The 69,871-nt window shown below is 42.5% G+C and overlaps 5 protein-coding genes and 1 pseudogene across 14 annotated transcripts; 1 reads left to right on the plus strand and 5 right to left on the minus strand.

Annotated features, from left to right (window-relative positions):
* The first annotated feature begins 3,498 nt into the window (after positions 1–3,498).
* On the plus strand, positions 3,499–22,843 carry LOC128457470 (periostin). Of its 4 annotated transcripts, XM_053442160.1 has the most exons (27): positions 3,499–3,755; positions 4,380–4,478; positions 9,373–9,437; positions 9,528–9,685; positions 9,984–10,148; positions 10,237–10,383; positions 10,524–10,665; positions 11,782–11,994; positions 12,091–12,225; positions 12,797–12,945; positions 13,324–13,460; positions 14,685–14,815; positions 14,963–15,093; positions 15,992–16,094; positions 16,185–16,252; positions 16,348–16,393; positions 16,481–16,516; positions 17,366–17,665; positions 17,766–17,801; positions 19,417–19,461; positions 19,573–19,659; positions 19,746–19,781; positions 19,907–19,942; positions 21,759–21,803; positions 21,915–22,001; positions 22,088–22,123; positions 22,314–22,843. In XM_053442160.1, exons 1-27 carry the CDS (start codon positions 3,637–3,639, stop codon positions 22,364–22,366), a joined length of 2,805 nt encoding a protein of 934 aa, XP_053298135.1. In that variant the 5' UTR covers positions 3,499–3,636; the 3' UTR covers positions 22,367–22,843. The 4 variants fall into 4 exon arrangements, with proteins under 4 accessions (XP_053298135.1, XP_053298137.1, XP_053298138.1 ...); XM_053442162.1 differs by lacking the exon at positions 21,759–21,803; XM_053442163.1 differs by lacking the exons at positions 17,766–17,801; positions 19,417–19,461; positions 19,573–19,659; positions 19,746–19,781.
* Positions 22,844–28,886: 6,043 nt separating this feature from the next.
* LOC128457471 (UDP-glucuronosyltransferase 2C1-like) lies at positions 28,887–33,297 on the minus strand (annotated as a pseudogene).
* Positions 33,298–35,588: 2,291 nt separating this feature from the next.
* On the minus strand, positions 35,589–40,789 carry LOC128457530 (UDP-glucuronosyltransferase 2C1). Its single transcript, XM_053442263.1, has 4 exons — positions 40,510–40,789; positions 40,097–40,395; positions 39,270–39,983; positions 35,589–38,589 (listed from the first exon to the last, which is right to left on the minus strand). The coding sequence occupies exons 1-4, from the start codon at positions 40,556–40,558 to the stop codon at positions 38,005–38,007; spliced, it is 1,647 nt and encodes a 548-aa protein (XP_053298238.1). The 5' UTR covers positions 40,559–40,789; the 3' UTR covers positions 35,589–38,004.
* Positions 40,790–43,570: 2,781 nt separating this feature from the next.
* Positions 43,571–46,584, minus strand: LOC128456962 (UDP-glucuronosyltransferase 2C1). The gene is made up of 4 exons (XM_053441411.1): positions 46,321–46,584; positions 45,908–46,206; positions 45,079–45,792; positions 43,571–44,460 (listed from the first exon to the last, which is right to left on the minus strand). Exons 1-4 carry the CDS (start codon positions 46,448–46,450, stop codon positions 43,876–43,878), a joined length of 1,728 nt encoding a protein of 575 aa, XP_053297386.1. The 5' UTR covers positions 46,451–46,584; the 3' UTR covers positions 43,571–43,875.
* A 1,126-nt stretch (positions 46,585–47,710) lies between these two features.
* Positions 47,711–57,480, minus strand: LOC128457198 (UDP-glucuronosyltransferase 2C1). 3 transcript variants are annotated; one of them, XM_053441776.1, is made up of 5 exons: positions 51,149–51,491; positions 50,720–50,804; positions 50,307–50,605; positions 49,481–50,194; positions 47,714–48,788 (listed from the first exon to the last, which is right to left on the minus strand). In XM_053441776.1, exons 2-5 carry the CDS (start codon positions 50,766–50,768, stop codon positions 48,204–48,206), a joined length of 1,647 nt encoding a protein of 548 aa, XP_053297751.1. In that variant the 5' UTR covers positions 50,769–50,804; positions 51,149–51,491; the 3' UTR covers positions 47,714–48,203. The 3 variants fall into 3 exon arrangements, with proteins under 3 accessions (XP_053297752.1, XP_053297751.1, XP_053297750.1); XM_053441777.1 differs by lacking the exons at positions 50,720–50,804; positions 51,149–51,491 and adding an exon at positions 57,389–57,480 and having other exon boundaries at positions 47,711–48,788; XM_053441775.1 differs by lacking the exon at positions 51,149–51,491 and having other exon boundaries at positions 50,720–51,087.
* Positions 52,888–60,777, minus strand: LOC128457200 (UDP-glucuronosyltransferase 1A5). 5 transcript variants are annotated; one of them, XM_053441780.1, is made up of 5 exons: positions 57,650–57,702; positions 57,389–57,421; positions 55,075–55,373; positions 54,246–54,959; positions 52,889–53,775 (listed from the first exon to the last, which is right to left on the minus strand). In XM_053441780.1, exons 3-5 carry the CDS (start codon positions 55,366–55,368, stop codon positions 53,191–53,193), a joined length of 1,593 nt encoding a protein of 530 aa, XP_053297755.1. In that variant the 5' UTR covers positions 55,369–55,373; positions 57,389–57,421; positions 57,650–57,702; the 3' UTR covers positions 52,889–53,190. The 5 variants fall into 5 exon arrangements, with proteins under 5 accessions (XP_053297756.1, XP_053297758.1, XP_053297755.1 ...); XM_053441781.1 differs by lacking the exons at positions 57,389–57,421; positions 57,650–57,702 and adding an exon at positions 60,681–60,777 and having other exon boundaries at positions 52,888–53,775; XM_053441783.1 differs by lacking the exons at positions 57,389–57,421; positions 57,650–57,702 and adding an exon at positions 57,857–57,996 and having other exon boundaries at positions 52,888–53,775.
* Between the last annotated feature and the right edge of the window lie 9,094 nt (positions 60,778–69,871).

A 69,871-nucleotide genomic window follows, 5' to 3' on the forward strand; every position in this document is an offset into this window, starting at 1 on the left:
TCGGGACCGAGACAGACGGCATCTCCAAGGCTTCTTTTGTTGTCTTTTAATTACTCATTCTTTAAGGTACGGTGGCCCTGAAGTGCAAATCACAAAACAAATCCTGTTTGTGTTTTCTTCCCATTATAAAGACTGTCCGTGTGTCCGTCCAATCAGCGACAAGCCTGGTCCACAGTAGATATCTAACTTTTCCGTTTGACAATGTGTTTCCTGATTGGTTGGCGTGTTCTCTTATTTGCCGCACAATTTTTGCAACAAAGGACATTTTCACCACTTCAGCACATGGTCCTGTCCTGACCCAGATAAATCTTGGAGGATTAATCAGCTGAATGTGTTCGACAGTATTTTATATTTATCTGGGAAGACTGGAAGTTTGGCAGCAGGAGATTGAACCACCATACCCCATCATTAACTATACACACTGGACTTCTTTAGTTTTCTGTTGATTCTGAATCTTTTACGTTACACTCCATCACTTTCCTGCTTTTTCTTCTCGGTGGTTTATGATTTTCTTTCAGCCGTCAAGTGGCCATGCAAGTGAAAAAGAGATGAAATATTCAGCGGATGATGAAACTGCTCAGCGTGTGATCAAAAGGTTGAAATGCTCCTGAGGTTCCAACAGGACTGAACTGTCACTGATGCACATGATTACATAAAAATTGCCGTATTTAATTAAAGGAGTAGCTTGAATTTATATTATTTTCTTTACATTTAAAGGAGTTCTTGCCCCTAATGCTCAGGAATCAAACAAAAAAAACGACATTGGAGTTTGTATTTGAGTCGTATACATTTAAAGAGAGTTCTTTTATGTTGCATCAAAGGTTTCAGAAATTAAGAACTTGTGCCGAAGACTCCAGCAGCAACTGTAACAGGCTGCAGCAAACACAATAACAACACAAACAGACCCACACACGCACAGTTTGATGCAGTCACACACCGGTGTTCCACACATGACTCTGTACACGATTAGAGACAAACCAGGTTCACAATTCCAAACAGATTTTTTATATTTCTGGACATATCATGAAGACTCGCTGCAGGAACACACACACCAGGACACACGGACACACACACACACAAATGAAATGAATGCACACCTGTTATACAGATGTTGACCGGTAAATAATCTATAATTCTTGCCAGATGTGATGACATGAAACATCCAAGGTCCACATCCAGGATTAGCTGATTCTCATGGTCTAAGGTCAAAGGTCACTGTGATCTCACTTGAGGATGTGTGTTGGCCTAATTTAGGGTTCAAGTGCAAATTATGAACAAATATGTAAGACAGTGTAAATTGATAAAGTGATGACACATTGTATTGGAAAAGTCACGTTGTTAGACCTGCACCCAATTCAATGAAGTGAGAGGAAAGTGTGACCAGATTCCAGATGTGGTTGTAAACCTTGACAGTGTCGTAACTGAACCGAGTTGAAGACGTGTGTGAAGTGTTTTATCTTTGGTATTTTCTATGCACCATAATCAAACCATTTTCGTTTTTCTCTCAGAATCAGCCATATTGAAAAAGCATGTGAACATATACAAGGAATCTGATTCTAGTCAAATATATAAAAATACAAACCTAATATCTACAGATTATTTATCATATATACTATATGAGAGTGAACACAAATGGATATAAAGAGCAACTTGACTGGTCAGTGGATGAACACAAGCACGAGGTGGTTTCCTTTTTTTTTCCGACGCTAAGAGGCAGAAACACACGACTGTACTGACGCGTCTTTTCCACCTGGGGGCGCTGGCAGTACAGGATGAAGTTCCTCAGTTCCTCTTCCTCTCTTCCAATCTCTACATGAACTGAGATTTAAGAGGGTCACCTGCAGAGGGAGGTGGTGACACCAGGTTCGGCTTCGAGCATGAAAATCTGTCAGAAGAGGAAAACAAAAGAAGGGCACTTTATTCACAGTTAAATGTAATTAAAGTCATAACACAGGAAATAAAAAATAAATCAAGTTTTAAATTGCACACTTGGTTTGAATGTGTGTGTTTACGTGTGAATGAGTGATCTCAGTGTGTAAACTTTATATTTTCTTTCCTCACACTGAGATAACGTCATGGACAGGAAGCTGTTTCAAGAGGGAGGGGCCCCTGTCGGAGGAGGTCGGCTTCCTGCGAGCTGCTGCTGCTCACCCGGGGTCACGGAGGTCATTCAAATTCATAAAGAGCTAGTTAATCTGTGCTGCGCTGCCGGGGCATTAAATGGGATGTGATTAGTTTCGGTTAATTATTATAAGAATATTACAATGATCATTCTGCTGGGCACGAATGATCAAGCCATGGAGGTCAGGTTTCCAGGCCAGTGTGTCTGTGAACACGATTACGCCAAAACTGCTGCACGGATTACGATGACATTTTGTGGAAGGATGCATCGTGGGTTAGGAAAGAAGCCATTCAACTTTGGTAAACCTGGTATGAGTTGAGCAGATTTCACAGGGAATAGTTCATGGATCTTGACGAAAAAGATCAGGCATATTTAGAGGAAAATAGAAATATTTAAGAGGAAAAACTGAAGGGAATATCCCTGATCTCTCTTTGTGGAGAAAATCAAAAATTCAAGGACCTGATAAGAGATTCCAGACTTGCACGTCTCCGCGCTACCTTTTCAAGTCACAACCGTAAATGATGATGTCTGGGTTCGAGCCTGTTTGATGCCTGGTTCACGATGATTTCTTCCTTCGAAGCCGAATCAGATATGGCTTCAACCTGCCAAAGACGGAGGCGACTGTGGAGAGAAGTTAGGCCCCGGAGAAGAAGAAGAGTTGACTTGATGAACGATGGAGCATGACAGCATCGAGGGAAGATGAAGTGGGGGGCAGGGCAGCTGCAGCACAGAAGGGAGCTCAGGGGAGGAAAGGATAAATCCACATCTCAAAATCGATGAGGAGGAGAGGGGTGTCCCTCCGGACTGATGATAGGAAAACACAGTCAGGCTTCTGTCAAGAAAAAGTGTAAAATGTCATCGTCTTCATAGATTCATCACCACAGGGTTGTTGGATTTACAGCCCCTCATTCCCAGCACCTTAAAAACAGCTAAATCAAGGTTATTTACATGTGACAGATATTACAGCCCACAGCTCCTCTCTTACAACGCCCCATCAATCTTTAAGGCGCAGGTGTAAAGAACCTCTGCGTTACACAGTAGCCTCATATAATTTTACAGGATAATCCGCAAGCTGTCGCAGCCCCGTGCACACAGCCGGTGCAGAGTTTGAGTTACAGGGCGTCCTCGGTGCTCCGGGATGTGATGGAGGTGGAGAGAGTCGTGTGAAACAACGTGAGGGGGGGGGGGGGGGACAATAGGCTCCAGAGCTCCAGGGAGGATCCTGACTCAGTGTGTGTGTGGGTGAGAGCAGGATCTCATGGTATGGAAAGGGAGGAAACTCAGGGAGGTGTTTTTTTTTTTTAAAGGAGTGGGTGGGTATGGGTGTGTGCTAGAGAGAGAAAGAGAGAGAGAGACCTGTTGGTATAAAAGCTCTGTCTCTCTCTCTCCCTCTCCTGTATGTCCAGTGTATTTGTTGTGTTGGGGGGGACCCCGGTTTTGTGTGTGTAAGTGTGTGTGTTTAAGTGTGTTTTTTAGCCATTTGCAAGTACACAGAGGACTGATAACATCCCAGGATGCATCAGCTGCTCGCCGTGACCTCAGCGCTGGTGGCGCTCTGCTGCCTGGGGAGCGTGGACTCTTCAGCCTACGACAAGATCGTCACCCACAGTCGCATACGGGCCCGGACTGAAGGGTAAGGAGACGGGACCGGGGGGGGGGGGGGGCATGAAACTTTCATTACAAAAGTTCTGCAGATTTAACTTTTTAATTCAGCAGATTTTTGTTGATATTAAGAACCCTGATCCATTTTCTTCACATTTATCTGCAGATAAATGAACATTAATTGTGTGATTACTTCAGAAGCAGGTCGGCCACAGTGAAGCGAATATCGATTCAAGCCATAATGGAAAATTCAATATTTTTTCTCACATTCATTTTCTTTTCTCCTATAAATATATGTCCCTGATTTAGCGTTTGAAAACGATTCTGCAGTGAACTTTTTACATTTAGGTTTTAGAAAGTTTTTCAATTAATTTATAGTAAGAAAAAGGATAAAGTGAGGATTCAAAACTAAATTAAAGTTTGATACGTTAAAAAAAACTGCACATGCATGTATAAATGGTTTGTTCTTTTCTCAACCTGTCTGCACCCCTCCCTGTTTCATACCCTCACTCAACAACCCTCACCTCCTCCTCTCATCTCATCCTCCTTTCTTCTTACCCGTCTCTCTCCCCTCCCATGCTCCCATATCCCGTCTCACCTTCCTCCTCCTTCTCCTCCTCCTCATCCACCTCATCATCTTCCTCCCCCCATCCAGGCCCAACGTGTGTGCTCTGCAGCAGGTCCTGGGCACCCAGAAGAAATACTTCAGCACGTGCAGGAACTGGTACAAACGCTCCATCTGCGGCAAGAAGGCGTAAGTCTTTACAGAGGGACTCAGGGGAGGAAGTTAAATGTCTTTGCACGGAGCCCAGCTGGTTCTCAACTCAAAGTTCAAAACAACAAATCCTGCACATTATAGTAACAGCTCTTTGAATTCTACCTCTGACAGGGGTGGGGTTGATATTGATCGATTTCACAGATTGCTTTCACCTCTTACCTGCTCACCTGTGTTTTTTTTTACTGCGGTTCAAATGGCCAAGGTCACGTCCAAATGAGTCCAACTGTGTGGACGCTCAGTCTCAGTCCGTCTCCTGTAGCCTGAGCGTGTAGCTGCATGTCTCATGTTCCTCTCTGAACCTGAACACAAACGTACATTTCAAACTAAAACGTTTAATACACGTCTTATTGGCAAATTTCTGATATTTTTTAAACGTGGAACGAGAGGACCCAGGCTATACAACATATCTTTTTTTGTTTTTCATGATGCTCTAACTCAACATATATATTACTCATCATCCTCACCCCCACAGCCCTCACACTCAATCCCCCTCCTTGTGTACGGGCCTGTTTTGTTGCCTGCGGGCGAGTTCACTCTATTGTCGACCTGTTGATGTTGTAAACTCTGCTCAGCAGTGATTGATGCTCCACCTCCCCTCAGATACATCTCAGCTGCTCAGGAAGAATTCTGTCTATATGCTCTTTGTGTGTGTGTGTGTGTGTGTGTGTGTGTGTGTGTGTGTGTGTGTGTGTGTGTGTGTGTGTGTGTGTGTGTTTGTGTGTGTGATGGACACTTTTCCTTAATTTTACCTTTGCACATTAGTTTTCTGTTAAAATGCTGTAATTCTACTTGGCATGTTTCCAGTTTTATGTGCATTATTTTTGTACATATTTCCATTTATTGTGATAATTACGGATATTTTACAGTAGTTTTAACTTTTTACTTGCTCTCTATGAACTGAGGAAACACAGCAAAGTGTAGTTTCCCTGCGTGGATCATGTTTTTCTGATTGTGAAACTACTTCAGAGACGTTTTGATTGCATTGAGTTTTGTGTCCCTCGGTGGGAGTAACACGCGTTCTATAATTCAGTGATAAAAATATTAAAATTATTATTTTTATCTGTTTTCGTTTCAAAATGCCCAAATACAGGAAATTACAACAATTTGACGCACCTAGAAAAAAGATTGATGAACTGCATGGAGGCACGTAGCTGATGGATTTAAGTCAGAGTAGTATTTCCTTGTGATGTGAGATGAGAAGACGTCAGGGTGAAATATGTGGAAAACCGCTGCTGATGTGTTGATGGAGTGTAAGGCTCGGCTGGAGCTCCCCTCTTCCTCACTTACTCTCATCTATCACACACACGCACACACACACACACACCTTCTCTTAGTCATACAATCATCTGTAATGGAACCAGGATTAGCATGAAAGTGAGGTGATGAGAGGGAGAGAGGAGAAGAGTGATTCAGTACTTGTGGATTCTAAAGAGAAAATAGGAAACTACAGGCAGCCGCAGGGCACAGAAGGAAAGTGATGAGGGTTTTATACCAAACATGTTTGGAACTGTAAAGATTTAATAAACAATAATTAAAATCTAAATTTTAAAGAAAGATTTCCAAGAAAGAAAGTGTGAATTAATCGTACATGCACAAATACAAATTATCAAGTGAGAGTTTTCCCTCTGTAAATCTCATTTACTAAGGTATATAATCAAGGTTAAAAGGAGTTCCATTACCCACAAGTTTCAATAGAAAGAAATAAAAACTAACTTTATATTAAATATAAATTATATAACTAAACTTAAAACACTGAAATAAAATGACACAGGCTTATATTTCCCTGTTCTGCACTTTATCGTGCATGCATCAAAACAAATCAGTCAAGTGCAATATATGAATTTGATCATTTGATGGATTAAAAAAGGGACAAACCCACAACTAAACGGCCGAACTAACACAGCAAAAAGAAAATGGGACCGAACTGAGCCACACTGTCCAGAGCCAGAGAAGTTGCCTCCCTCTGTGGTCACAGTGAGGACATCGTCTGGCAGCGGTGCAGGACGTCCACCCAGCTGTGGTTGTGTCTGAGCTGGATCTGGTGTCGATGAGTGATGAGCAGAGGGCGTCGAGGGCCTGAAGAGCCTGAATGCAGCATCTGCAGCAACAGACCTGGACAAGACCACTGAGAAACTGTTTTCAAGGAACAAATGAAATAGATGTGAATTCAAACTTTAATTCTTCCAATTATCCACCCTGGAGGTAAGTGATACCCGGGGGTTGAGCTGCTGAAGTGGAGATTCAGGTGGAAGCAATTATCTGGGTGTGCTGATGTGATGCTGGTGACGGACACGAGGCGCCGGGGGAGCAGAGGACGAACGCTTAGACACAGGTTGATTTGTGGTCACAGTAATAACGTCACTGATGGATGAGGCGTGTTAAAGTCACAGTGTGGTGTCTTATTCACAGTGAGTGGTTGTCATGTGTAGAGTAGAGTCATGTTGGCAAAGTCTGCAGGACGCAAGAAAACCAGATCATTCCTGACTGCATAATGGGAAAAAGCAGTGATGTTTTAGGCTGATGCCAGACATGCCTTCTTCTTGTGTGTGAGGGTACAGTATGTGTGTGTGTGTATTTGTGTTGCCCCATGTTTGCACATCTGCTCATCTGGAAGCCCCCTAGAGCTGCTTCGTGCAGCGAGACTGCCAGAGGCCTGGTTCCAGTGCGTTGGCCAGTTCTGTTACTGGTCTATTCTGCCTCCATTATCCTGTCAGTGTGCAGCTGGGGAGCGATGACTTCATACCTTCCTATGTGTGTGTGTGTGTGTGTATGTGTGTGTGTGTGTGTGTGTGTGTGTGTGTGTGTGTGTGTGTGTGTGAGTGTGTGTGTGTGTGTACGTGTGCATGTTTTGCATGATATCAATCAGTGTCAGAGCTCACAGGGATTTCTCTTTAGAGCAACAGTAGCAGATTCACAGATTCTGTGTCACTGCAAACCTTCACACACACACACACACACACACACACACACACACAGACACAGAAGAGGTTCACTTTAAACGTGTGAATCATTCCAGGGAGTTAACTGGAGAAAGTGAGTTGTGTTTTTTGGATGTTTGTGCACTGCATGTGTGGTTACGAAGGGAGGGAGTTGCTCTTTTTGTTTTGAATATGAATCCTGCAGAGGAAGCACAGGGTTCATATAGGAACACAGTATTTCCATGGGGGGGGGGGGGGGGGGGGGGGGGGTGGACAGAAAGCAACACACTCCACCAGTGTCCCCGTCTCTTTAGCAAACCCACTGGAAGCTGGAACCTTTGAGCGGCTTCGAGTTAAACCCCAATTAAATTTTATCCGGCGTTCGGGGACTCCGTGACTCGTTCTCTTGGCGAATCCTCGATGATGACTCACTGCTCGTTCTGTTTGAACCTTAGAACGAAGAGCGTTAACTTGGGACGAGTCCCAAACAAACGTCTGCTCTGTGTTATTCCTCAATGAGAATCTGCTCGGAAAAACACAATTTGCACGATTTAACCTAAATTTGATGGAATATTGACTTATGGCTCAAAGTGTCAGGTCTTCTCACAGTCTGGTCCGCTCGGCTGAGGGAGGAGGGTCGGAGTAGCAGCTCGTGTCTGCAGGTCCTCTCAGCTTCCTGCCAGGATGTTTCCACTACTTTCACATATTATCCTAAGCTTTTCCTTCCGCCCCCTAAATCCTTGAAATTGACACAAGAAGACAATTGTGTATCAAGGAATTAGATTAAATCAGACGGATACGAATGTCTGTTTGTTCTTCCTGATGAATACAAAGTGCCCGGTGGAGTCTAGTATTGTCTGTGGTGTGATTTAAAGGATGGAAAGGAGGTGATTTCCCTTTATTCTGACAAAAGGAGCCAAACACAAAATCCTGTCCAGTCAATTTTGTACATATGTGACAGCGTATTACACTAAACTATAAACAGCGATCAATCTTATGGACTTGATGACGATAAAAGCTAACGTACAAAAACTTGAACAAATAGAAATGTGTTGTATACCTCTACCACACAGTACAACAAGTTTTTCTATCTTCACTGAACACCCACTAATGACAAAGAATAATTACGCTTATAACAGAATTAGTAACGTTGCCCTGGAGCATTAACATTAAGAGAAAATGAGATTATATTTACAGTATATAAAAGCTCTGATTCCTCTGATTCCCTTAGAGCTCAGGCTGTTGAGTTGTTTTAATGTGACGGCCCACAGACGTTCTTCTCAACATGTTTTATCCGATTATCATTTTTTAAATCAGGGAAAAGCTGCAGAGGTTTGATCCCTCATCTCTCTGCTCTTTGATATTGGTGACGCACAGCTTGTCAGTGCTATTCATATTCTTCCTCTCATGTTTTTTTATCCTGTTCCTCTCACATGACTCTGCTCCTTCAGCTCTCCTCTAAGATTCTTGTATTTTATTTTGTTGGGCGGGTTGGTTGTTGTTGCACGAGATATTGGAAATGATGTCGGCTCGCTCACTCGCTCCTTCTCTCTTAGTTCTTTCTCTTTGATTGGTCGGCGGGGACTTGTCGGCCCTCTGCCAGTCGCCCTGTGAACCTCTTTCATGTCAGTGGTGTTTTTCTTACGTTTTTTTCATTCTCCTCGACAAGTTCGACTTCTTCTTCTCTTCTAACTTTCAAATGTTCTTTGCCCAATTATGGGTTTATATTTTGGTGAGTGAAATCCCTCCTCTTTCTGCAGCCTCACTCTCAGTCTGTCTCACATGTCTTCACCTCTCAGAGTCCAACATCTCGTCTGTCAGCTCTGCTTAATAATGCCTGAGGAATTCCTTTCTCCTCCGTATTGCATTACATATATTATATTGCATGGTTAAAGTTAATTAATGTCTTTTTAATCACTTACAAGTCTATATGTATGTGTTTCTTTGTGCAGGACGGCCCTATATGAGTGCTGTCCTGGGTACATGAGGCTGGAGGGGATGAAAGGATGCCCTGCAGGTAGGTGGCGCCAACCACAGACGAGAAGCACATAGGTCCAGTAGAGTCGCCTGTTTCTGTGCATGACACATTCCCTCTGCTTCCTTCCAGTGGCTCCCATCGACCACGTGTACGGTACGCTGGGGCTCGTCGGGGCTACAACCACACAGCAGTACGCCGACACTGCCGAGCTGAGAGCGGAGATTGAAGGCCAAGGCTCCTTCACCCTGTTTGCTCCGAGCAATGAAGCCTGGGACCAGCTCGACCCTGTGAGTGGAACTGAGGTCTAAAGAGAAAACAAATAAATTCATAAGAAGTGAAGAAATGAGGGGGCGCCCTTAGCTCGGTTGGTAGGGCGTCCCCCCCATGGGCCTCGGCCAGCAGCGGACCCGGGTTCGATTCCAGCCCGCGGTCGTTCTCTGCATGTCACTCCCCTCTCTGCCCCATTTCAACTCTGTCTCCAAAACTATCAATAAAGCATAAAAATGCCAAAAAATAATCTTAAAAAAAAAAAAAAAGAAGTGAAGAAATGAAAGTTAGAGACTTTTGATTGTGTGATTTCCCCAGTCTGTGCGGTCTGCCCTGGTGAGCAACGTGAACGTCGAGCTGTACAACGCTCTTCACTTCCACATGGTGAACCGACGTCTTCTGACAAAAGGGATGAAGGACGGCATGACTGTGAATTCCATGTACAACGACCTGGGGCTCCACATCAACCACTATTCGAATGGGGTCAGTTTATCCACAGTGTAAACAACAATACATGACTTCTAACCCCGTTTCCTGACTTGCCTTAACATAAGATTCCCCCCTTGTTAAGGTTGTGACAGTGAACTGTGCCAGAATCATCCACGGTAACCAGGTGGCCACAAACGGCGTGGTGCACGTGATCGACCGGGTCATCAGCGCCGTGGGCAGAACCATCAAGGATGTCCTGGACGTGGACGATGACCTCTCCTCCTTCAACGTATGTAAAACACACAGCGCGCTAAATACAAAGGGTTTCAAAGTCAACATTTTGAAGTGAAGAGTAAAGAGTCAAGAATGGACCCAATGACAAAAAGGATCCTCCGGTTATGAGACCCTTCGATTTGTCTTGTTTCCCAGGCTGCAGCTTTGGCCTCTGGTATGATGGACAAGCTGGACCAGCCGGGACAGTTCACCCTGTTCGCACCCACCAACGAAGCCTTTGACAAACTGAACCCAGGCTACCTGGAGCGTATCATGGACAACAAGGATGTTATTGCAGGTGATATACATATAATGACATAACCTGATAGCATATCTCCCTTTGGTTGACTTGCATCTGCATAGTCTCAAGGAATGTTTTAGCCTAGAAGGGATCTAGCAGTAGTCCAAACTGAAATATCTCAACAACTGATGGATGTTGGCTATGAATTTTTATTTAGACATTCATGGTCCCCAGAGTATGAACCCTACTAGCTTTGGTGTTTCTTCTAACACCGCTTGCTGATTTGAGTTGTTTAAAAATACCAGTGAAATGGCTCAGCTCAGTTAGAGTTTTCTATATTTTTAGAGAGAAGCCTCTTTTGATTTCATTTCCTTTCTGAGGCTGATGAGGATAACGATATTTTAATCTTTAGATAAATTATCCTAGAGTTTACAGATACCACAACTTTACTCTGAGTGCCAATGTGAGGTTGATGCTTTTTCAGTCGAATGGATTCACATAAAATCTGCTTCAAACATACATATCTCCTTGATTCTTTATCTAAAAAGCTAAGCTAATTTATCTAAACTTACACACCTGTCACATTCCCAGGCAAACATAAGTAGACACCCACTCACACACAAGTTCACCCACGCACTCTGCAACGCAATCAGGAAACTCCGAGTCTCCACGGTGGCAGCTTATCTGCTTATTTGTTGAATCACTGGTCGGGAATGTTTATAAACATGAAGCCGGTTAGTGGCGTCCTCTGGGAGCACGATATAACCTCACATTCATTCTCAGCCACATCGAAAACAGTTTTCTGATCAACCATCTTAGAACTTCCACCGGAGTTAAGATAACATGGATCCTTGTGGCTTGTTTCTACCGTTCATTTGAATTTCTGTGGGTCTGGAACAGATTCCCATGTTGTAACTGCGTTTTGCAGGCCAGTTTCTTCTTGCTCAGTTTGACAGTTGGACTCAGTCGAGTGGTAACTTCATATCAGGATGTTGATAGAATTACCCAAGTATTTCCAAAAGAGCTGAAGAAATATGTGAGTGTAGCCTGATTACAAAAATAACCACACAACCCACAGAGGCTGTAAAAGTGCGAAATCTGATCAGGTACATGTTGGAAATTCTCAACCTCTCTTTCTCACAAACGTTCCTCTCACCGTCTGTTTCCCATCAGCCCTTGTGAACTACCACCTGCTGAAGACTGTCCAGTGCTCCGAGGCGATCACGGCCGGATCGGTGTATGAGACGGAAGAAGGCAGCAACATAGAGATCGGCTGCGACGGCGACAGTCTGACGGTGAACGGCATCAAGATGGTGCTGAAGAAGGACATCGTCACCACCAACGGCGTCATCCACCTCATCGACCAGGTGCTCATCCCCGACTCAGGTAAAAATATAAATCTCAACTCTAACACATGTTCAAATCCTTTAGCGATGTCGTTCTGTGATCAGCAACATGTCGTGTTCATGTGATTCACACCAGCCAAGGACGTGTTTGAGCTGATGGGAGAGACACAGAGCGTGTTCACCGACATGGTGTCCGAACTGGGATTAGCCTCCGCCATGCGTCCGCAGACTGAATACACGCTTCTGGCCCCAGTCAACGGAGCCTTCACCAGTGAGTTGATCTCCAGTCTTGTTTGCACAGTAGTTTTGAGTAACCACAACATTCTGATGCTTCGCAAAATGTGATGGAAAATTAAAAAATGTTCCTTGAAAGACATGTACACTTTATTTAAAGTAAAATTTAAAGAACACATTAGAGACACTAGAATTGCATTAAATGGCGTTAATACCTCTCCTTAAATTAAATCATATCTCAGCTACACATCCGTGTTAGTTACATGTTTCTAACCCTGGATGTTACCAGACAGTCCAATGAAACAACATGTAAACCCACTAGCTCCAGGTTTTAATGTGGAAACACCCAGAATTCCACACACTCATCAATACCAACCCCTGAAATCTGACCAAAAAGTGAAAAGGGAAAGTGAAAAATCCTGGACCCATCTAATCCTCATCAAAATTTGGTTGGTTCTTCCCTAACCCATACCGCATCCCTCCACTAGGTTCCGTTCTAATCCGTCCAGTACTTCCTGTTTAATCCTGCTAAAAACAAACACCAGTACAACCACAGCCTCCAAGGGAATAAGACATAATGTATAATGCAACTTGTCTGTGTTTGTCAGATGAGGTGATGTCGACAGATCAAAATCTGCTGAGGTACATCTTGGAAAACCACATCCTGAAGCTGAAAGTCACACTGAGCGAGCTCTACAACGGGCAGCTGCTAGAAACTCTGGCTGGCCAGCTCCTCCGGGTCTTCATCTACCGCACCGTGAGTCCAACACAGGCGATCACAGAACAGGAAGAACAGGAGAAAAGATAAAGAAGAGAGGATGGAAAGATAGCAGAGAGAGTTGGCTTCCATTCCCGGGAACCTTATCAAGTGCTAACCTGATTTTTTTTGTCTTTGAGATATAAACAAACACAATAAAGCAGCGGGTCTTTTCCAGTGCTCTTGGCAAATTAAATCCTTTCTGCTCTGGTGGCTCAGATATTAGAATCAGCTGTTCATTTCGTCACAGGATTGAATTGTCCTGTTTGATTTATGCAAACACGATAATGTGGCAGCCGGCTTCCCTTAAATCCAAATGCTTAACAGATTTGCACAAAGGCTTTTCATGGATACCTGAAGCTCTGCTCTCTTTGTTAGGCTGTGTGTATAGAAAATGCCTGCATGGTGCGTGGCAGTAAGGAGGGAAGCAACGGGGCCGTCCATCTTATGAACTCTCTCATCAAACCGGCCAAGAAGACGATGTACGAGCTCCTGCTTGCTGACGGACGCTTCAAGTAAGAACTGCTTCTCATTTTTTGCTCATCAGCTGGTCTGACCAGAGGTTGACTGCAGGTATAAGCAGGGAGGAGCTGGTTTCTCACACAAAACAGCGACAACCTCCCAACTATAGCAACCTTCATGCTCAAAATGCGCAAATATGTGGACTATTTGAATTGTTCAAACTGTCAGGATCCATCCTTTAATGGAGCGATGCCTTCGAGTTACCTCAGGCAGTCGACTTGAGTCAACCTGGAGGCTCTGGCCAGGGGATTAAAGATTTTTGCGTGCGGTCGAAGCCAAGACATAATACTCATAAACATGAGTTATATGAACAAACAGTTTTTTTACAAATAGTCTCCACGGCGGAAATTATACTTTTTAATGAAGGTGATCTCCTCCAATCATGCAAATTTGAATTAATGAATTATTAATGAATTAAATACACTCTAGGTATTGCCGCCATAGTCCACTATGTCTTGGGCACTATAATGTTGCTCTAGTTCTTAGCTCTGGAAAACATTTGAATGTTTTGTGCCATGTTGAAAACATTTAAAACACATACAACATACGGAGAGATTTACTCACTAATCACTAATACGATTAATCTGCATTTCATGAACTCGTTTGGCAAAGGACTGAATGTAATGGACATTGATGTAAGAATCCCACACTCCAGCTTCGGGTGATTAGGATGATGAATACTTTGTTTATACATTCTAACTTAGTGGAGCCTATTAAGTGGTTTTCCATACTGTGGGCTACTCCACACACATTTGACAGAACACAATAATCTACCAAGTATTAGTGCTTTTCCACACATTTCACATTTCCTGGCTCGGTGACAAACACTCGCGCCCTCTGATTATTAACTGAGGAGGCAGATGTGTGAACGAGCGGCGCCCACAGAAGATCATGTGTCTCACACATATCCCAACCTCAACGACCACAATCCCCCCCTCTCTGAAATGAGCAACACATTTTACCAGTTTTCAATCCAATTATGAGATGAAGTTTAGCCTCGTCGCAAACCATTAGAGCTGGAGCTGCTATTACTGGTGGAATACGTCACTGACCATGAGTATAAAAAGCAGGACTTTCATTGCTGCCTTTGTAGATTATAAAACATCATCAGAATTATTGATTTACAGGCAAAAATTGTCAACTTGCACGTCGCTAGATTTAACCAATTTAATGACTTTCTGCTTTCCTTATTTCTTACTTTATTTGAATGAATGTAGGATTTTCCTGTCACTGATGGAAACTGCCGATCTGACCGATCTGCTGAAGCAGGAAGGCTCCTCCACCATCTTTGCACCGACTGACGAAGCGTTCGACGGCCTGAGTAGAGAAGACTTCGCTCTGCTCAGAAGTAAGTGACATAAACACACGTTCACCGAAAAGAAGGAATACTGTCGAGCTGGCTCGTTTGGATTTAGAAATCTACAATGCAGGAATGAGGGGATAGAAATTTGCTAATAGAACGTAGATCATGTTTAACTTGTGTTCTCGTTGACAGGTGATCTGAATGTCCTGAGAACCATCCTGCTGTACCACTTCAGCAATGGCATCTTCATTAATGGAGGACTTGAGGGAGGAGTTACCAATCTGCTCAAAACGCTGCAGGGCAACAACCTGCAAGTTAAGTCTGTACGTACAACCGCTCTGTGTTCATGTGGGGAGTCGTGTCCTGAGAGCAAATATGAGGCTTATGGTCTCAATCGTTCTATATTTTAAATAATGTCCTTGAATTATTTAGTCGAAAAACACCATATCTTCATAATGTTAGAGAAATAGATTCTTTCTTTGTCGTTGTCCCATCCTTCCACCATGATATTTTCATTTTAATCCAGCTTTTCCCCACATTCTCATTTAAACTATTGCAATTGAAGAGTCGTAGTTCAAAGCTGGATATATTTGGAGAATGGCCAGAAGTAATAAAATCTGTCTTCCTGTCATTTCCAGCAGCACCCACTCCCATTTCCTGGTCTGATCCCTTCCACCTCCCATTTCCACTCTTTTTCTTTATCTTCCTTTCTGTCTTAATTTCAATTTTGTCATAATTTCCCTGCAATTACCTCAATTCAGCCCCTTTCCTATAACAATATCCAGTTATCAGCCATAATGTCACCTGAGGCTGACAGGACCCACTGAGCAGACACAGGAAAGCTTGTGTGGGATAAGGTGCTGTTAGGAGAGCTGCTTATTCAGTCCTCAATCTGTTCAAATGGAGAGAAAGTGAGTTGATAGGTTTTTAAAATGTGGATTGAGACAGAAGGTGATGTGGCTCAATGGTCTATGTGGGTGAGAGGAAGCCTATCCCTTACTTCCAGTTCCACCTCCACTCACAACTGTGGAGTCAATTAAATAGCAGGGAATCTGAAATTGAAGCATCGACACCTGGAAAACCTCTCATGTCAAACCATTAAAAAAAAAAGGGAATGCCTCAGTGAAGTGGTTTTTAAAGCAGAACCTGATGGAACGCACAAATTAATTCTACAACCTATTAGTTACACATGTGCATTCATTGTTTCTCTGTTTTTCTCAGGTTAACAACTCTATTCATGTCAACTCTGTGCAAGTTCCTTCCAGCGACCTTATGGCCACAAATGGCGTGATCCATATCGTGAAGAACGTTCTCTATCCCGGAGGTGGGAACAACGTGCACTAGCAGAAAGTCATGAAATGTTCCCTGAGTGTGTGGCTGCATGATGTTTACTAATGCTGCGTGTGACTTTCAGATCTTCCTGTGGGCCGTCAGGAACTCATGGTCATCCTGCAGAAACTGATCCGATACATCACGATAAAGGTAATGAAAGAGAAAACTCACACATGTGAATATGTTCAGCTCACGTCTGTGTAGGTTGTGTTTTAAAACCTCCTATAACCTGCTTTTCTCTTCAGTATGTCTCTGGATTTACTTACACTGAGATCCCACTCACTTCCTACAGTAAGTGTCTCTGTCGCTGAACGAATGAACAGTATGTCTCCCTTATTGTGTCTGCAGCAACTCATAACCTATTGTGTTACTTCACAGAGAGGACCATCACTACAACTCACTATATTGAAACAGGTGAGACCACTGTTATTAACCACATGACTGAAAGTTAGGAATTAGTTTCATCAGGGATTTGATTTGTTCTCGGTGTGTTTATAGGAAAATCATAAGTGACTTTGAAACGAACAGATGTCCTTTGTTTAAAAAAGGAGCAAGTGAAATCTAATCTGCAGCTACCTGCCTGTTCCATCACTGTCTTTGTTCCGTTCTGGCCTCTTCCCTGGACCCTCTACTTTGTTCCTCTCACTGTTACTTAAATCCACTGGGGCCTCTTGGGATATTTAATCAACTCCTTCAGAGATGAGGTAATTAAGCTGTCAGAGCAGAACATGGTCAGAGATCGTAGCAGACTCTTGGTTCTTCCAGCTACTCACATGGACGGAAGCAGGCTTTGATTTATTATAACAAAGAAGAGATGCGACCTGATTCCTCAAAGGTCCTTACGCACATGAAGTGGATCAGAGAGCTGGAGGTTCGGCTCGCTGAGAGGTTACATTTTTAGGGGCTACACATGTTTGCTTTATTAAATTTATGGAAAGAATTAAGTCAATGTGTATTATGTTTTCTATTACTACTTTTTGGGATTTATTCAGAAATGTGATGTAGAGACACAGTACGGCTCATAGGATGGGAGTGATGGGTGAAAAGAAAAAGTGGTTCATCTTGTCAGAGCAAACAATATATTTGTATTAACTAAAAATGGAACTTGCTCTAATTTAAAGGTGTGGTTCTGATCTACAGCTCTTTAAACTAAATTAAATTTGTGAATGAAGGATAGAATACATGTGGTGCTCTTTAAAGATGACCTATCTGTATTATCGTGATTATGGGATGGTCACGTCTCCCTCTTCTCTGTCTCAACAGTCCCCGATGTGACGAAGGTGATCAGAGTGATGGAAGCAGAACCAAAAGTCACCAAGGTGACCAGGGTCATCGAGGGGGACCCGGAGTTCACCACGCTCACGAGAGTCATCGAAAAGGAACCGACTGTCACCGAGGTGGTCATCAAGGGGGAGCCGGTGGTCACAAAGGTCACCAGGGTCATCGAAACCGGCCCAAAAATCACCAAGGTGGTTGGTGAGGGGGACCCATCCTTCACCAAACTGACCAGGGTCATCGAAACCGGGGATCCAAGAGTAACCAAGGTCACAAGAGTTATTGAGGGTGAGGTCGACCTTCATATTGTTGTGAGATGATGAGATTTTACAAAGGTTTCGGCACCGATTTCAATGACACACCGTATATTTAATTCTTATCGACACAGGTGGAGAGTTTGATGCTGACGGGAAAAGAATTCAAGGTCAGTTTCTATTGACACATTTTCTGCCATGAGCTGGTCGGGCTGCTTCTAAGAGGTTTCATGTCCTCTAACGGCTCTTTTAACAAATGCATCAATCTTAAGTGAGCATCATGTCCTATGACATCGATGTCATGGTGTGCACCATCTCAACCTTAAAGGAACATGTGTGAACGTGTTTATTCGTAGATTTTTACTCGATATTTATTCATATAACTATCCGCACTAAGAAGGACAGAGTTTTTGTATTCACATCTTCAGGGGCATTTATCAAATCAAACTAATTATACAAACGACAAACTAATTGCTGCTGATTATGAAGATCAGTCAGATTAACTTTATTAACTGGTATTTGTGACCAGACCATCAAATGTAAAAGTTTGCAGGTTTAGGGTAAGACAGGGAATTATAATTATCCAAAAGAAAAACAGTTCACTATGAACTGTGTAAATTTACTGCTTCTTCTTTGTAATATTCATAGTTTAATGTGGCCTACATCACAGACAGATTCAGGAGAGTATAGAAACCAGGTCTAGAAAACAATTATGTTAAATAGCTGGAGCAGTTATGTTGTTTCCTGTTGTTACCCATAATAACTTGCTGTGCTAATGGACAGTTGTATATGTTTCACACAGGGGACACTTTTAAATACACTGTTCACTAGAAATAAGAGTTTATTATCGGAGGCTTTTGGCCAGTCAACATTCAAAACTCCACCACAGCACATTCAGGTGAATGATGTTCACAGAGGTTGAATTCTACCGTCCGTCACGTGTCTGTAAACGTCTGTCTACTGACAAAGGTGCACCGTGACTTGGATGTCTGTCCATCTCGTCGCTCATCCATCTGTATTAATCTCTGTCAGTGCTGCTGTCCCTCAGGAGACGCAGCATTACTCTGCCTATCATCACTCTCCTGTGTGTACATGAGCAGTGTGCAGTTGTAACGGGACATTTTGAGTTTGCCGATCTCCAAAATGCCACTGGCTTGCAGTGTGGCTGCAGGGGCGGTGAGCTTCAAGCTTCAACTGCATCTCTGGTGTCTTGCAGCTTTGTGAGTGGGCTTTAGAGGAATTCACTCTCTCTCTCTATGTGTGAGCTGAACGCCCCCTGCAAACCTGAGTGTTTGTGTGTGTGTGTGTGTGTGTGTGTGTGTGTTATAGGACACCTTTGGGGATGTATGTCAGATTAAAGAACACTAATGTGGGAACAGCTTTTCCAGTTGAGGTCCTCAACTGGGAAAAGTCAGATTTTAGGGTTATGCTGCGTTCACACCTAAAGTGAAGCAAATTTTGTGTTGGATGAGATTACATACAAAGTCAATGCAAAGAAGCTGTGGTCCAGACGCACTTCCCCTCACATGTGGTGCAAATGCAGCATTAGGGTTTGTGTAGTCTCCAGGAAATGAATGGAAGATGTGTACTGTCCCTGAAAGTGACCTGTGACAACATCTGTGTGCGTGTCCATGAATCCTGCACGTCTGTGCTTGACTTCTTGTGCGGTAGCGGAGGAGGTGTTTTACCGGGTGTATGTACCTGTCAGTCTGTCCGTCTGTCAGTCAGCACAGTTGCTCAGTCGTTAAATGACTTTCAACTCCCTTCTCCGCTGCCGGTCTGAAGGTGGAGCCAGGCACACCAAGGAGAACGAGCCTCATATCATTGAGGGTAGGGTCTCAAAAAAGCATTTTCTAAACTGCAAACCCATTCATGATTTTGCTTGTGAAGGTAGAACTGCAGAGCATGTTGGGTCTAACGGTTTTGTTTTGAAACGTTCAGGTCCAGACTTCTCAAAAATCACCACCATCCACGGCAACCCGGATATGATCCTTGAGGAATCAGAGAGGATTACCAAACTCATTAGAGGTAAACACTCATAACGGCAGAAAGAGTTTGTGTAGTACATGTGTTGCACGTGTGCGCAGGCTGACTGTGTTCTCCTCGTTTCCCAGAGGGAGGTAGAGGAGCACCCAGCAGAAGACCACCAGGTAAGAGCTCTGTTATTTGATGACACATTCAACACCAAGGATTTTGCCAAAAACTATACGATTACTCCTCGGATTTCCATTATCGATTTTAATGACACACTGTACCTTTTATTATATTGACGCAGGTGGAGAGTTTGATGCTGATGGGAAAAGAATTCAAGGTCAGTTTCTCTAGACATATTTTCTGCCATGAGCTGGTCGGGCTGCTTCTAAGAGCTTCTGGTTCTTGTCCTCTAACGGCTCTTTTAACAAATGCATCAATCCTAAGTGAGCATCGTGTCCTCTGTGATCATCTAAAACCTCAAACACATCGATGTCATGGTTTGGACCATCTCAACCTTAAAGGAACATGTGTGTACGTGTTACTCATCGATTTTTACTCAACATTTATTTATATAAGTATCCGCACTAAAATGGAAAAGGTTTTTTCATTATATCAAATAAATCTTATTATATAACCCACAAACTAATTGCTGCTGATTATGAAGATCAGTGAGATTAACTTTATCACCTGGTATTTGTGACCAGACCATCAAATTTTAACGTTTGCAAGTTTAGGGTAAGACAGGGAATTAAAAATTATCCAAAAGAAAAACAGTTCACAATGAACTGTGTAAATTTACTGCTGCTTTTTTTTAATAGTCATAGTTTTATGTGGCCTACATCACAGACAGACTCAGGAGAGTATAGAAACCAGGTCTAGAAAACAATTATGTTAAATAGCTGGATCAGTGGTGTTGTTTCCTGGTGTTACCCATAATAACTTGCTGTGCTAATGGACAGTTGTATATGTTTCCCACAGAGGACACTTTTAAATACACTGTTCACTAGAAATAAGAGTTTATTATCGGAGGCTTTGGCCAGTCAACATTCAAAACTCCACCAAAGCACTTTCAGGTGAATGATGTTCACACAGGCTCAGTGTTGATGCCACAGAGGTTGAATTCTACCGTCCGCCACGTGTCTGTAAACGTCTGTGTACTGACAAAGGTGCACCGTGACTTGGATGTCTGTCCATCTCGTCACTCATCCATCTGTATTAATCTCTGTCAGTGCTGCTGTCCCTCAGGAGACGCAGCATTCACTCTCCTGTGTGTACATGAGCAGTGTGCAGTTGTAATGTGACATTTTGAGTTTGCCGATCTCCAAAATGCCACTGGCTTGCAGTGTGGCTGCAGGGGCGGTGAGCTTCAAGCTTCAACTGCATCTCTGGTGTCTTGCAGCTTTGTGAGTGGGCTTTAGAGGAATTCACTCTCTCTCTCTATGTGTGTGAGCTGAACGCCCCCTGCACACCTGAGTGTTTGTGTGTGTGTGTGTGTGTGTGTGTGTGTTATAGGACACCTTTGGGGATGTATGTCAGATTAAAGACCATTAATGTGGGAACAGCTTGTCCCAGTTGGGGTCCTCAACTGGGACAAGTCCGATTTCAGGTCAACGTCAGGGTTATGCTGCGTTAACAACTAACGTGAAGCAAATTTTGTGTGGCATGAGATTACATACACAGTCAAAGCAAAGAAGTAAATTTACTTCCGATTCCATTGGACTGTTATTGGCTTCACCCGCTCGAGTTGAAATATTTGTACTCAAGCGTAAGATTCGGTAGTGAGGTTGAAATTCACCAAAGACAGTTCCTGACACTGACCCCAAGATAGCACATTATTAAACTGGCAACTGGTCAGCCTCAGGTAACGCTGTCATCCAGACACAGTTCCCCTCACATGTGGTGCAAATGCAGCATTAGGGTTTGTGTAGTCTCCAGGAAATGAATGGAATATGTGTACTGTCCCTGAAAGTGACCTGTGACAACATCTGTGTGCGTGTCCGTGAATCCTGCACGTCTGTGCTTGACTTCTTGTGCGGTAGCGGAGGAGGTGTTTTACCGGGTGTATGTACCTGTCAGTCTGTCCGTCTGTCAGTCAGCACAGTTGCTCAGTCGTTAAATGACTTTCAACTCCCTTCTCCGCTGCCGGTCTGAAGGTGGAGCCAGGCACACCAAGGAGAACGAGCCTCATATCATTGAGGGTAGGGTCTCAAAAAAGCATTTTCTAAACTGCAAACCCATTCATGATTTTGTTTGTGACGGTAGAACTGCAGAGCATGTTGGGTCTAACGGTTTTGTTTTGAAACGTTCAGGTCCAGACTTCTCAAAAATCACCACCATCCACGGCAACCCAGGTATGATCCATGAGGAATCAGAGAGGATTACCAAACTCATTAAAGGTAAACACTCATAACGGCAGAAATAGTTTGTGTAGTACATGTGTTGCACGTGTGCGCAGGCTGACTGTGTTCTCCTCGTTTCCCAGAGGGAGGTAGAGGAGCACCCAGCAGAAGACCACCAGGTAAGAGCTCCGTTATTTGATGACAAAAACTACACGATTACTCCTCGGATTTTCCACTATCCACCGTTTCAAGTTCCAACTGTTCTTCACGTCCCTCATGAGTTTCCTCCTCCACAAGTTTTCTCTCGTCTTTGTTTTCTCTCTCCCCCTCTGGCTCCGTCCGTTAACTCCCTGTGTTTGGTGTTCACAGCTGGGATGAGGAGGGCGAGGCTGGTCCGGCGTCACCACAAGCCGAGGCAGTGAATCCCAGCACAGCGCCGGGCTCACCGCGGGGACTGAATGCACCTCGAGCGCTCCTGGTCGAGTGCTGGAGGGTTAAACTATGGACCAACAGGGAGACATCGAATCATTCTAGCTTTGTGATTGTTCACCGTTCCACCTGGACCATACTGTATGTGATAGGCATGATGTGTAATAGCATTGCAGTAACATTAGAAAATACCCTTCATGTAAGTGTGCATGGGAAATATGAATTTGTGCCGTTGGGTGGATGGTGTGTAAGGTGAGATATATTCTACCGTAGAGAGTTTTTGCTTTTTTTAATTAAAGTCATGTCACTTTGTAAACTTGGCTTGGGAAGAGTTGTGTATGCCTTTTTATATGGTGCTTGTTCTCTGTACAATAGATGCATTTTAAAGAAACAGTGTTTTGCTACCATTGATGCTGTATCGTACCTTTGTAAATTATCACATGGTGATTAAAAAACACAATGAATTTTTATCCAGTATTCAATCATTCTTTGCAGCCTCTAAATTCACAAAGTTACCTGGGTTTAAAGTTAACTTTGTCTTAATATACACACATATCCCATGATTCCCCTCAGGAAACCACATTTAAATTTAGTAGATCCAGATTTTTATTTGGATCAGCACCAAGTTGCACACACTCATAAATATCGATCCCATAAAGGGTCATTTCTGTTTGTTTTTTCATCAAGATCCTTGAATTATTCCCCAGGAAATCAAAGAAGAAGTAGAAAACGCTCCATCTCATCGTGTTTAAATTCAGATTCCCTTACTGACACCAAGCTTTTGTGCAATCCTAAATCCACGAACAAATGCTGAGGTTGTAGCTGCAGTTGACAATCAACACTAATATGGACAAATTTAAAAGAAGCTGCATTAGAAGTGAGCTTCATCCTCATCTACCAACACAGAGTATGAGAACAGAAGCATTCTAGTACCTTAAATATGACTCTTAGCTTGAATCTGGAAAGAGATTCGTTTTTCTTGGAAATAAATTAAACTGATTGATGACGAGTGTCTCGGTGAAATGAGCCCATCGCAAATCTGCATCACGTAATTAACCAAGACAAAAGCAAATGAATATAAAGTTTCACATTCGCACCATCAGCCTCGTGGTACTCAAACTTTTGGTTTTATTTCAATCCTAAATCAATAGAGCACAGAGAAAAAAACACTGTAGGATTTAAGAGGCAGAAACTCTGAAGTGAATAGTTTCATTTTTCTCTGGTTTCACAAGTATGTTGAATAGATTATTCCACGTTTAACAGCTTTTCCAAAAGTGACGCCTGATACTGGGTGAATCTTTTTCCATTTGGCTTCAGTAACATTTTAAAACGACCTGTTCTAAAGTACTAAACAATACTTTTCTCTTCTCTCTTGTTACAGAGATGGAGGGGTTAGCCAATTTCTACAGACACTCCTGCATATATCACATTCTTTAGTATTAACATTATGACGTTTTCAAGATATTAGCATAATTTTTACTCTAAGATATACAAACCACCATTCATGGTCGTTACAGGTTTTTCTGACCACACATGAATGCGCAGAATGACAAGACCCAGTAAAAGTATAGTTGTACTTATCCTTCTTCATTGTGTAATAAGTGGCTACTATGTATTTAATACAGATTATTTTTTAAATACACACCTTCGTGGACATTAATATATATATAACACAAGGTTGAGTCAAGCAGAATCGTGCATCTTCTTGGTATTTACACTTGTGAATACTTACACATTTATCCGACCTGGGGGGGTTTACACTACATGATGAGCCACGTGAATCTTAATCAACTTCATCTGATAAACTCTGCACCGTGAGAACATGTGCATAAACACTGTAAACAGGCCAGATTGGAGGAATTACATAACAGTTACATAAATGCATTTTTTTTTTTTAACTGTATCACATGCATCAGTAATACTTCACACGTGTGCATCCACTGGACTCGTGTTTTCCTGCAGTTTATTACATGTCCCCCCTGAAAAGCAGACGGAGATGGGACGGAGAGTGAAAATTTATTAAATACTTCACGTGTAGCGTCGCTCCTGGGCAGCATCGTTAAAAACGGATCCAGGGGCGGCAGCAGCAGCAGCAGAGGGGAGTTCAGGTTTGCACAAGGAGGCAGGTTTGACGTCACAGAGGCAGATAGCAAGCTGATGACAAGAGAACAGGATAGTAAACTAGCTCTGCACTAGTTGTGTTCATGCAGGAGTCCAAGCAGTTTTCCAATAAATTGCACCACACTCCTGGAGCAATGGCTTCAAATTATAAGTCTTGAAAGTGCCGCTGCCACATTTGTTTCACCAAACTCTTGACTTGTTTGATTGATAGCACCCGAACAGGACCAGTGACTGGTCCCAAACCCGGCTGCAGGAGATTCACAGCTGAAATCATTCCCTGGCACAACAGCCCTGTTCCCTCTCTGCCAACTGCATAAATATAACTGGTGGATGAATCTCACAAAGACCCATTTGATCCAGGATCATGGATATGATTTAGATCATGTGCATCTCGTTCCTGATGTTACACTTGGCCAAGTATGAACTCACAGTCCTCTACAGGATTAGGGAATAACGATAAATAAACACAAGCTAATGGAAATCAGCTCTGTTAGAGGACTTGTGAATGTCCGTTGGTTGCAATAAATAATCATATATACCTGTCAGCCTGTAGTTATACATGTTTCTCTGCTTAATTTATTCCTCATTTGTCAGAAAACCCGACAGATATTAACCGCCCCATGTGACACAGATCGCTTTCCTGCGTGATGTTTTTTGTCTTTTAGCGTCACTTTAACGATTCCCCATCTAATAAGATCCAATCGTTTATTTTTATTACCTTAGCACAAGTTTAAGATTCAGAGACAAGGATTTCAGTTCATACTCTGTAAGCATGACCTCTTGGAGATGTTATGATAGAATATAGATTAAAAAACATATATCCTGTCGTTTATTACAGACATATATGTATTATATTATATATATATATACATATTTTATATTTTTCTTTGTGACCTAGCGTGACCTTGTGACACATTCAGAGTCTAGAAGTGCCCGTTACTACTTCCCCCGATAAAACTACGCAGGACAATACGAACTCTGCTGTAACTTTGTACATTCTCGTTCACTGACAGCTCTGTTGTCCGTCCTCCAGCGGTAAACTCAACCATATGGATCTGAAACTAATGGAGCAAAGTGTCATCTCGGATTTGTCTTGTGATCCATCGTCCGTGAAAGAGAAACATTATCACACCACTTTAACTGCGTCGCTTTGACTGGTCCAAGAAAATGAGTCTAGCTTTCGTAACAATTGATTCAGCGAGAAGATACTGTTTTATAAATCAAAATAGAAAACAACTGACGGGGGCAGACACGTTCACGTACTCTAGATCTAGAAAGAAAATGTCCTTAAAACAGATCTATGTAGAGAGATGAAGGAGAAATCGCAGTCATTGAAGAACTGTTTGTTTTGGGGACAAACTTATTCTAACCCAGCCTCTCGACTGGAGGAGATGGGGATCGAACCTTCTGGTTAGTGGATGAGCCACTTTACCTCCTGAGCTACAGCCCCCAATATTATGGAAACTATACAGTTCCTAAACTCAGAGTTAAAATATCATTACACATGGTGAGTTTATACAGAACACGATTATCTCTAATTTTAGAAAATAATCTTAGTAAGTAAGTTTATATTACAACATTCAATATTAGGTTTTTAAGTGAATATCTCACTGTTATTAATGAGCTGCTGGAAGTAAAGAATAAAAGTGAAATCCTCTAAAGACAGAGAGCGGCGAGAAGAAGACGGATGAAGACACATGTCACAAACACTGCGGCTGCTTCCCGGTTTCCAGCCACACGATCCCACACATTTCGGATGATGTGGTTCCGTCTGGGAGCAGTCGTGCTCCTGGCCGGTAGAGAAAGTACTTCATGTGATCTGTGAGACTGTGGAGAGAATGATGTCATGGCTTACAGATGCCTCATGGGAGCACAGGCTGCAGAGCATGAATGTGTGTGAGTGAGAGTATAGAGTTGAGTTGAGTTACCTCGAATCTGCAAGTACATGCTTGTTGCTTTAAGAGTCGAGGTATGCAGTAAATAACTCTGTACAAACAATGCACACACTCACGTTTGTCATATATTTAGCAGTAGTCATAGTTTCTCTGTATCAGCCAATCGATATCTTGCTTTGCAGTAAAGACAGGCTCAAATACTGAGGTCTATTAACATCCTGGTCAGTGAGATCAATATATAACAAAATATTAGTTTTGTCTAGAATGTTTGATTTCCCCCCTAAAATATCTCAGACTTAATGCAAACAATTTTTAATCCAGATATATGACGGAGGTCTGGTTGTAATTTTCTATTTCCAGTTGCTCCGCCATGTGTGCGGGAGCCAAAATACATTTTTGGTGTGTTCATGTGATAAATGTCAAGTTGCACCTGCCTCACTTCTTCACATGTTCTGGTCGTGTCCATTTAAGTTCCTTCTTTCAGAAACAACCCACCCCCCCCCCCACACACACACACCAAATTTAGCCAAATCCTTTGACTGACATTTTTTGGAATTGTTCCAATAGCAACACTTAACGTATCAGCTGTTAAATCTCTACAGGCCCGTCAAGCTGTTTTACTTAAATGGAAGAATCCAGGGTCCCGTCTTTCATCATGTCCTGTATAAAATCTGTTTTACTACCCAGAGATCAGAGAGGAACATTAACAAGGTGCTGACATCTTCTGAGAAATACTTTACAATCATTTCTGAGAATACTTTCTCTTCTTCTGCCATTTTTTTATCTCTTCTTACCCAGTCTTAGTCTATCAATTTTTATTTCTAATCTCATTATTTCCTGACCAAACCTCTTATGTGACCATAAAAGTATAAATTATAGATTTTTTGTATGTTTTCTTGTCTCATAATGATAACCTTGTTTATCCTTAGTTTATCTCCTGTAGTCAGCTTTGGTTGTTGTTTGTGTGCTTGTTCATGTCTGAGCTCGTGGACGTATTGGATGTGAGTGAGTGTTCATCATTTAAAGCAAAATGAAGCTTCCCTGCAAAATTATACTTTAAAACATTGTTGACAATCCTTAAAAAAGCCATTTGAAAGAAAAGAAAACTAAGATAATTCAATAAAATAAAACTAATTATATGCCTTTAGGTAGATAGGGTTATTACTCATTGCTGAATTATTTGGCAGTTGTCAAGTTTCTCATTTTGCCGTCATTCTGTAGAATCTACACCCACTCTCAAAATGCAGTACTTAATCTTATGAAGGCTTCTCCTCTCCCCGCAGTCACGGCGCAGCCTTGACAAGTCTCTAACACAAAACATGCCCAGTGACATCATCCAACGGCAGCCGCGATCACAGGAAGGATTTTCCAAGAAAAAAAGGCGGTGCAAAGTCTGAGGGGGAGGCAGAGGAGGAGAAGGACAAAGAGAAAATAGATCGAGGGAGGAGGACACAGGGAGGGAGGGAGGGAGGACACAGGGAGGGACGGAGGGAGGCAGCAGCGAGGAGACAGGAACATGCACAGCACCTGTTTTGTGTGTCTAAGTGATCTGCTCCTGCTGCAGATGTTAGGGCGTCTGACCTTGTGTCTGGTCGAGTCGAGGCGTCCCTCAGGGCAAAAGCAATCAGGAGAACTACACGTGAAAACTGTGCAGCTTAGAAGTAGATGGATTATCACAGGAGTTGAGGGTTGTAGTGGATGTTGACTTTAAGCGTTATCCTCCTTGAGGTTACAGTTATTCTTAGAGGACATATTATGAAACATGGGATGGAAGTTTATAGTCAATGGTCCCTTGAGGTCAAAAGATGTCAGCCTCTTCAAGGAATATAGACCAAATTAAGAAGATCCATATTTTTTCAACTTGCCTACAATTTCGAAATGACCTTAAGATCACAATCAACTCATTAACGTCTCATTTGTTTGATATAATCAGTGCAGCTTGGAAGGATTACGTTTGGATCTGTTAAAATCTTCACATTCTCAGATAATCACAGTTGACAATCAGGAAAGTCCCGGAGCAAATTTTCCCTGTGATAGTCTGGAGGTGTGAATCAGCCCAAAAGGCCTGGGTTCGATTTACAGACATAACGCGTCCCGCTTCCATTCTGATGCCGTCTGACTGTGATTTGACCCTTTCGTGTTTTATTTCATCCATGTGGCTGTTGTTGGTTTGTCCATTATTGTATTTTAACTAGATGTGTTATAGGTAGAAGTGAGAAAAAAAAAAATACCAAATTAATGAAGAACAGATAAAGAAACTTGTGTCTAAAGAGTATTAGCATGACGTAAAATCTCATTATGTAGAGAAAAGAAACATTAGTTTGTCTTGTACTTAAATTTAAACTAGGATGGAACAGGCTCTTAAACTCGATCATGCTGGAGGACAAACTCAAACAGGATTGTTATTTGTTCAAATGAAACACCGCAATTACACTTATCGGTTTGGACGGTTCCTCCGGGTCATTAAAATGTGTTTTAAACTCAAGAAACAATCGCATCAATTCTTCCACTTTATTTATCCACTGGGTTTTGATTGCAAATCATTCACCCGTTTTGCCAAAGCTATTATTTTATGTCAGTGCCCACCAGATTCCTAAAGTCTCACGTGGCCCCGAAAAATCCTGTTAGCGTCAACACACATCCCTCTTTAGCTTTAAAATAAAATATCTGTGAGGCGACTGTGTTAAACTTGAACTCGTGTTTGTTATTCATGGATTCAGAGAAGCTCTTTAAAACACTTCTGTAGCTTCCTCCTTCAACAGCAGTGACGTGTGGACACAATGCAGATGCAACTAACTCTATATGAAAATGTTATTTCTGTAAAATCGTTCTGGTTTTTTTGTGCAAATCTGTAACAAAGCATCTGTTTTTTCGACCTACTGCAGATTATGGCGAGGTCATTGTTTCTACTGATCCAAATACATATTCAATTTTGATTCTCTTGGACAACAAGATGATTGCAGGTGATTACACTGAGTGTGTGTAGGTGTGTGTGTCAGTGTGTGTGTGTGTGTGTGTGTGTGTGTGTGCGTGCACCCTGGAATAATCTTCACCTCTTTGTTTTCCTCATCAGCCCAGGAGTCTGAGGCTGAGTATCGCTGAATAATAAGTTAAAACCTAATTTAACTGCAACCTCACTCGTCTCATAAATGGAAACCATGTGCTTTATCAAAGAGAAATTTCCCCTCCAGGCTCTGATTGTTTCAAGGCATCTGTTTTTTGGATTCGTCCAGAGAGAGGGGGAACAGTGGTAACAGTCTATTTTCTGAAATTAAAGGATTTTCCAGAGCAGTTTTTTGAGATTCATCTTCTCCGTTGCTCTGACTTTACTTTAGAGGCTGATGTAATTTATGAGGATCGATATAAACATAAAGAAAAACAAGCGAGACCAAATTGATCTAAGTTTTCCACAGAGTACTGGTTGCCGGCGGCGTCCTGGAAATGGTACATGTGGTTCTGATATTGTGATTCACTTCACTGCAGATCACACAATCCTGTACCAGCACATCATCACAGAGAAAATATTGCATTGTCTCTTGTATAAGAGAAATGAATGTACCCGAATCACATCTGCAGAAAATGTTGCCTTTACATGGATACCAAGACAATTCATATTGACCCTGTGGTTAGAGAAATGAACTCTCATAAAATGTCAATAATGGCTTTCTATTATATTCTATCACACCTTTAGCATTTTTTGGGATGTGCACAGTGGTAACATGAATTGTGTACTTTATAGCAATATTGACACAGAGACTTTTTCTTTGATCTTTGTCACATCTGAATTGGTTTTAGCCCCAAAATCCAACAATTTTGGGGTTTGGCACATAATAAATTAATGAAGCTGAGACAGCGATTGGCGTTTTCGGTTCCATATGTTTTAATGTTATAGTGGATATAAATTTAAAGACTTGTGTAGATGAGACAGCAATTAAACATTTTTAACCCAAAATATGAATCTATGAACAAACAGTTGATAGGTAATATTGAAACAGGAAAGAGGCTCTACTATTTTTATTAGGCTATATATATATTTAAATGTATACTAAATCAGTTAACTGGTCATCATTTTACTTCTAATACAACAAATACGTACAAATAATATAGCGGGGGATGTACAGAAAGTTTGTGTCTACAGAGCTTAAGAGAACCCATTCAATTTGAATTCTAAACATTTCGAGGCTCATTCAGCTTTGGATTTTGTCTTCCTTCTACTTCTGCAGCATAGGAACCAGAAAACAGCCACAGTGACGAGCAGCAGTGCAGCCGCAGCAGTCAGCAACACTAACAGAACATCTAAACTGTAGTACGAGTACCAGGGCATCTTATAAGCCTCCGTACGCAGGTGTGCTGCCCCTTTGTGACGGATCACATACTCCACCCAGAAGATAGCGTGATCCATGGGTGCTATAGGCTGATCTCTGTGCAAGCTAGAGAGTCTTTGCATGTTCTGTCTGTAGCTGTCCTGCAGGAGCACTTCCTGAAGACCTTGTTTGAAACTCTGTCCATTAAGATCGCCCAGCTCAATGATCTTGGCAGCTCCTCTGTCCCGCAAACGTACAAGGTTGTCAAACTGGTCAAATAACAGGGGTATGCCGACCACGGGCACCCCGTGGTAAATGGCCTCCTGGACTCCGTTGGTTCCTCCATGAGCTACAAAGACTTTGGTCTGAGGGTGGCCCAGGAGGTCCCTCTGCGGCATCCAGTCCACGATGAGCGTGTTGTTTCCCAAAGTGGAGGGACGCTCCCCTTTGTGTCGCCATATCACCTGATCAGTAAACAAAAAGGATCAACATTAATTTGCTGCACCTCTGTTCAGGAGCAGACAGATAATACGGCAACAACAATCTGGGAGCCCATCGGCCATCATCTGATGATGAATTAGCCTCTGGGACCAAAGGCCAATCTATTGAGGCTTCCTGTGTAGTGAAGGGATATCCGTTTCACTCGACTCCATCTTCCATTATCTGTACACTGTTTAAAGGTGTACAGATCCAGCTGTGCTAAATACGTTCTAATTATTAGGAGTCATTGAAGGGAGCTGAAGGACTCAACGACTCCTAACAACTCCCAGCAGTCAGTTAGAACTAAAGAAGCCTGAAAGAAGGTGAAACTCAACAAAGTCCAGTTGACCTGTTTTTTAAGATTTTCTTTCACATATCAGACTAGTCAAACTTTTTTCCAAACAATCACAAACAGTAATACTTATTGTAGCAATGTTAGGTATATATGTGATTTTGGTTCATCTCTAATAACGGCTACCTGCATGTGAATGTAGAGAGATTTAAAAAGTCAGCCGATGCATTCCAGTGTTTTTTTTACTTCATCTGCTGTTGATTAATTGCTCTGTGGCACATTTCTAGCTTTTAACATTTAACGAGTACGTTACCTTCTGAGGCATCTTGGCAAAAGCGCTGGCGATCTCATCTGCAGCCTCTTTGGGTAAAGCGTTCACCAAGGTTCCAAGAGTCATGATGATCACACCATGCTCACCGGCGCTCTGAACGAACTGCTCCAGGTCCGCTGGCAGAGGCTGGGCCGGTTTGCACTGGAACCCTCCGATGTAGATGACGTTCGGCATCGTGGGCCGAGGGAAGTCAAACACAAAGTCTGACCTGAACAGCCATATGTCTGCCTCCTGAAGCATCGAGATGATGTCACATTCACCCTCGATATATTTACTGCAGGCAACATCGTAGATTGGCCTGATCAAGAATTTGTTCTGGAACAATATGATGCTGAAGAAAAACAGGTTCTTGATCCTCTGCATGAAATTCATTTTGTCGGTTAAACCCGATCCTGGCACTGGGATATAAGAGAGTGGGGAGGGGGCTATGGCAAATTGTCCGTCTCCGCCGGGGATCCAGCGAACATTTAGCACCAGGGGCAGTTTGAGATACTTTGCTAACAGAACCCCTGGTGCTATGGCTGGGTCGGTGAGAACAAGATCATATTGGGCATCCCTTAATCTTTTGACCATATTTTCATCATCTAATAATTGACTGATGGCACCATACCAGATAGAATGAACTTGAGTTATCATCGAGAGGAAATCCTTTGTGATTTTGATCTAAGCTAGAATTGACGCCCCGTCTCTCTGCGCCTGAAAACAATCGTAAGAAAATAAGTATTACGAAAATCCAATAAATATGAATTATAATAATTAAATAACTAGACGACCCAGTGGGGCACAGCACATCAACCATGATGGCATACCTTCATGTGTTGCTGCAGGAACTCATCAAAGAAGTTCTCCATACCCTCATCCATTTGAATTGTAATGGATGTGTAAAGAGGAGACTCCTCTGGGATGTACCAGCTGTTGCTGCCCCGGATCACAGTGAGGCTGTGTCCTCTCGCATGAAGCTCGTCCAGCAGCAGCTTCATGTTGATCCAGTGGCTGCCGTCAATGGGGAACACCAGAATGTTCCCTCCGTGGCAAGGAGGGGGGATGGAAATCAGACCAACGCTGAGGAGAACCAATATTCCACAGACACGAGACAGGGGCAAGGTTCCTAAAATACAGGAGTGAGAAACAATTGCATTTTAATATGTGAGTATTCACAAGTTTATAAATTGAAAATTATAATACTATCAAAAACATGAACAAGTTCCTGAGATTCACTCACCCATGCTTGAGAGTGGCAGCCGTAGTTCTGCCTGCCTGCACGCTGAAATTCACTTTAAAGGATTCCTTGCATATTTGAGTTCAAACTCCACATCTGATTGGTCCACAACGGTAAATGAGTTACAATGTCTGTGTCATAGAAAGCTATGATGCTGCAGACAAAAAAAATTACCAAAGTATTAACTTCTTATTTAAGATGCCTTTGTAGATTTATCACTGAAAACCTGATCATGTTGTCAAACTAGTGTGTGAAGTTGTGTGAAGTTTCATGAGTGTTTATTTCTCTGTCACACGTGAACACATGTGACCTCTTTCATAAGGTTGTTGGTCCAGGTTGGGTAACTTGAACCTTCTGGAATTTCACACATAATGTGGCAAAGGGATAGTTCACCCAAAAATGAAAATCCACTCATTCTCTACTCACCACTATGAGGTGGTGGGTGAAGTGTTTGAGTCCACAAAACACTTTTGGATTTTCAGGGGTAAACAGTGTTGCAGCCAGATCAAATACAATTGAAGGCAATGGGACCCCTTCTTCAGATGTAATAGAAGAAAATGCCTCCATACTGCTCCTGTGGTGTCATCCAAGTGTCCATAAGCCCAGACATTCAAGTTTGACTTAAAACGGTGTCATTTGCACCATGTTTTAAGTCTTAATATCCTCTGATATCCTCTTCTGGAGGCGCGATCACGTTCAAGAACATGCACTACACACAAGCACTCGCCCGAGGTGGGAACGAGACGAGATCCGCGAAAACTCACGATAAGTACCTGTAGCATCGCTAGTTCAAGTAGCATCACTAGTAGCATCACTAGTTCAGGTAGCATCACTAGTAGCACCACTAGTTCTAGTAACATCGCTAGTTCAGGTAGCATCACTAGTTCTAGTAGCATCCCTAGTTCAAGTATCATCACTAGTTCAGGTAGCATCACTAGTAGCATCACTAGTTCAGGGAGCATCTCTAATTCTAGTAGCATCGCTATTTCCAGAAGTATAAGCTGCCTAGCTGAAATTACTGCAGGAAGTGATGTCGTCACGTGCCCTTTTGGTGAGAGCATAAAGGTACAAGCTTGTGCGGTGTGCATGCACTCGAACGCGGCTCGGGGCAGATGGATAGCAGCGGACATTCAGGCTAAAACATGGAGTAGGTGAAGCCTTTTCGAATTGAATTTAAACACCACAGGATCAGTTTGGAGTCAGTCAATGTTTTCTTCTGTTGTTTTTTTACGTTAGAAGAATTGATCCCCATGTTCTTCCATTGGCAGCAACATTGTGATCCCCCTGAAACTCCAAAAGTGTTATGTGGACTCTAACACTTCACCCACCCCTCCATCGGCATTGGTGGTGGGCAGATAATGAGGGAATTTTTATTTTTGGGTGAACTATCCTTTTAAACCTGGAGAAAGACAAGTTTCCTGGAAAAATACTGCTTCTTGTTATGTGCTTTCTTCACCTGCTGATTTCTCTAATGCATGTTCCTGTTGCCAGATCTGACAATAGCTGCCAGTTGAATGTAGGGCGCAGGCAGGGGTGGACTGGCCATCTGGCATACCGGGCATCGTCCCGGTGGGCCGTTGACCCAATGTGGGCCGGTCTGGTCCGCTATGTTTTTTTTTTGTTTTTTTTTCTCTTCTTCCTCTCTAAATCCCTCCAATTGGGCCGGCCAATTGGCTACAGAGGGCTAGCAGTGTGTTGCCAGCATTGACACATATTATTGGTCTATTGTTTGTCATTGTCAATCAATCATTGGCTGACAGGCTCAGAGAGCCCGGACAGTGCTGTCAATCACAACACAAACCAGGGTGGGGCGGGACCTCATGGCATTGGCGGGGGGAGTCGCGGGACGGGCTGCTGCTGAGACAGAAACTTAAAATGGATAATAAGAGTTAAAAACGCCCGGGTGGCGCTGAGAAGCATCAGGAAAAAAAGCTGAAGTCTCTAGAGGTGGAGGCTGCTAAATGTGCCAAACTGACGGACCTGTTTGGTGCCGGGTTCACCAGCCCAGCAGCAGCAGGTGCGCCGGGAGACGAGCGAGGAGGACTCGACAATGATGAGCGAGTGGAGGCAGACATGGTAAGTAACGCTGGCCTGGGGCTGGCTAGGCTACATTTTTGTAGCATGTCCAAAACAAAGTAGAAAACGTTTTTGATTTTGTTTTAATATGCCGAATTGTGATATTATGGGTTATTATTGTTCAGATGATTTAGCTAAGCTAGCTAAGAGCTGCTAACGTCTTCTGTTGCCATAGCAACAGTAAACTTTCTCAGCTGTAAATAGAGATGCAGAATCAAGCTAATTCTTTTCAGAAGTTTTATTGTGCTTATGTGTTGATCCTTAATGGTGTGATCATGTACACTAAATGATCAATTATTCTCCATTACAGGTTGTTGTAATATATTTGAGGAGTCGTTCTCCCTCTGTTTTATATGTGGACATTTGGGACCACTGTTAGAATTTGGTAAGTTTATCATGTATTTTTTAATGTATAAATTCATACTTCATAATTATAATAATTTTCAAAAGGTTTTAAAAGAAACACACATCCAAAAAGTTCTCAACTCTAGGTGCAGGACAGAGGAAAACATTTTATTTATTTTTCAGACATTATAATGTATCCATGTTCTTCTCAGGTTGACCACTTGACATGTGAGAGCCTGAGGAGTTGTTCCCCCTCTGTCCATGTTCGAGGACTTGCTCTATGTCTGCCTCCACTCTCTGCCTTCACTGTACCATGTCTGTTGAGTCTCCTCTAGTCTGGTGAGTTTATCATTTTTTATTTTTTATGAAATCATACTTAATTTGTGATGATTAGAGACATTATAATGTATCCATGTCCTTCTCAGGTTGACCACTTGGCATGTGAGAGCCTGAGGAATTGTTTTCCAGACACAGGTAGAGCTGGCAGGGGCAGGGGCCCTCAGCCTTTGTTTTTCTTTGCTTCTGCACCTTACAACATACATCACACCTTATTTTCACACATCCAAACACTGTTAACACCACTGACGCATAACATATTTTACACATCCCATTACGTAGTTAGAGCTATCTTGATTTGGAGTTAAATAAATTTACTTTTGGCTTGAGAGGTTTGTGTGTGGCCTCCCTTCTTGTTGCCGTCTTTGAGCTAGGTGGTAACAGTAGTATGCATGAGAGAAGATGCCGCGAGATTTGTGGACTTCTATGTGGTGTCCACTGATAATGTAGTGGGCTGGTCTGGACAGACAATGCCAGGGCTGAATTTTTGTCCCAGTCCACCCCTGGGCGCAGGTTTCAGATATGAACTCTGTTGATCCTAGGAACATCCGATATCACTCTGAGGATTAGTCGTGGAGGGTAAAGCTTTCAAATCCTTTACTTTCATACTTGAAGTACCAACATTTCACTATAAATTACTCCATCACCAATTAAATTCCTACACTAAAAATTTTGAGCACAAGTGTTTGAACATTACAGGAAGATCTACTTAAGGGATCAAATGTAAAAGTTTATAATTCTAGAAAAAGACCCATTTGGACTATGTTTGTAGATTCAGGTCCAGTATAGAGATCTAGAGTTGCTCTTTTACATGCATCACACACCCGGATAAGTCAGACATGTTCTCACCTACAGGTACTACTCAGTTTGCAGTAGGTGGGGGGGGGGGGGGGGGGGTGGGGGGCTGAGTAGAGCGTGCAGGAGGCAGGAGAGTAACATCATCAACATGACCCCTCGCTCTCTGCTCTGATCACATATCAGTTCAGTCCCTTTTGCACTAGTGAGATAACAGAGTTGCAAGTTCATAGATCGTGTGTGAAAGCACTTTGATAACAGATGTCTTCATGTGTAAGAAGCATTTTATTGTTGTAGTAGTTTGAGGAGGAGCAAATTTACAAGATTGTTTTATCCTGCAACTTATGATTATTCTTGCTTGATCTGTTAATCATTCAGCCAATTGTTTGGTTTGTTAGTTTGGTCTCCTGCTGTCTCCTCCATGCTCTTGAGACTGTGCTGAGAGACACTGCACTTATGGATGTGTCACCCATGAGGAGCTGGACTACCTGTGCAACCTGATTTGGCTGCAAATACCGCCTCCTGCTACCAGTAGTGAAAAGGACACAAGCAGAAGACAAAGCTAGAGAAGAATCAGTCAGGAAGGATAAGGAGAGAGCAACTGTCTGTGGCCACCACATGTAGAACCACTCCCTTTTCAAGGGTTGTTTTGCTTTTGCCTCCATTGCACCTGTTGTCACTTGCATTTGCACCAAAGCAGGTGAACTCAATTCACTATCACTTCTTCCAAAATTGACAAATAAATATTCCTGAAGTTTAACTGACTTGTTGTTAAACTGACATGATTAGTTGTTCCCTTAGCCTTTTCGAGCTGTGTACTTTAAATTGACCTTAATATTGTGTGAGTCACTTTTTCAGGATACCTTTTTTCACCTTTCACGGAGTCTAGTCTGGCTTCTTTGCATTTCCTGGTTACCTCAGATTTTCCCAGGATATATCCAATGCAGGGCCACAGTCCTTTATCCTCAAAGTAACATTGAGAACTCTCTGCTGGGTTCTAATGACTGCCCAATTACAGCCTCTGGTGATTGTAAACTGTATATGGAGCATTTGTTTGGGATTTGCACAGGGGGATCATGAACAGTATATTTGATTCTCTAGCAAAAATGACAGAGACTTTCCTTTGAAATTATACAAATATATTGATCTTTGCCCTAATCAATATAAAATGATAGATAATTCATATAACAAGTTAGGTTTGTCACATCTGAATTGGTTTTAGACAAAAAATCCCAAACAGACACCAATCCGCAATGATGTAATTTTTAACCGAATATGAAGCCATGATGAAACAGTGATAGCTAATGGTGGTACTGGTTGTCATTTTACTTCCTATATAACAAAGGCGCACAAATGAGATACCTAAGGATACACAGTCGATTGTGTCTACAGAGCTTTAGAGAACCTATTCTAGAAGATTTCTAAACATTTTGAAGATCATTCAGCTTTAGATTTTGTCTTCCTTCTACTTCTGCAGCATAGGAACCAGAAAACAGCCACAGTGACGAGCAGCAGTGCAGCCGCAGCAGTCAGCAACACTAACAGAACATCTAAACTGTAGTACGAGTACCAGGGCATCTTATAAGCCTCCGTACGCAGGTGTGCTGCCCCTTTGTGACGGATCACATACTCCACCCAGAAGATAGCGTGATCCATGGGTGCTATTGCCTGATCTCTGTGCAAGCTAGACAGTCTTTGCATGTTCTGTCTGTAGCTGTCCTGCAGGAGCACTTCCTGAAGACCTTGTTTGAAACTCTGTCCATTAAGATCGCCCAGCTGAATGGTCTTGGCAGCTCCTCTCTCCTCCAAACGTACAAGGTTGTCAAACTGGTCAAAGAAGAGGGGTATGCCGACCACAGGAACCCCGTGGTAAATGGCCTCCTGGACTCCATTGGTTCCTCCGTGAGCAACAAAGACTTTGGTCTGAGGGTGGCCCAGGAGGTCCCTCTGCGGCATCCAGTCCACGATGAGCGTGTTGTTTCCCAAAGTGGAGGGACGCTCCCCTTTGTGTCGCCATATCACCTGATCAGTAAACAAAAATAATCAATATCAATTTTCTGCACCTCTGTTCATGAGCAGACAGACAAAACGGCAACAACAATCTGGGAGCCCATCGGCCATCATCTCATGATGAATTAGCCTCTGGGACCAAAGGCCAATCTATTTAGGCTTCCTGTGTAGTGAAGGGATATCCGGGTCAATCGACTCCATCTTCCGTTATCTGTACATTGTTTAAAGGTGTACAGATCCAGCTGTGCTAAAAACGTTCTAATTTAACGAGTAGGGTCATTAGTAGTCATTGAGGTTTCCTGAAGGACTCAAGGACTCCTAACAATTCCCAGCAATCACTAATACCTGGGAGTCCAAGCAGTCAGTTAGAACTGAAGAAGCCTGAAAGAAGGTGAAAATCAACAAAGTCCAGTTGACCTGTTTTTAAGATTTGGATATTTCAAATAGTTTCTTTCACACATCAGACGAGTCAAATCTTTTTCCAAACAAATCACAAACAGTAATACTTATTGTAGCAATGTTAGGAATAGATGACAATTTGGTTCATCTCTAATAACGGCTACCTGCATGTGAATGTAGATAGATTTAAAAAGTAATCCGATGCATTTCAGTGTTTTTTTTTTACTTCATCTGCTGTATATTAATTGCTCTGTGGCACATTTCTAGCTTTTAACATTTAACGAGTACGTTACCTTCTGAGGCATCTTGGCAAAGACGCTGGCGATCTCATCTGCAGCCTCTTTGGGTAAAGCATTCACCAAGGTTCCCAGAGTCATGATGATCACACCATGCTCCCCAGCGCTCTGAACGAACTGCTCCAGGTCCGCTGGCAGAGGCTGGGCCGGTTTGCACTGGTACCCTCCGATGTAGATGACGTTCGGCATCGTTGGCCGAGGGAAGTCGAACACAAAGTCTGACCTGAACAGCCATATGTCTGCATCCTGAAGCATCGAGATGATGTCACATTCACCTTCAATGTATTTACTGCAGGCAACATCGTAGATTGGCCCGATAAAGAATTTGTTCTGGAACAATATGATGCCGTAGAAAAAAAGGTTCTTGATCCTCTGCATGAAATTCATTTTGTCGGTTAAACCCGATCCTGGCACTGGGATATAAGAGAGTGGGGAGGGGGCTATCGCAAATTGTCCGTCTCCGCTGGGGATCCAGCGAACATTTAACACCAGGGGCAGTTTGAGATACTTTGCTAACAGCGCCCCTGTTGCTGCAGCCGGGTCGGTGAGAACAAGATCGTATTGGGCATCCCTTAATCTTTTGACCATATTTTTATCACCTAATAATTGAGTGATGACACCATACCAGATAGAATGAACCTTAGTTATCATGGAGAGGAAATCCTTTGTAATTTTGATTGAAGCTAGAATTGACGTCCCTTCTCTCAGTGCCTGAAAGAAATCGTAGGAAAATAAGTATTAAGTAAATCCAATAAATATGAATTGTAATATTTAAATGAATAGATGACCCAGTGTGGCTCAGTACATCAACCATGATTGCATACCTTCATGTGTTCCTGTAGGTGCTCATCAAAGAAGTTCTCCAGACCCTCATCCATTTGAATTGTAATGGATGTGTAAAGAGGAGACTCCTCTGGGATGTACCAGCTGTTGCTGCCCCGGATCACAGTGAGGCTGTGTCCTCTGGCATGAAGCTCCTCCAGCAGCAGCTTCATGTTGATCCAGTGGCTGCCGTCAATGGGGAGCACCAGAATGTTCCCTCCGTGGCAAGGAGTGGGGATGGAAATCAGACCAACACTGAGGAGAACCAATATTCCACAGACACGAGACAGGGGCATGGTTTCTAAAATACAGGAGTGAGAAACAATTGCATTTTAATATGTGAGTTTTCACAAGTTTATAAAGTGAAAATTACAATACTGTCAAAAACATGAACATGTTCCTAAAATTCACTCACCCATGCTTGAGAGTTGCAGCCTTAGTTCTGCCTGCATGCACACTGACATTCCCTCTAAAGGATTCCTTGCATATTTGAGTTCAAACTCCACATCTGATTGGTCCTTAACGGTAAATGAGTTACAATGTCTGTGTCATACAAAGCTATGATGCTGCAGACAAAAAAATTACCAAAGTATTAACTTCTTATTTAATATGCCTTCGTAGATTTATCACTGACAACCTGATCATGTTGTCAAACTAGTGTGTGAAGTTGTGTGAAGTTTCATAAGTGTTTTTTCTCTGTCACACGCAAACACATGTGACCTCTTTCATAAGGTTGTTGGTCCAGGTTGGGTAACTTGAACCTTCTGAAATTAGACACATAACATGGCAAAAGGATAGTTCACCGAAAAATGAAAATCCACTCATTCTCTACTCACCACTATGAGCTGATGGGCGAAGTGTTTTAGTCCACAAAACACTTTTGGAGTTTCAGGGGTAAACAGTGTTGCAGCCAGATCCAGTAGCATAGCTAGTTCAGGTAGCATCACTAGTTCTGGTAGCATCCCTAGTACTAGTAGCATCAGTAGTTCAGGTAGCATCGCTAGTTCAGGTAGCATCACTAATTCTAGTTGCATCACTCGTTCTAGTAGCATCGCTAGTTCGGGTAGCATCACTAGTTCAGTTAGCATCACTAGTTCAGGCAGCATTACTAGTTCTAGTAGCATCGCTAGTTCAGGTAGCATCACTAGTTCTAGTAGCATCCCTAGTTCTAGTAGCATCACTACTTCTAGTAGCATCCCTAGTTCTAGTAGCATCACTAGTTCTAGTAGCATTGCTAGTTCAGGTAGCATCACTAGTTATTGTAGCATCCCTATTTCTAGAAGCATCACTAGTTCTAGTAACATCACTAGTTCTAGTAGCATCGCTAGTTTGGGTAGCATCACTAGTTCAGGTAGCATCACTAGTTCTAGTAGCATCGCTAGTTCAGGTAGCATCACTAGTTCTAGTAGCATCCCTAATACTAGTAGCATCACTAGTTCAGGTAGCATCACTAGTTCTAGTAGCATAGCTAGTTCAGGTAGCATCACTAGTTCTAGTAGCATCCCTAGTACTAGTAGCATCACTAGTTCAGGTAGCATCGCTAGTTCAGGTAGCATCACTAGTTCCAGTTGCATCACTCGTTCTAGTCGCATCACTAGTTCGGGTAGCATCACTAGTTCTCATAGCATCCCTAGTTCTAGTAGCATCACTCGTTCTAGTAACAACACTAGTTCAGGTAGAATCACTAGTTCTAGTAGCATCGCTAGTTCCAGTAGCATAAGCTGCCTAGCTGAAGTTATGGCAGCAAGTTCTCATTGATGTCGTCACGTGCCCTTTTGTTGAAAGCACAAAGGCGTGAGCTTATGCGGTGTGTGTGCGCTCGAACGCGGCTCGGGCAGGAGGATAGCAGCTGACGTTCAGTCTAAGTAAGACATGGAGTAAGTGAAGCCTTTTTGAGTTGAATTTGAACACCACAGGAGCAGTTTGGAGTCAATGTTTTTTTCTGGAAGTTTTTTTTGTGTTTGATGAATTGATCCCCATGTACTTCCGTTGGCAGCAATATTATGATCCCCCTGAAACTCCAAAAGTGTTATGTGGACTCTAACGCTTCACCAACCCCTCCATCGGCATTGGTGGTGAGCAGATAAAGAGGGAATTTTCATTTTTGGGTGAACTATCCTTTTCAACCTGGAGAAAGACAAGTTTCCTGGATAAATCCTGCTTCTTGTTATGTGCTTTCTTCACCTGCTGATTTCTCTAATGCATGTTCCTGCTGCCAGATCTGACAATAGCTGCCAGTTGAATGTAGGGTGCAGGTTTCAAATATGAACTCTGTTGAACCTAGGAACAACCTCTAAATTACTCTGAGGATTAGAGGTGAAGGGTAAAGCTTTCAAAACCTTTACTTTCATACTTGAAGTACCAACATTTCACTATAAATTAGTCCATCACCAGTTAAATTCCTGCACTACAAATTTAGAGCGCAAGTGTAGTAGAGTAGAGCGTGCAGGAGGCAGGAGAGTAACATCATCAAAATGACCCCTCGCTCTCTGCTCTGATCACATATCAGTTCAGTCCCTTTTGCACTAGTGAGATAACAGCGTTGCAAGTTCACAGATCATGTGTGAAAGCACTTTGATAACAGATGTCTTCATGTGTAAGATGCATTTTATTGTTGTTGTAATTTGAGGTGGAGCAAATTTACAATATTGCATTAGCCTGCATCTTATTCTCGCTTAATCTGTTAATCATTCAGCCAATTGTTTAGTTTGTTCGTTTGGTCTCCTGCTGTCTCCTCCATGCTCTTGAGACTGTGCTGAGAGACACTGAAAACCTTCTTGCGACTGTGTGTATGGATGTATCATCCTGGAGGAGCTGGACTACCTGTCCAACCTGATTGGGCTGCATCTTCCGCCTCCTGCTACCAGTAGTGACAAGGACACAAGCAGAAGAAGGAGCTAGAGAAGAATCAGTCAGGAAGGATAACGAGAGAGTAACTGTCTGTGGCCACCACATGTAGAACCACTCCCTTTTCGAGGGCTGTCTTGCTTTTGCCTCCATTGCACCTGTTGTCACTTGCATTTGCACCAAAGTAGGTGAAATTTTACACTATCAATTCTTCCTAAAAGGACAAATAAATATTCCTGAAGTTTACCTGACTTGTTGTTAAACTGACACGATTAGTTGTTCCCTTAACCTTTTCGAGCTGTGTATTTTAAGATGACCTTCATATTGTGTGAGTCACTTTTCATGATACCTTTTTTCTCCTTTCCCGGAGCCTTCTCTGGCTTCTTTGCATTTCCTGCTTACCTCAGATTTTCCCAGGATATATACAAGGGAGGGCCACTTTCCGTTATCTTCAAAGTAACATTGAGAACTCTCTGCTGGGTCCTAATGTCTGCCCATTGACAACCTCTGGCGATTGGGTTAGGGTTAAACTTCATATAGAGCATTTGTTTGGGATTTGCACAGAGGGAACATGAACAGTATATTTGATTCTGTAGCAATAATGACACAGAGACTTTCCTTTGAAAAAATACAAATGTATTGATCTTTGCTCTAATCAATCTAAAAAATGTTGACAATTCATATAACAAGTTAGGTTTGTCACATCTAAATTAGTTTTAGCCCAAAAATCCCCAACACACCAATCCGCAATGATGTAATTTTTAACCGAATATGATTCCATGATGAAACAGTGATAGCTAATGGTGCTACTGGTTGTCATTTTACTTCCTGTATAACAAAGACGCACAAATGAGATACCGTAGGATGCACAGTACATTTGTGTCTACAGAGCTTTAGAGAACCTGTTCTAGAAGATTTCTAAACATTTTGAAACTCATTCATCTTTAGATTTTGTCTTCCTTCTACTTCTGCAGCACAGGAACCAGAAAACAGCCACAGTAAAGAGCAGCAGTGCAGCCGCAGCAGTCAGCAACACTAACAGAACATCTAAACTGTAGTACGAGTACCAGGGCATCTTATAAGCCTCCGTACGCAGGTGTGCTGCCCCTTTGTGACGGATCACATACTCCACCCAGAAGATAGCGTGATCCATGGGTGCTATTGCCTGATCTCTGTGCAAGCTAGAAAGTCTCTGCATGTTCTGTCTGTAGCTGTCCTGCAGGAGCACTTCCTGAAGAACTTGTTTGAAACTCTGTCCATTAAGATCGCCCAGCTGAATGATCTTGGCAGCTCCTCTCTCCTTCAAACGTACAAGGTTGTCAAACTGGTCAAAGAACAGGGGTATGCCGACCACGGGAACCCCGTGGTAAATGGCCTCCTGGACTCCGTTGGTTCCTCCATGAGCTACAAAGACTTTGGTCTGAGGGTGGCCCAGGAGGTCCCTCTGCGGCATCCAGTCCACGATGAGCGTGTTGTTTCCCAAAGCGGAGGGACGCTCCCCTTTGTGTCGCCATATCACCTGATCAGTAAACAAAAAGGATCAATATCAATTAGCTGGACCTCTGTTCATGAGCAGACAGATAATACGGCAACACCAATCTGGGAGCCCATTGGCCATCATCTGATGATGAATTAGTCTCTTGGACCAAAGGCCAATCTATTGAGACTTCCTGTGTAGTGAAGGGATATCCGGGTCAATCGACTCCATCTTCCATTATCTGTACATTGTTTAAAGGTGTGCAGATCCAGGTGTTCTAAAAAGTTCTAATTTAACGAGTAGGGTCATTAGGAGTCATTGAGGTTACCTGAAGGCCTCAACAACTCCTAACAACTCCCAGAAGACACTAATACCTGGGAGTCCCAGCAGTCAGTTAGAACTGAGGAAGCCTGAAAGAAGGTGAAACTCAACCAAGTCCAGTTAACCTTTTATTTAGCATTTGGATATTCCAAATAGTTTCTTTCACACATCACACTAGTCACACTTTTTTCCAAACAAATCGCAAACAGTGAATCTTATTGTAGGTTTGTTAGGTCTAGATTACTTTTTGGTTAATTTCAGTGTTTTTTTATTTCATCTGCTGTTGATTAATTGCTCTGTGACACATTTCTAGCTTTTAACATTTAACGAGTAAGTTACCTTCTGAGGCATCTTGGCAAAGACGCTGGCGATCTCATCTGCAGCCTCTTTGGGTAAAGCATTCACCAAGGTTCCCAGAGTCATGATGATCACACCATGCTCCCCAGCGCTCTGAACGAACTGCTCCAGGTCCGCTGGCAGAGGCTGGGCCGGTTTGCACTGGTACCCTCCGATGTAGATGACGTTCGGCATTGTTGGCCGAGGGAAGTCGAACACAAAGTCTGACCTGAACAGCCATATGTCTGCATCCTGAAGCATCGAGATGATGTCACATTCACCCTCGATATATTTACTGCAGGCAACATCGTAGATTGGCCCGATCAGGAATTTTTGCTGGAACAATATGATGCCGTAGAATAACAGGTTCTTGATCCTCTGTATGAAATTCATTTTGTCGGTTAAACCCGATCCTGGCACTGGGATATAAGAGAGTGGGGAGGGGGCTATCGCAAATTGTCCGTCTCCACTGGTGATCCAACGAACATTTAACACCAGGGGCAGTTTGAAAAACTTTGCTAACAGAACCCCTGGTGCTATGGCCGGGTCGGTGAGAACAAGATCATATCGGGCGTCCCTTAGTCTTTTGACCATATTTTCATCATCTAATAATTGACTGATGGCACCATACCAGATAGAATGAGCCTGAGTTATCATGGAGATGAAATCCTTTGTGATTTTGATGGAAGTAAGAATTGACGCCCCGTCTCTCAGCGCCTGAATTTTTTTTTAAAGAAAATAAGTATTAAAAAAAATCCAATAAATATGAACTGTAATATTTAAATGACTTGATGACCCAATGGGGGCTAGTACATCAAACATGATAGCATACCTTCATTTGTTCCTGCAGGTACTCATCAAAGAAGTTCTCCATAGTCACATCCATTTTAATTGTAATGGATGTGTAAAGAGGAGACTCCTCTGGGATGTACCAGCTGTTGCTGCCCCGGATCACAGTGAGGCTGTGTCCTCTGGCATGAAGCTCCTCCAGCAGCAGCTTCATGTTGATCCAGTGGCTGCCGTCAAGGGGGAACACCAGAATGTTCCCTCCGTGGCAAGGAGGGGGGATGGAAATCAGACCAACGCTGAGGAGAACCAATATTCCACAGACACGAGACAGGGGCATGGTTCCTAAAATACAGGAGTGAGAAACAATTGCATTTTAATATGTGAGTTTTCACAAGTTTATAAAGTGAAAATTATAATACTATCAAAAACATGAACATGTTCCTGAGATTCACTCACCCATTCTTGAGAGTGGCAGTCGTAGTTCTGCCTGCCTGCAACCTGACATTCCCTCTAAAGGATTCCTTGCATATTTGAGTTCAAACTCCACATCTGATTGGTCCATGACGGTAAATGAGTTACAATGCATGTGCCATAAAAGCTATGATGCTGCAGACAATCTTCTGCAGTTAACAACCAAAGTATTAACTTCTTATTTAATATGCCTTCCTAGATTTATCACTGACAACCTGATCATGTTGTCAAACTAGTGTGTGAAGTTGTGTGAAGTTTCATGAGTGTTTTTTCTCTGTCACTATTAAACACATGTGACCTCTTTCATAAGGTTATATGTCCAGGTTGGGTAACTTGAACCTTCTGGAATTTCACACACAACATGGCAAAGGGATAGTTCACCCAAAAATGACAATCCACTCATTCTCTACTCACCACTATGAGGTGGTGGATGAAGTGTTTGAGTCCACAAAACAGTTTTGGAGTTTCAGGGGTAAACAGTTTTGCAGCCAGATCAAATACAATTGAAGGCAATGGGCCCACTTCTTCAGATGTAATAAAAAAAATGCCTCCATACTGCTCCTGTGGTGTCCTCCAAGTGTCCATAAGCCCAGACATTCAAGTTTCGCCTAGAAACGGTGTCATTTGCACCATGTTTTAAGTCTTAATATCCTCTGATATCCTCCTCTAGAGGCGCGTTCATGTTCGAGCACATGCACTACACACAAGCTCTCGCCCGAGGTGTGCACGAGACGAGATCAGCGGAAACCTACGATAATTACCTGGAGCATCGCTAGTTCCAGTAGCATCTCTAGTTCAGGTAGATTCACTAGTTCCAGTAGCATGCTAGTCAAAGTAGCATAAGCTGTCTAGCTGAAGTTACTGGAGGAAGTGATGTCGTCACGGGCCTTTTTTGGTGAGAGCACAAATGCGCAAGCTTGTGCGGTGTGTGCGCTCGAACGCGGCTCTGGGCAGGAGGATAGCAACGGACGTTCAGGCTAAAACCTGGAGTAGGTGCAGCCTTTTTGAGTTGAATTTGAACACCACAGGAGTAGTTTGGAGTCAGTCAATGTTTTTTACTGTTGTTTTTTTTTACGTTAGAAGAATTGATCCCCATGTACTTCCGTTTGCAACAACAACGTGAACCCCCCTGAAACTCCAAAAGTGATATTTGGACTCTAACGCTTCACCCACCCCTCCATCGGCATTGCAGTGAGTTGAGAATGGGGGAATTTTCAACGTGGGTCAACGTGTTAATACCACAGTTTATGAGATTACCTGGCGGAGGAGCAGCGGTCGAGACAGTTCCTGTGTGTTGTTGTCACTCTTTTTACTATGTATTTGGTCTCAAAGTCTGAACAGAAAACATCAGCTGTGACAGTCTCGGTTTTCAGCACATCAGGCATATTTAGTATTTCTTCTTTTGTTATTATTTGTAAGAATGTGCGTTCTTTTGGGGAAATAGGACCTCTTATTTCTTGTACTGCTTTCTCTTATACACTGACAATAAAGGTTTTCTATTCTTTTAAATTCTATTCTATTCTATTCCACCTACAACCTAGTTTGGGATTTACACTGGGGAACATGAACAGTATATTTGATTCTGTAGCAATAATGACACAGAGACTTTCCTTTGAAATAATACAAATATACTGATCTTTGCCTTGATCAACATAAAATTATAGACAATTCATATAACAAGTTAGGTTTGACACATCTAAATTGGTTTTAGCCCAAAAATCCTCAACACAACTGGTACTGGTACTGGTTTTCATTTTACTTCCTATGTAACAAAGACGCACGAATAAGATACCTTAGGATGCACAGTACGTTTGTGTCTACAGAGCTTTAGAGAACCTATTCTATAAGATATCTAAACATTTTGAAACTCATTCAGCTTTAGCTTTTGTCTTCCTTCTACCTCTGCAGCACAGGAACCAGAAAACAGCCACAGTAAAGAGCACCAGTGCAGCTGCAGCAGTCAGCAACACTAACAGAACATCTAAACTGTAGTACGAGTACCAGGGCATCTTATAAGCCTCCGTACGCAGGTGTGCTGCCCCTTTGTGACGGATCACATACTCCAACCAGAAGATAGCGTGATCCATGGGTGCTATTGCCTGATCTCTGTGCAAGCTAGAGAGTCTCTGCATGTTCTGTCTGTAGCTGTCCTGCAGTAGCACCTCCTGAAGACCTTGTTTGAAACTCTGTCCATTAAGATCGCCCAGCTCAATGATCTTGGCAGCTCCTCTCTCCTTCAAACGTACAAGGTTGTCAAACTGGTCAAAGAACAGGGGTATGCCGAGCACTGGCACCCCGTGGTAAATGGCCTCCTGGACTCCGTTGGTTCCTCCATGAGCTACAAAGACTTTGGTCTGAGGGTGAGCCAAGAGGTCCCTCTGCGGCATCCAGTCCACGATGAGCGTGTTGTTTCCCAAAGTGGAGGGATGCTCCCCTTTGTGTCGCCATATCACCTGATCAGTAAACAAAAAGGATCAACATGAATTTGCTGCATTTCTGTTCATGAGCAGACAGACAATACGGCAACAATAATCTGGGAGCCCATTGGCCATCATTTGATGATGAATTAGCCCCTGGGACCAAACGCCAATCTATTGAGGCTTCCTGTGTAGTGAAGGGATATCAATCCCTCCATCCTCCTCAATCGACTCCATCTTCCATTATCTGTACACTGTTTAAAGGTATATCCAGGTGTGCTTAAAATGTTCTAATTTAACTAGTTGGGTCATTAGGAGTCATTGAGGTTACCTGAAGGACTCAACAACTCCTAACAACTCCCACAAGTCAGTAATACCTTGGAGTCCCAGCAGTCAGTTAGAAGTGAAGAAGTCTGAAAGAAGGTGAAACTCAAGCAAGTCCAGTTGACCTTTTTTTAGCACTTGGATATTCCAAATATTTTCTTTCACACATCAGACTAGTCAAAACTTTTTTCCAAGCAAATCACAAACAGTGAATCTTATTGTAGCAATGTTAGGTATAGATGACATGTTGGTTAATCTTTAATAACAGCTATCTGCATGTGAATGTAGATCGATTTAAAAAAAAGTCATCCGATGCATTTCAGTTTTTTTTTAATTCATCTGCTGTTGATAAATTGCTCTGTGGCACACTTTTAGCTTTTAACATTTAATAACAAGGACTTTACCTTCTGAGGCATCTTGGCAAAGGCGCTGGCGATCTCATCTGCAGCCTCTTTGGGTAAGGCGTTGACCAAGGTTCCAAGAGTCATGATGATCACACCATGCTCCCCAGCGCTCTGAACGAACTGCTCCAGGTCCGCTGGCAGAGGCTGGGCCGGTTTGCACTGGAACCCTCCGATGTAGATGACGTTCGGCATCGTGGGCCGAGGGAAGTCGAACACAAAGTCTGACCTGAACAGCCATATGTCTGCCTCCTGAAGCATCGAGATGATGTCACATTCACCCTCAATGTATTTACTGCAGGCAACATCGTAGATTGGCCCGATCAAGAATTTGTTCTGGAACAATATGATGCCGTAGAAAAACAGGTTCTTGATCCTCTGCATGAAATTCATTTTGTCGGTTAAACCCGATCCTGGCACTGGGATATAAGAGAGCGGGGAGGGGGCTATGGCAAACTGTCCGTCTCCACCAGGGATCCACCGAACATTTAGCACCAGGGGCAGTTTGAGATACTTTGCTAACAGAACCCCTGGTGCTACGGCCGGGTCAGTGAGAACAAGATCATATTGGGCTTCCCTTAATCTTTTTACCATATTTTCATCATCTAATAATTGACTGATGGCATCATACCAAATGGAATGAGCATGAGTTATCATGGAGAGGAAATCCTTTGTGATTTTGATGGTAGTTAGAATTGACGCCCCGTCTCTCAGAACCTGAAAAAATCGTGAGAAAATAAGTATGAAGAAAATCCAATTAATATGAATTGTAATATTTAAATGACTAGATGACCGAGTGTGTCCCAGAACATCAACCATGATGGCATACCTTCATGTGTTGCTGCAGGAACTCATCAAAGAAGTTCTCCAGACTCTCATCCATTTGAATTGTAATGGATGTGTAAAGAGGAGACTCCTCTGGGATGTACCAGCTTTTGCTGCTCCGGATCACAGTGAGGCTGTGTCCTCTGGCATGAAGCTCCTCCAGCAGCAGCTTCATGTTGATCCAGTGGCTGCCGTCAATGGGAAACACCAGAATGTTCCCTCCGTGGCAATGAGGGGGGATGGAAATCAGACCAACGCTGAGGAGAACCAATATTCCACAGACACGAGACAGGGGCATGGTTCCTAAAATACAGGAGTGAGAAACAATTGCATTTTAATATGTGAGTTTTCACAAGTTTATAAAGTGAAAATTATAATACTATCAACAACATGAATATACTCCTGAGATTCACTCACCCATGCTTGAGAGTGGCAGCCGTAGTTCTGCCTGCCTGCACGCTGACATTCCCTCTAAAGGATTCCTTGCATATTTGAGTTCAAACTCCACATGTGATTGGTCCATAACGGTAAATGAGTTACAATGTATGTGTCATACAAAGCTATGATGCTATAGACAATCTTCTGCAGTTAACAACCTAAGTATTAACCTCTTATTCAATATGCCTTCGTAGATTTATCACTGACAACCTGATCATGTTGTCAAACTAGTGTGTGAAGTTGTGTAGTTTCATGAGTGTTTTTCTCTTTCACAAGGGAACACATGTGACCTCTTTCATAAGGTTATTGGTCCATTGGTTTGGTAGCTTGAACCTTCTGGAATTTCACACATAACATGGCAAAGGGATAGTTCACACAAAAAGGAAAATCCACTCATTCTCTACTCACCACTATGAGGTGGTGGGTGAAGTGTTTGAGTCCACAAAACAGTTTTGGAGCTTCGGGGTAAACAGTGTTGCAGCCAAATCCAATACAATTGAAGGCAATGGGACCCCTTCTTCAGACGTAATAAAAGAAAATGCCTCGATACTGCTCCTGGGGTGTCAGGAGGATAGCAGGAGGACGTTCAGACTAAAACATGGAGTGAATTATGCTTTTTTGAGTTGAATTTGAATACCACAGGAGCAGTTTGAAGTCAGTCAATGTTTTTTACTGTTTCTTTTTTACGTTAGAAGAATTGATCGACATTTACTTCCGTTGCTAGCAACACTTTTGCCCCCCCTGAGCTGAGTAGAGCATGCAGGAGATAGGAGAGTAACATCATCAACATGCCCCCTCACTCACTGATCTGATCACATATCAGTTCAGTCCCTTTTGCACTAGTGAGATAACAGCGTTGCAAGTTCACAGATCGTGTGAAAGCATTATGATTACAGATAACTTTATTTGTAAGATGCATTTTATTGCTGTACTAGTTTGAGGTGGAGCAAATTTACAATTTTTTATTAACCTGCATCTTATGATTATTCTCGCTTAATATGTTAATCATTCAGCCAATTGTTTGGTTTGTTAGTTTGGTCTCCTGCTGTCTCATCCATACTCTTGAGACTGTGATGAGAGACACAGAAAACCTTCTTGCGACTGCACGTGTGGATGTTGCATCCTGGAGGAGCTGGACTACCTGTGCAACCTGATTGGGCTGCAGCTACCGCCTCCTGCTACCAGTAGTGACAAGGACACAAGCAGAAGAAGGAGCTAGAGATGAATCAGTCAGGAAGGAATAGGAGAGAGCAACTGTATGTGGCCACCACATGTAGAACCACTCCCTTTTCGAAGGTTATCTTGCTTTTGCCTCCAAAGCAGGTGAAATCAATTCACTATCACTTCTTCCTCAATGGAATAATAAATATTTCTGAAGTTTAACTGACTTGTTGTTAAACTGATACAATTAGTTGTTCCCTTAATCTTTTTGAGTAGCGTATTTTAAGATGACCTTCATATTGTGTGAGTCACTTTTAACGGTAACTTTTTTCTCCTTTCCCAGAGTCTTCTCCGACTTCTTTGCATTTCCTGGTTACCTCAGATTTTCCCAGGATGTATACAGGGAGAGCCAAATTCCTTACCTTCAAAGTAACATTGAGAACTCTCTGCTGAGTCCTAATGTCTGCCCATTTTAAGGCCTCTCGTGATTGGAAACTTCATATAGAGATAGAGGAGAAATAACCTCTGGCCAACATTGACCCAAACATGTGATAGGAGGGTTGTTACAATTGTTGAATATTAGCATCACAGTGACAGGTTGAAAAGGCTTTTCCGAGAAACAGAAGAGAAATCAGGCAAAGTGGGTCAACGTGTTATTACCACAGTTTATGAGATGATCTGGCAGAGGAGCAGTGGTCGAGACAGCTCCTGTGTGTTGTTGTCTCTGTTTTACTTTGTATTTGGTCTCATAGTCTGACTAGAAAACATCAGCTGTGATAGTCTCGTTTTCAGCACTTCAGGCATATTAAGTATTTCTTGTTTTTGTTCTATATGAATGTGCATGGTTTTGCAAAAATAGCCCCTCTAATTTCGCTGTAGTGGTTTCTCTTATACACTGACAATAATGGTTTTCTATTCTTTTCAATTGTATTCTATTGTATTCTATTCCACCTTCAGCATAGTTTGGGATTTACACTGGAGAACATGAACAGTATATTTGATTCTGTAGCAATAATGACACAGAGACTTTCCTTTGAAATAATACAAATATATTGATCTTTGCTCTTATCAACATAAAATGATAGACAATTCATATAACAAGTTAGGTTTGACACATCTGAATTGGTTTTAGCCCAAAAATCCTCAACACAACTGGTACTGGTACTGGTTGTCATTTCACTTCCTATATAACAAAGACGCACAAATAAAATACCTTAGGATGCACAGTACGTTTGTGTCTACAGAGCTTTAGAGAACCTATTCTATAAGATTTCTTAAAATTTTGAAACTCATTCAGCTTTAGATTTTGTCTTCCTTCTACCTCTGCAGCACAGGAACCAGAAAACAGCCACAGTAAAGAGCAGCAGTGCAGCCGCAGCAGTCAGCAACACTAACAGAACATCTAAACTGTAGTACGAGTACCAGGGCATCTTATAAGCCTCCGTACGCAGGTGTGCTGCCCCTTTGTGACGGATCACATACTCCACCCAGAAGATAGCGTGATCCATGGGTGCTATAGGCTGATCTCTGTGCAAGCTAGAGAGTCTCTGCATGTTCTGTCTGTAGCTGTCCTGCAGGAGCACTTCCTGAAGACCTTTTTCGAAACTCTGTCCATTAAGATCGCCCAGCTCAATGATCTTGGCAGCTCCTCTCTCCCGCAAACGTACAAGGTTGTCAAACTGGTCAAGGAACAGGGGTATGCCGACCACGGGCACCCCATGGTAAATGGCCTCCTGGACTCCGTTGGTTCCTCCATGAGCTACAAAGACTTTGGTCTGAGGGTGAGCCAAGAGGTCCCTCTGCGGCATCCAGTCCACGATGAGCGTGTTGTCGCCCAAAGTGGAGGGACGCTCCCCTTTGTGTCGCCATATCACCTGATCAGTAAACAAAAATAATCAATATCAATTTGCTGGATTGTTTACCTGCAGTTAGCTTTAGCCTGCTCAAACGTGATCGGTCAAAATAGAAACGGAGGCCAGAAGTCCCTCGTCTACAGATGCCACATATTCACAAGCAGCATCTGTTTTCAGTGTTTACAGCAACACGATGGTGTTTCCACTGCTGCAGCCTGAGATACCCAAGATACTCAAAGATGGCAATATAATAGAGGAACTATTTATCTACTTACATCAATACATTTCACCATGAATCAAGAGATCACTCCCTCTGTTTTCCGTAACCTTTATTATGATTCATTTTTGGCCCAACAGGCTACTAAGGTTTTGTTTTTGTTTTTGATTTAGTTTTTTTACTTGATCTCTTGTTGATTAATTGCTTCAATTAAATATCTCAAGGTCTCTCTGGAACATTTCTAGCTTTTAACATTTAGTAACGACTATGTTACCTTCTGAGGCATCTTGGCAAAGACGCTGGCGATCTCATCTGCAGCCTCTTTTGGTAAAGCCTCAACCATGGTTCCCAGAGTCATGATGATCACACCATGCTCCCCAGCGCTCTGAACGAACTGCTCCAGGTCCGCTGGCAGAGGCTGGGCCGGTTTGCACTGGAACCCTCCGATGTAGATGACGTTCGGCATCGTGGGCCGAGGGAAGTCGAACACAAAGTCGGACCTGAACAGCCATATGTCTGCCTCCTGAAGCATCGAGATGATGTCACATTCACCCTCGATATATTTATTGCAGGCAACATCGTAGATTGGCCAGACCATGAATTTGTGCTGGAACAATATGATGCCGTAAATTAAAAGGTTCTTGATCCTCTGCATGAAATTCATTTTGTCGGTCAAACCCGATCCTGGCACTGGGATATAAGAGAGTGGGGAGGGGGCTATGGCAAATTGTCCGTCTCCGCTGGGGATCCAACGAACATGTAGCACCAGTGGCAGTTTGAGATACTTTGCTAACAGAACCCCTGGTGGTACGGCCGGGTCAGTGAGAACAAGATCATATTGGGCGTCCCTTAATCTTTTGACCAGGCTTTCATCATCTAACATTTGAATGAGGGCATCAGAGCACATAGAATGAGCTTTGAATATCATGGAGATGAAATCCTTTGTGATTTTGAAGGAAGTTAGGAATGACGCCCCTTCTCTCAGCGCCTGAAAAGAACGGTAAGAAAATAAGTATTAAGAAAATCCAATAAATACGAATTCTAATAATTTATTGACCAGATGACCCAGTCGGGCCCAGTACACATCAACCATGAGGGCATACCTTCATTTGTTCCTGCAGGTAAACTTCAAAGAAGTTCTCCATACCCTCATCCATTTGAATTGTAATGGATGTGTAAAGAGGAGACTCCTCTGGGATGTGCCAGGTGGTGCTGCCTCGGATCACAGTGAGGCTGTGTCCTCTGGCATGAAGCTCCTCCAGCAGCAGCTTCATGTTGAGCCAGGAGCTGCCGTCAATGGGAAACACCAGAATGTTCCCTCCGTGGCAAGGAGGGGGCAAGGAAATCAGACCAACACTGAGGAGAACCAATATTCCACAGACACGAGACAGGGGCATGGTTCCTAAAATACAGGAGTGAGAAATTAAAGCATTTTAACATGAGTTTTCAAAGAAAATTCTCACATTACTATATGACCTGCAGCATGAACGTGTTCCTAAAGTTCACACAGGCATGCTTCAAAAGCAGCAGCTGTAGTTCAGCCTGCCTGCAGACTGACATTCTCTCTAAAGGATTCCTTACATATTTGAGTTCAAACTATTTTGACCTCTTTCACAAGGTTGTTAGTCCATTTTGTGTAACCTGAAGCAGCCAGAATTTCACATATACCACGTTAAACCTGGAAAGATAAATCCTGCTCCTCGTTATGTGCTGCAGTGAGTTTCTCCACATTTTATAACCTGTTGACTTCCTCTACTCCAGGTTCTAGTTGAAGGTAGGATGTTGAATCCTCTCTCTGAGGATTAATGGTGGAGGTTAAAGCTTTCAAGTCCTTTACTTTCATACATGAAGAACCAACATTTCACTATCAATTACTCCATATACAGTTAAAGTACATTGTTTGACCATTACAGAAGATGTAATTAAAGTTTTTTAATTCAAGAAAAAGACCCATTTGAACAATGTTTTTAGATTCAGGTCCAGCATGGAGGTCTAGAGTTTCAGACATGTTACACCTACTGAGAGTAACCTCATCAACATGCCCCCTCGCACTCTCTGAACTCTCCAGACTGCTCTGATCACAGATCAGCTCATTCCCTTTGCACTAGTGATTTAACAGCGTTGCAAGATCACACACGACCACGCCCCCCTCCACAAACACACACACACAAACACACACTTTCTCTCTCTCTCTCTCTCTTAGAGCAATGTGACCTCAGAGTTTACTGAGTTTTTCCTCAGTTCACTAAAAACAAGCTTTAATTCTATCGGAATAGAACACGTTCACATTTAACCAGACTTCAAATTGTTTGTTTCACCTCTCAGTTCAATCTTGAATCTAACTCTGTGTTTATATTTAGGTATTTATGTCAAAGAATGCTTGGTTACATAAACAATTGTGGATTTCATACATAAAATACATGATCTGTTGTCAATGGTAATGTAGTAATATTTATATAATATTTAAGATGAATTCACCCAAAACCATTACGTTCTAAGTGCATTATCTTTTCTTACTTCATGTGAAATGGCTGCCACGGTGCATTTTGGAAATAAATTGTCTTAATTCATTGAAAAACGACATCTAAATGTAATCAACATATTATTAGCTTTAGATCGGTTAATTGGTGCTGTTTCCCCACTGCTGCTGTAAATAACCTGTGAGGAAAACACTGCACCGAAATGCCATGTAAGTATAAGGACACTGGTGATATCGGATGCGCGTTGACATAAGAAAGTAATGAAATGCTTATGGAAATGTTTCACCGATGTGTCCTCAGGAAAAGGCCACAAGCTGAGGACAGAGAGGGACAATCAGAGTGAGGCACAGACTCTCAGGTAAGTTTGTTCGTTTTTGTCTCCAAGTTATGATGTAAAAGCCTTCTTGTATGTGTAGAAAGTAAAGACATTAGTGTGGTTGTTGTGTTGAATTGTGTAACAGCACAGAGGATAAGGCCAGAGACAGCAACGATCATGGGGACACTTTATATATATATATATATATATATAGAATATGATCGGCTCTTGAGAAATGTCTCTGTTTATCGTCCCCCGAACACTAAGATGAAAGACCCGCTCCTGCTTGCAGCCTAAATATTAGTTTTATAGCAGGAGATGAGCAACCGAGGGACAAAGTTATCTAATCCATCGGCTGTGACATGTATGGTGAAAAGTCCTGGATGAACTTACTCATATTTCTCCTTGTGCAACAGATTTTTACAAAGGATAAAAAAATTATCCACTTAATATTACCGTGTCTGCTCTGGGCCTGTAAAAACGAAGTAAGTAAAACATGATATCTCTGATGAAAGTGAATGAGTGTTAATAGAATAAAATCATTATTATTATATTCACAGGTTGATGGAATGGAATGGAAATCATGGCGTGAAATGACATTACAAAGTGTGTGTCACTTACCAGTCGGTCCTTACTGGCCTCCACCTGGGAAAGCTGATGGAAGTGTTTATGTATATATCTTATAGGGGTGATGCCACTAAGCCAGTAAATCAGCTGCAGGTCCTGAGAAGCCGAACTTTCTGTTTTGTCCAACCAGTAAACTCTTTTATACCAGCGTTACAACTAGCAGCACAGATTTTTTTTAGTGAACAATGAGCATATATACACTGTCTCTGATATTTAAAATGACCTGATTAAAGTGTGTGTCAGTTTTCATAATACCCTGTTCTTCTTTCTCCGGAGTCCTCCCTGGCTTCTTTGCATTTCCTGGTTCCCTCAGATTCTCTCAGGGTAAAAACAATGCAGGTCCACATTCCTTCACCTACAAAAGAACACTTAGCACATTCTGCTGGGTCCTAATGCCTGCTAATTTACACCCTCTTGTGATTGGAAACTTCATATAGAGATAGAGGGGTAATAACCTCTTACCTCCAACATGTGATAGGAAGGTTGTTCCGAGGAGGGATTGTTGAGTATTAGCATCACAGCAACAAGTTGAAATGGTTTTTCCAAGAAAAATAAGAGAAATCAGGCAAAGTGGGTCAAAGTGTTAATGCCACAGTGTAAGAGAGGATCTGGTAGAGGAGCAGTGGTCGAGAACAGTCGTTGGGAATTATTGAGAGACACAAGAAACACACAGACAGAGAATGTAGAATCAACAGCCTCGTCACACCCAGTTTGAATGTCCCTTCCCCACCTCTTCCATGCTAATTACGTCAGTTTTTTCCAAGACTCCGTGGAAACTCTATTTCACCACAGTGTACTAAAAATAAAGGATTTCCCCTTGTATCATGTAAAAACATGCAGGAGGATGGAGGAGGAAACAGTGTCTCAGGCAAAGGTCAAATATCTTCCACAGCAGGAGCTCAAGAAAAACTCTTAGGACTCAGACACCAAGAAGAAGTAACTCTAATTTCCACACACATGATAATAATTATCACTTTACTGGAGCTGATTGAGGGACAACTCTGCACAGGATGTTTGGTTGATATGAGGTTACATGACAATTACACTTTAAAAGTATAAATGAATAGCTCAGAACCACTTTGTGCGCACTGGTGTTTAACTTGCCCCCCCACGGCGTTTAGCGGACATTACAGGAAACTGCTCCCCATCAGCTTTTATAGTTCGAGTTCCTTATTTTCACTGGTGATTCCTGCTTCACTGTAGCACGACGGAAGGCAACACACCTTGTGCACCAGATTCTAATCGATGACACAGTTTGTTTGACAGACTCTCATGAGCATCTGTCGCATGAATTAACGTGAAATTACGACTTAATTAGCAGTGAAAGCTAAACAATCCAAAAAGCATTAACACAGAAACCTGCACAGCCGAGCCTGCAGGAGTCATGTGTCTTGTGTAACAGCCTGAGTCTGCACAAATACAATCTGCCTTTACAATATCAAATGGGTTATTGCTGTTGCGGTCTGCACAAGCCATTTGCATTTGTCAGCAGGGGTCTGGACAGGATAATGGCCGTGTGGAAACTCTGTCTGACTCATGCACCAAGGGTCCCTGCAGCCGTGCACACGATGAATGGGAAGGTTCAAAACCAAACAGTGCTCCGATTATAGGAGCGAGTTTGTTTATTCAGTGACTTGCTGTTTGGAGTTAAAGTTTTCCTTTGCATGTTTTGACAAGTTGAAGTCTTGTTGTGTCGAATGATATTTTTTGAATCAACGATTACGTTCATGTGTCACATCGATCTGTCCAAGGACTGCAGAGAGAAATTGACCCCTTTGGGCTGAATCGCCTCCACATCAGGAGGAGATTCAGACAAAATGATCCGTCTTATAAAGATGGTAAAGAAGGGAGAGCAACTTCCGCAGAAATCTGAGAGTCTAAGAGAAGCAAAGGTTCACGGAAGATTCACAGAGCGTGAGGGAAACTCTTTGGCAACAGCAGGTGGAAAAATGTGCAGCTTAAACTTTATGAAACAATTAACACTGTCTGAGCTCCTGGTTAAGGTTAAAGGGAAGATTTGGATTGTGGTTAGGTGAAGGAAAAGGTGTGCCTGTGTGTGTGTGTGTGTGTGTGTGTGTGTGTGTGTGTGTCTTCTCTGTTTCTGGGGGTGGAGATGCTGATGACTATGATCTCAGTGTGCTGTTTCCGGATCAGGCAGCTGACAGATAAAGACGATAAAAAACACCCTGACGAAGTTTCCATCTCTCGTGTGCCGACCTGCTCCAGGAAGAAACCTCCTGCACATCCACCCTCAGTTTTTCAATCAAGAAGTACAGAGTGACTTTGGTTTTGTTTCCGATACATGGAGGGCCTTATAGTTTGTTATTCACGTGTGCCCATGAAAGTAAAGACAAGCAAACTGACCTCTAATTTCTCTCCAGTCTGAATTACAGGACAGATGAGTTCTGTGAGATGATGTACAGCTGATTACAGACTCCATCCAAGCTTTTGATTGGTCCTCTATTTGTTTTAGTGGGCGGTTTTAATTACACCTCAAAGGAGAAGTTCAGTTACCGAAGAGCCTGTTCTATGATGGAAACACTTTGGATCATCCCACATCAGCACAAAGATATGATGACATCATGCAGGTCATACATCAACAGACAATTTATAAACGGTCATGAATTTGTTGTATAACACAAACCCAGATGAGCAACAACGGATGAATGGACAGATGTCATTGTTGGATTTTCATAGTTGCACAGATTTGGTTTAAAATGACTCGTGCAGTACTCTGCCTGTTTGGAGCGGCCTGTCTTCCTGTGGTGATGCTGGTTGCAGCTTTCTATCTGAAAGTGAGCTGCAGAAATTGAGCCGTGGCGAATTATCACATAATCCTAAAGTAGCTCCGATCAAAACATAATAAATGCAACAAAATGCATGTTCGCCAATAACTCCAGAGCGATTTTTACGTCTCTGCAAAGCACTGAGAGGAAAATAAATCCCCAAAAACCTGCAGGACCTTTGGAAAATGAAAGTGATTCCATGCAAACACATGCAGAAAACATTAGCGTGGCTCTTTAACCTGCTCTGATGTTAGGCAGCTTTTTAATTATGAGATGAACTTTCTAAAACTTAAATAACTATCTTGCTTTCTCATATTTCCAACACGCCTTGCCAGAGAATCCTTACATGATTCCCAACTTTCAGTCATTATTTATTATCTCAGGCAGATCAACTTGATTAGAAAATGTGAAACCATTACAGAGGTAGCCTGAGTATTTCTGTAATAAACAGATGTTTATTAAATCTGAAAACCTCATAATTTCCCAACACAAATTCTTACCTGGAGCTCAGATTTCTTCTCGTCGGCTGAACAGTAACTGAAGACCAGTAAAAACAAACCTGACTCTCCCAGTCAACAAGCTATGGTGCAATCCATCATTGTCCAGACACACACATAACGCAACCATGACAAATATAAACAAGTGTGAACAGTGTTGCCTTTCGGACTGTTTCCACGAGGACCCCACACAGTAATGGAGCGTTTTGCATCATTTACAGTCTTGTGTAAAGTGTGGAGGTTACAGAGCAGGAGCCGGACGCTTTCACGTTCACTGACCGGCAGCATATCTGATTAATGAGTCTGAAATATGTTTCATCTGGAGAGGATCTGCAGAAAAGCCACAATACAAAAAAACCTTGATCAACAAAAAACATCCTCTGCGTTCACAGCATGAGTCTGAAGTTCAGCAGTTTGTGACCTCGGCTTTGCGTTCTGCTCCGTCGAGTCCATTCAGTCATCTGGGAGTTTATGATTTCATTGCATTTCGCCATCTTCATCACCGGCTCACTGGCGTCTGCACGTGTGCACACAAATGCTAAGGGTAGTCACACGTGTGTAAGCAGTCGGTATTTTTTCCACGCATAACCTCCAATTTGTCTTCCACTCCGGACATGGAGAACGTCAGTGTAGCCCTGACAGCTCCCTGGAGAGGCCATGCAAATGCAGGCCTGTATGGTGCACGCACACACACAGACACACACACATGCACACACACCAGTCGGTTTGAGGATCAGGCCGATTGATTGCCGATATCTGATGCATCTCCAGGACTGATTGGGTTATTTGCTTTTGTTAAAACGCAGGTTGGACAGTGGCTCTGGTCGTAGGTTCAGGTCACGTGCACGGGGGGGAAGGTCTGACCTCTGAGTGAGTTGTGTTATGTTATTTATATGAAGTTGCCTATGCAACCACATGTTATAAGAGAGTAATTAAAGTTCAAACTCATTGTTGCTACTGGCCAACATCCGTTAAACAACATCCGCAGTGAGGACACAGAGCACAGATCACACCAGAGGGATTTCATCTAGGACAGAAGAGGAAGAACCGGCTGAAGAGCGGGAAGAACCAGCGACATGGCCCAGCCGGCTGCCAGTGGGACCCCCGATACAGTACCAACCAATTAGAGGCCAGAAGGACTGAGGTAAATGTCATATAATCATTAAACAGCTACATTCAATGGATTATTACAGCTTTAATGATGCAGGTGTAAAGATTTAAATATAACATATGCAGTAAACACCATGTCTCAACTCAACCTCTGAATCAGAGCAAACAGAAACAAGTTGCAGATTAAAATAGGTGAAATGCTCTAAGCATGACATTGTTTGACAGTGTTTTCGACCCTGATTCATGAGAAAAGTCATGTGTTTTAATGTGTTAAAGAAATACATAGAAAATGATGAGAATTACAGTTAATTTGGTTATTAGGAGAAAAGACAACATTAGAAAATACAAGGATCTGAGTGAATATTTACACAAAAAAACATATAATACAAGAATTAGAGTTAAAGAACAGCAGGTAAATGGTCTTTTAAGCTTCTTTTGTGAGAACAGATCTGAAAATTGAAGCCCGGTGACAAATTTAAGAGGATGAAGATCTGAATACTGACAAATTAAATAAGAGTGGACCAGTGAATCAGCTTTGAGGTCTTGAGGAGTCAAAAGTTCACAGAACAGTCACATAAAGTCGAGTGGACTGGACAACCAGCTCCCACTAAGCCCAGTCAGAAGAAAGCCCTCAGAGCAGGTCTCGTTGCTGGCCTACAAAGAGCTCGGGCAGGAAGAGGAAAGGGCAAGTCCGCCATGCGTCATCCCACACGGGGATAACTTTCACTCTCTAAAACTCCACTTTTGTAGAAACACTTTAATCACTTTACAAAAATGTCGGAGGCCAAAATTTGAAACTCTGCAGCGCTCCAGCTGTCAAAGCTCATCAGGGCATAAACTTTACATTATGCAACGTACTCATCAGTGAGCTGTTTTCTCTCAACTGAATTGGATGTGGAGGATCTTTGTCCTCTAATAAAACTATTTTTTAATGTATTGCATAAGCTGTGTTTGTGTGTGTGTGTGTGTGTGTGTGTGTGTGTGTGTGTGTCAGTGGGTTTTTATGACCTGACAGATCACCCTGTACAGAGTGTGACCTTGAGTATGTTGGGGGGGGTTTGGACTCTTATCAAACATTACCAGATATCCACTTCCTGTGCCTACAGCCTGAAGACAGACTTTGTATTTTATTTATTGTGAAAGAACCATAATATACGTTGACTACATTCACACATGATGAGATTTGAAGCTCCTTAAACAGCCGTTAAGGACACAGAGCAAACAAGGTGAGCACTTGTGTTAGTGGGAATTTGTGGAAGAATTTTGCTAAAGGTTTTGTACGAATGTGTTTACGAGTGTTTGGTGTGAACCAAGCCTGTGTTCTGCATGAGGCCATGTTAAACATGTCGGTGAATTCCAGAGGACGTAACAAGTACAAACACACACACAGACACACATAGACAAACAAAACCACCACCACCTATGTGACATTGTGGTATTATGAATAAAAAACAAATCATTTACTGGCTGATTGTGTGACTACAAAGTAAAATTAAACAGTTGGAGAGAATTTTGTTTAAACTGCACTCAATGATGTTTTAAATATATGCTCCAGATGTAAATGGTCTTATCTCTATCATCTTTGTTTAGAGGTTTGGGCTGCAGGAAGCTGAATAGATATAAAAAATGATAATAAGACAAGATGTAGGATTCATTGTCGTCATATTGTGTTCATTTAACAGAAAAGTGCCATTGCATAACATCTGCTGTTTAATCATTTGGAGGAACTGAATGTTATTACAAGCAGTGAACCACATGTTGAATCGGTTCCAGACAGTCATATCCTGTGTGGATGAGGTAAAAGTATAGAACGTTTTTCAAGTACGCTCAATGTCATTTGAATTTGTACATGTGTGCATCCTCACCCTGATTGTATGTGAAGTACCTGGGCACTTTGTGTGATTGTTAAAGAATCACTGGGATTTGATTTAATTTTAGAGCAACATAGAGCCCCCCCCCCCCCCCCCCCCCAAATGCTGGCCATTTAAATCCATGAGTAGTTTAACACAAAGCCAGTCTGAGAAATATAAACTCCACTTTCTGTCCCCTGCACTCGCCCACTGTAAAATCCCACTCAGGATCAGTTGAAGCTGGAATCACATCACCGTTAAGTCAAACGCCTTTTTAACTTTCCAGCTCAGAGCCAAATGTGAGTTTCCCCTCCTGCAAAGGAGTCTCAACTCCTTCCTCAGAACAGACCTCACACTTCAAATGAAACGAGGAGGGAACAAAGATAAAAGCCTGTGTGTTGTCAAGTTGTTTACCAGAAACTTCAACTCCCTACGACACACACATAATATACACACGCACCTACAAAGCAGACATAAAACAAATCTTCTTTTAAATAATTACCCCAGCCAAGGAGGTTAAGTGTTCATACTGTTTGTTTATATGTTGGACTGCTTGTTTTAGTTTAAGGAAGATTACAAAAAAAACATTGAAATGGATATGAATCAAATTTACTTAATTTTGTGAGGTGTTTGTGAGTTTTTCAACACTTTTTTTCCCCCCAAAGTAATAATTCAGGTATCTTGATGACATCAGGCTCATTGAGACGATTGATGTCCTTGTGCGGTGAATGAGCTGTGATATCAAACCCTTGATTTGAGTTAACACAATTGTGGTATGAAGTATATCCTATACATATTTCTGTTATGAATGCATGCTCACACATTCCGTAATGCCCTGAATATGACAGAGTACAGACAGACAGTGTGTTGACTCAGTGTTTCCAGAGGGATTTGCTTTCCTCACAGGCAGTGATTGACACTCTGGTCTTCTAACTTAACACACACCAGAGTGAGGAAGCGCCACCTTATCTTATCCACAGCCGCTCGGGTTCAACTTGAAACAACTTGCAGCAACATCACTAAGAAGGGAGCATGAAATGTTTCCTACCCTGGCAAGCGCTCCTTCAGTTGTCAATGAACGTCCTATCATGTAAAACAAGTCGCTAAGTGGAAAGTTTCTCATCCTTAACACACAACGTCAAACCCCTGACAGCAGCTGCGAGGCTGTGTTAACCTCTGGGCATTTCATTTCAGCAAGTTCTCACTATTTATCGCTTGTCTGTAAAAACACTGGTGCATTCTTTCATTCCGAATGCGAGCCAGACAGTAGACAGGCCCATTGTTCTGCTGCGCTGGCCTCCATCTGTGCATCGACTTCCTGAGGTTTACGGTCATCGATCAAATTGCTGAGTCCAGGTCATGTGGTCAGTCCATCTGGGTTTGCAGCCCAAAAAAATTGAGAAAAAAATAATGCATGAAATTCTGCTTTTACTGGAATATTAGTCTATCAGCGGACGGGCTGATGTTAAAGCACACACACACACACACACGCGCCTTGTTCTGTCATTTGTGATGTATCCTCTCTCTCAGTTTTTCCAGCCTCCAATGACAGTTTTGCTGAGAGGTTTAAAGGTAAGGAATTCTCTATTAATCCCCCTCATCAGAGCCGGGCTGCACCACACGAGTGACGGGGCTGACAGCTCCTGAGGGTTCTACCAGAGGTCTGGTTTGAAGTGCATGACACACGCTGAACATCCAAACCTGGCACCAACCTGCAGAAGTTGGAATCATCCAAGAGCAACAGGTCCACACGTCTCCCACTGTGATTTCCCTTCTTTCTTTATCTCGCTCTTTGTAATTTACAGGAAATCTGGTTGAAACCTTTCATTTTCAGTAATCGTCTATGAAGGGAAACTGCTGATTGCACATAAGTGGATGTTACAGGGAGAGGTTTTGCAAGATATACACAATGAAACGTGTCTTAAATAATAAAACATTTAAACACACCATAGTTTATTTACTCTTACACCTACATCAGAGCTCATCGGCTATCGACTGATGATGAATTAACCTCTTGGGGCAACGGCCAGTATTTTGGGGTGTAGGCCAAGATCTGATTTGTTTCTTTTATCACGCAATGATTAGTCTTATACCCAAAACAAAGGTTACATTTGTCCTAATCCATATTTAATGGTATTCTTCTCACAGGTCAATGCTCTCCATCCGACCACCTTCACCTTTCTCATCACTTCACCTTGTAGCTGTCTAAGTCTGGTGAGGTTCCAACAGGCGACTGGCCAAACCTCTGCAGCGATGACAGACGTATTCTTATATCCATGACTCGTGTGTTTGTTGAAGCACTGAGAGAATGTACCAGCTTGTTTTTTCCTGCAGAGGTTTGATGTTCTTTAAGACGGCTGCCAAACACATGACCTGGCCGGTGTTTTTATTATTTCTTTGGTAAATCCTTCATATTTTCCTACTTTTCGGGACATTCTGCTGAGAGTGTGAACTGCCTGGTTGTTTGAATCCATCCAGCGCATGTATTTGAAGTCCAGCCCCACACTCACCCCCCCGACACGGCACACAAGCTCGAACTCCTGTAATAATATAACTCATGAGAGGCTCATAGCTTGTTTTTCATGAGTCAGTCGACCCAAAAATTCCCACATGCAGCTGCAATATTAAGAGGATTACAAAAGAAACATGATCGATGTGATGTATTCCATCATTTATACGTTTTAATGAAGAGCGTTTGTTGGCCCACATTTTTTAATTTAGTTGTATGTGTTTGCTTGGTTTCTGTTCTTTTCAATAGAATCAGGTGAAAATATAATTTTGATTTCTTTTCTATTAAAATGAAGGATAAATCTTTCTTTATGGAATTTAGCAATCAAAGCAATCAAACTAGAAAAGTGAATATACGTGTTGCATTACCTGTGCGAGTTTGGCCAAAGGGTTGTTTGTGTTTACTGGCGGTAAGGCGACGTGAGTAAACAGAGCCCGGAGGAGAGGAGGGCTCCGGGCTGAAAGGACGATGACCACTGCCTTGAATCGGTCGAAACACCTGAGAAGCCAGCACTGTCACGTGTGGGACCACAAGGCCAACCGGAGCTGACCTGCTAGCTCGGATCTTTGCGAGCACCTGTCTCAACCCTGATTGGCTCTGAAAATGGCTCCATTTCCCCTATATTCTAAGTGACGGTACCATTAAACAAATCTTGAAGCTGCTATTCTGAGGTAAAAATAATTGCTGTTGCTTAGCTCAAAACACATTTGATCAAAACATGTGTTTTCCTTTTTCTGGGGCATCTGGTGAGCCCCTGCTGAAATCCTGGAATAGACCGTCTGGGCTTCCTGGATTTTGTTCACTTTCTCGAGAGCGTGTTGAGCAATGGCGTCCTGAGACCCACGTGTGTGTCAGCTGTTCGTGGAAGACCTCGGCGGAATACGGTTGTGGATGCGTAACTACTTAAGGGAAGGGGGTCGCACGAGGCCGGAGGAGACTGGCCGAGGACGGACGTCGCCCGCTGGGCCCCGTTAATCACTGTGCATGATGGAGCTGTACAGGGAACCATTAGTATGCATGTGGAGAACAACCAAAGCGTGTGGCCAGCGCTAGTGTTGAATTCTCGGTTTTCACATTACTGGCCTAGCTATTTAGTTTAAAAGCTCAGTGTTTTTACAAAGATGGTCAGAATTTCCACATAAAAAGTGTGTTGAAAAGGACAAACAAGTTTTAAATGTATCACAAACTGTGTAAGCTCTTCACGAGTTTAACGCAGCTTGAGCGATATTGAAAGGTTACGTTTCTTTGTGTAAATTCTAATCTCGGCAAAGAAATAATGTGGCTCAGATTTAGCTGCCCTGATAAATTACTTTTAAATGTGTCATCAACTCCAGAGACTCTAAATACATAAAGTTAATCCAAAATTAAACTTCTAAAAGTTGATTTAAGAGTAATTTCACTGGAATCATAAATAAATCTTGTCACATAAAGACGCTTGGTCGGGGGGGCTCCATCCCGTTTCCATGCGCTGGGTCCCCCTGGAAGAGGATTTTCGGTTTTCCATTTACAAGGTTGACTTCTAATATTCTCTATTCCCCTGACAATTGACATGAGCACTGCACACTCACGCGTTGTCTGCAACCAGTTAGCATAGCGTAGCATAGAGACAAAAAAGAAATGGAGGAAACTGTTAGTCTGGCTCCCTCCAAAGGTCAAATGTTTCACCAAGCAACCTCACAAAAACTCGCTTATAAACAATTTATAGCCTGTTTATTCAATCTGGACCAAAACCTACGTGTAAACACAACAATTAGCTTTTTACAGGGTTGGTAGGCTACCAGGTTATAGACAGGTTTCCCTTTTTACAGGATACATGCTCTGCAGGGGGCAGAACACCCACTGCCACAATAGCTTACATGTGGACTTTGGTTTTTCTTGGAAAAACTACAGACACAAAGTTATTTAAGTGACGTCTCTGAATGGTAGATGGTGTGGTGGTTTAAGTAAAGTTTCATGTTTATATATATATATATATATATATATATATATATATACAGACGTCCCAAATTGTTGACTCTACGTAAGCTTAAGATGAAACACTAGGTGGCATTATGAGCCATGTTCAACCCAATAATACAAAACAATTATAAGACATGGTAAAAAATAGGATTTATTAAAAGAAAAGAAAACTTATAATATGTTTCATTAAACAACAGCTATATATTTTAGTTTAAAAAAATCATGTTTAAGTTTGCAGTATATCTATAAAGGTGAATTTGTGCACAACACATCCACGTAGTGCCAAGTGTTTGCTGTAACATCTCGTAACTTGAAACCAGCACAGAAGAATGACACAGACATTTATGATCCTTACATGCAAACATGCCAGAATTCCACACTCCATCCATGTCACTGGAGGTTTTGTTGCTGGGGGTGTCCTGACATTTTTGCCCGGTGAGGTCATGTGACGGCAGAGGTAACCTGAATATGAGGGGTTCAAGGTTTATTTACTGTGCAAACAGAGCTGTCTCGCTACTACAGCATGTTACCACTGTTTGATGTAGTGAGCGCCGCGCTACACACAAAGTAAACAGATGTGGCACAAACACACACACACACAACAGGGACCCACAACAGCAGTTTCCTGTGTTTGCTGCTTTCTTTACTGTTGTCTTTTGTTTTTACTTGGGTGATTATTTCCTGAAGCTGAAGATTTTCTATTCTCCTCCTGTGCCCATGAGGGTTTTTTGTAATTCCTTCATCAAAATGAGATCTCTGTCATCACATGGTGAGAAAACTAACGTGTAATGGTTCCACGAGCTTTGCCCACACCGGCCAAACCAAAGCTTTCCAAGTGTGACTTTTAATTTGTCATGGGTCGGAAAACACACATGCAGACACCCCCAGGTTTAATTTCATGTCTGAGCCGGTCCGCTGCTCAAACCCCAACCTGGGAGGAGGATTTATGTTTGGCAACAAGAGAACGAGAGAGTCGAGCTAACGGAGTGTCACAGAGTTCAGATGAGTGCGAGAAGGAACCCGAGGATTTCTGTTTGTGTGCGAGTGCATGCGCGCGTGTGGTAGCATGTGTTTCTCAAATTAAAGCTGTGTTTTATTATTTACTTGGGAATCAAATGCATCTTTCAATAGCACAGGGTGTTTCTGCTAAACTTTAGTGTTTTTTCTTCTATTTTATTTTTTTTACAAACTGTTTCGCTGTAAACCAGATGAGAAACAACTGCGTGTGAAACCATGAGGTCTCAGGGTGAGGCGGCGAGGATAGCGACCTTAGAAAGCCCTGACTTGAACTCATCGAACTGGCATGAAGCATGAATTCCACTTCGAGCACCAGGAGAAAGCTCTGGAGATGATTAAAGACGATGTATCGGCACAGTCTGTGTTGGATAATGACGCCTCTCTTGTCAAATTATCTTTACTTTTTTGCGGCTCCCGCAAGAAAAACTTGTATCGTAACTGTTGAATATTGAAATTCACAGCTTTGGCTCGATGAGAAGTAACTACTCCACACTTTACAACCACTTGTGTCCAGGCCAACAGAGTTTTTTGTGAAACCTGCAGTCGTTATGACAGAAATCATCCGTGCTGCCAAGCTGTCCGTAAACGAGATAGTGACTCTCGCCAGCATTGTTCTGTATCTGGCCTCGACCAAAACATACAACTTTCTCCTGAAGTCAACAAAACAAAATTCTAAAGTAATGCAACAGACAGTGCCAACCACCCCTAGTTTTCCCCTTTCAGTTACTAAAAGCTTTGTTTATCTTTAT

The sequence above is a fragment of the Pleuronectes platessa genome, chromosome 15 (assembly GCF_947347685.1).
Source record: "Pleuronectes platessa chromosome 15, fPlePla1.1, whole genome shotgun sequence".
Classification (NCBI taxonomy): domain Eukaryota; kingdom Metazoa; phylum Chordata; class Actinopteri; order Pleuronectiformes; family Pleuronectidae; genus Pleuronectes; species Pleuronectes platessa.

Coding starts and splice junctions, on each gene's coding strand:
- LOC128457470 (XM_053442160.1), top strand. CDS start 3,637: ATGCATCAGCTGCTCGCCGTGACCTCAGCGCTGGTGGCGCTCTGCTGC. Junction 12,946..13,323: donor GGGTCTTCATCTACCGCACC/GTGAGTCCAACA, acceptor TCTCTTTGTTAG/GCTGTGTGTATAGAAAATGC. Junction 16,394..16,480: donor GATCCCACTCACTTCCTACA/GTAAGTGTCTCT, acceptor GTTACTTCACAG/AGAGGACCATCACTACAACT.
- LOC128457530 (XM_053442263.1), bottom strand. CDS start 40,558: ATGTCAGTGTGCATGCAGGCAGAACTAAGGCTGCAACTCTCAAGCATG. Junction 40,396..40,509: donor GCTGCAACTCTCAAGCATGG/GTGAGTGAATTT, acceptor CCTGTATTTTAG/AAACCATGCCCCTGTCTCGT. Junction 38,590..39,269: donor TTGCCAAGATGCCTCAGAAG/GTAACGTACTCG, acceptor TTTACTGATCAG/GTGATATGGCGACACAAAGG.
- LOC128456962 (XM_053441411.1), bottom strand. CDS start 46,450: ATGCATTGTAACTCATTTACCGTCATGGACCAATCAGATGTGGAGTTT. Junction 46,207..46,320: donor ACTGCCACTCTCAAGAATGG/GTGAGTGAATCT, acceptor CCTGTATTTTAG/GAACCATGCCCCTGTCTCGT. Junction 44,461..45,078: donor TTGCCAAGATGCCTCAGAAG/GTAACTTACTCG, acceptor TTTACTGATCAG/GTGATATGGCGACACAAAGG.
- LOC128457198 (XM_053441775.1), bottom strand. CDS start 50,825: ATGGACCAATCACATGTGGAGTTTGAACTCAAATATGCAAGGAATCCT. Junction 50,606..50,719: donor GCTGCCACTCTCAAGCATGG/GTGAGTGAATCT, acceptor CCTGTATTTTAG/GAACCATGCCCCTGTCTCGT. Junction 50,195..50,306: donor TCCTGCAGCAACACATGAAG/GTATGCCATCAT, acceptor CGATTTTTTCAG/GTTCTGAGAGACGGGGCGTC.
- LOC128457200 (XM_053441781.1), bottom strand. CDS start 55,368: ATGCCCCTGTCTCGTGTCTGTGGAATATTGGTTCTCCTCAGTGTTGGT. Junction 54,960..55,074: donor ACCTGCAGGAACAAATGAAG/GTATGCCCTCAT, acceptor CGTTCTTTTCAG/GCGCTGAGAGAAGGGGCGTC. Junction 53,776..54,245: donor TTGCCAAGATGCCTCAGAAG/GTAACATAGTCG, acceptor TTTACTGATCAG/GTGATATGGCGACACAAAGG.